General features: G+C 39.6%; 1 protein-coding gene across 1 annotated transcript; it reads right to left on the bottom strand.

Annotated features, from left to right (window-relative positions):
* Positions 1–41,039: 41,039 nt before the first annotated feature.
* LOC125280152 (interferon-induced very large GTPase 1-like) lies at positions 41,040–71,804 on the bottom strand. The gene is made up of 5 exons (XM_048210492.1): positions 71,742–71,804; positions 65,682–65,788; positions 59,784–60,395; positions 50,508–50,563; positions 41,040–47,504 (listed from the first exon to the last, which is right to left on the bottom strand). Exons 2-5 carry the CDS (start codon positions 65,779–65,781, stop codon positions 42,729–42,731), a joined length of 5,544 nt encoding a protein of 1,847 aa, XP_048066449.1. The 5' UTR covers positions 65,782–65,788; positions 71,742–71,804; the 3' UTR covers positions 41,040–42,728.
* Positions 71,805–72,089: the final 285 nt, after the last annotated feature.

The raw sequence follows: 72,089 nt of genomic DNA, 5'->3' as shown, positions 1-72,089 counted from the left end.
AGCAACAGAAGATACTTGCATGTTTCCCGAAAGACAAATTAAATACAATTTACCTTGATATTTGAATTTCAAAAGTTTTCACCCCCCAGATCTTAATGCATCGTGTTTCCTTCTGGAGCATCAGTGAATGTTTGAACCTTTTTTAATAGTTGAGTTTGAATTCCTCAGTTGTCCTCAGTGTAAAAAGATGGATCTCAAAATCATTCAGTCACTGCTGGAGAGGGTTCAAATATGCAAAAATGCTTGAAAACTGAAGAATCTGCAGGAGCTGGAGGATTTTTCTGAAGAACAGAGCTCAGTTTAACTGCTCAGGACAAACAAGAGACTCATGAACAACCATCACAAAACACACAAACAGTCGTGGATCATCAGGTAACCACACACAGTATTGAGAATCAATGGTTCACATACTTATGAATGGGGTTATTTTAATAAATTCAGCTATTGTTTTGTCTTGTGAACTAAATGCAAACATCTTTTATGTAAAATATCTTACTCAGGACAGTTCTAAATAAAAAAATAACATGCATTTTGTATGATCCCTCTTATTTTATTAAAACAATTCTCATTTTCACAGATTCTGCAAGTGGTTCACATACTTTTTCCTGCAACTGTACATACTGTATAGGCATTCACAACAGATATGACTATTTCCAGACCAAAGTAGTGTCTGGATATAAAACAAAATATTCTGGCACCTTTGATTAGGTGGGTCAGCGATCAATCTGGGTGGGCCAGTGCTGCCTTGGCCCTTCTGTGGGTATGTTTGTTTCCACTAATCACTGCACAAGTTATGGTTAACTTTTAAAAAAAATTTTTTAAAAGGAACCTTTTTCATTTTTTTCAAAAGAAACGAAAAACAAGAATTCACCTTGATTTTTCGTTTTTCGTTCAGGGGTAGAAAACAACTTGGATATTTGATCTCTACATGTGGGCGGGAATGAAACACCCCTTTCTGCTGATTGGTCAACCAAACATTAAACAGTGCCATCATCAGTTCTTCTGCAGTTCAGCGCAGCAGAATAAAATAGTCCTTCGCTGCGATGGATTTAACGCGTTTATTGCAACTACATTTAAAATCTTTCTCATCAAACAGCCAGACTAACGGGTCAGTGTACGTTTTGATAGTTTGTTTTCCAATTTGAAATGAAATACGCAGAAACGAGAAAACGGTCGTTTCCCATTTTTTCGTTTGTTAAAAAAAAAACGGAAAAACGAGATTTTGACTCGATTTTCGTTTTTTCAGGTCACGGATAGAAAACGGAAACACGACTTCAAAACTCGTTTTCCACATGTGGGCGGTCATTACACGCCCCTTTCAGCCGATTGGTCAATCAAATCTGAGCCAGTGACGTCATCTTCGGTTCGTTCAACAAAATAACAGTCCTCTGCCGCTATATAAATCGGCTTTCTTCTGTGCAACCTAACGCGTATTTCACAGAAATATTTATTTCAGAAATGTTAATCAGCACACAGACTGTTGTAATGCTGTTTGTAGTTTAATATGCATGGTGAAACTCCCACACAGAGGAGCGGATGAAAAGCACAGATTTTTTTTTTTTTTTTTAAAAACTAGTTTTTATTTTATTCTATTTTGAATAAATAGAATAAATCACAATAAATAAGTAGTGTAAGCAATTTTGAAAAACGAACAATATCTCATCTCTCTTTATTTATTTTATATAGGCTAGCCTAACATTGCCTGCTGAATATAGGCTAATATTAATAACCCTTTGGTTAAAAGATTGAGGGAATATGTAAATATCAAACATTAAAGATCAAAATTACAGCTACATAGCTATTTTAGTTATGACAAAAATAATATATAAATGTTAAGCCAAAACGAATTAATTTAAAGCTGAACTGAAACAGAAACCGGCGTTACTACCTCTCTAATTTGACACAAATCCAAATGTTTCAATATTCACGATTTGGAGGCTAAACTATATTTATTTAAACGCTTTTATTGTACACAGACTACTTAAAATGAGCAGTATAACTTTTTATATATTTGGTTAAATGTATGTTATTTTGACAGTTAACAGGTTGTGATGTCAAGTTACTAAAACTGATGTTGTGTGCATGTGCGTGTGAGGCGCCGACGCGTTCACTTGAATTTTCTTATAAAAGCGGAAACAACTTCAAATTCTCAGACATTTATGGTCAAATATATGTAACACCATTCGAATCTGTGAAGGGTTAAATAGGCCTATTATTTTTGTACACTCACAATAAAAACAAAACATTGCTTGTAAAATAAACAAAATTTTCTGCCGTCTCGGTTTCCTTTCTGTGAACTTCTCAAAAATGAACCGACACTCATATTGTCGCATTTTTTCCCCTTTCATTTTGGTAATATTTTAATTACTTAAGTGAAATAAATTTTGCGCATAGACATAGGCTATTTATTCCTTTTATATAATTGAATCCTTTTTTCTCCGTTCACAGAAGCGCGGCAGATGATGATGAACCCTCATGTTCTGTGTTTATTCTGCTATTTGTTCATGTAGCCTAAAACTAAACCCCTGGGATTTTTTTAATGATTCACAGACATTTATCAAATTTCGTTTAATTGTAATTTAATATAATCTTGTCTGTTAATGAAACGATGATCACGTCAGTTGAAAGTCAGGGGGAAAAACAGAAATTATATTGACAATTTATTATTTTTGTAATAAAATAATTACAAAGATAATAAAAGTTCTATGTTTAATATATGAGAGTTTGTGTTTTGCTGTTGTCCACTAAAGCAATTGACGCAGAATCGCCAATTGCCGTTAAATCGAAATTGAAAGTAAAATGTTCAGGGCCATTTATAGCTAATTCATTCAAAAGCGAAGGAAAGACAGAAAAAGTGAGGATAGCAAGTAAACTGTGACATATAATAATGTTCACTGTGTTCATAAAAGTGTTTAATTTAAGAGATAAAATCTGCATGGCCATTTATAAGGAAAACTAAAAAGCCCCCTGATGGTGATACCGTAATTTGGTGTTGCCACCTAGTGGAAAGACTATTTTCTAATATGACTACATAGTCTACTGCAAGGAATGCGTCTGCTAAATGATTGAATTTAAATGTATAAAATATAAACAAAACATTAAAATAAGAAAAAAATGAGTGCAGTAGCCACTGATCTATAATAGAGAATAGCCTATCATTATGTATAGCCTATTGATCGGTGGTAGTAGCCCAAAGGATGTCATGCGCTTGGTAACAGATGTAGAGGCATTTACATTTTACATTTTAAAAACACAATGACAGCTTAAAAACAGACTTAATTAAATTTACTGTAGGTTTTTTAAACTTTTTTTTTTATCTGTGCATACATATTTCTGTGAAATACGCGTTAGGTTGCACAGAAGAAAGCCGATTTATGACATTTACTGATATAGCGGCAAAGGACTATTATTTTGTTGAAGGAACTGAAGATGACGTCACTGGCTCAGATTTGATTGACCAATCGGCTGAAAGGGGCGTGTAATGACCGCCCACATGTGGAAAACGAGTTTTGAAGTCGTGTTTCCATTTTCTATCCGTGACCCGAAAAAACGAAAATCGAGTCAAAATCTTGTTTTTCCGTTTTTTTTAACAATCAAAAAAACGGGAAACGACCGTTTTCTGGTTTCTGCGTATTTCATTTCAAATTGGAAAACAAACTATCAAAACGTACACGGACCCTAACGAATGACTTGACACATACCATACCGAGGCAGAGCCTAGACCAGGCTTTCTTCTGTGTGTCCATAAATTCGGCAACCTACGCATGTTTATCACAAAAATATTATTATTATACTCATTTATCTCAGAAATAGAATTTACTTTGCACCTGCACTCACAACTACCTAATAGCCAACACTTTTGGCTAGGCTTGGGAGACAAGAACTGGTTCTTATCCGGAACCGGTAGTGTTTTTTGAAAAGAACCGGAACTGTGCAAGATTTCTAAGTTTTGGTTCCAAAAATGGTTCTGGTGTGACGGATGGCCGAAGTGCAGGGAGCATATCCTTTAATAGAGACGTCTCACCTCATGAATATTATAGCAATGAATGCACTGAAAAGCCCTCGCGCGGTGCTACTCATAAACATCAGTTATCAATGCAGGGAGGGAGAGAGAGATGAACAAAGCTGCATGAGATCGCATTGTCGATTTCATCACCCACATGATCTAAATCCTAAATGACAAAAATTCACCCATGTATATTAAACATTTGACAAAAATAAAATCATTCATTCAAATCTGCGTTTGCGCTGCCGTTGATCTGAAGAGAGTTGTCATGTAGATATAACCAGCTTCACAAAGTTTTTTCAAACGCACTATCATTATTTCCGTGTGACAAGGCCTATTCCAGTTATAACAGATGTATACAAAAGCTTATTATTCAGGTAGAAAAGCTGATGTTACCGATCAAAATATAATAAATGACCTTCTGAAAGTAACTGGACTTCAAATAATGACTGCATCGATTGCATTGTTACGCCACTAGGTGGCAACAAATTACTGTTAAAAATGTTTCTATCACTGAATCATTCTTTCAGAAACAAGTCTTTATGAATCCAACTTACAAAAATACCTTCCACCTGTTTGAATCTTACATATGTTCAAGCATCTTATCCAATTTGTGGTAACACTTTACAATAAGGTTAATTTATGAACTAACCATGAATAATACATTTGTTACTGTATTTGTTAATCTTTGTTAATGTTAGTTGATAAAAATACAGCCGTTCGTAGTTTGTTCATGTTACTTCACAGTGCCTTAACTAATGTTAACAAATACAACTCTTGATTTTAATAAAGTATTAGTAAATGTTGAAATTAACATTAACAAAGATTAATAAATGCTATAGAAATGCAGTTCATTATTAATTCATGTTAATGATGTTAACTAATGAACCTTATTGTAAAGTGTTAGTGAATATGAGATTAGCAGTCTTTTAAATTCATTTTACAAGAATAATAAACACAAAAAGGACTGTTTGAGTCGAGTTTTGTGCATTTTTCCCTTACTACTCTTTTTTATTAGTTGTTTAATTATTTTAATGGAAGGCAGAACTGGAATTGGAACCAGAATTGGAACCAGAACTGGAAAATTTTGTACGATTCCCAACCCTAGTCAAAGCAGCTTTATTTTGATGAAGCAGCTGACCACTGTGAACACCTTCACCTGTCTTTGCCGTCCATAATGTCCCTCACTGTTGCGCTCTCACTGAGGACATTGTTGATCCAGACCATGATGATGGACCCCTGAACCCCACGACCTCGAAGCAAGAGTGGCAGAAGATGTGCAGGACAATCTGGCTGCTTCTGTGCAGGGGCGTCGGACTGGGGGGGTAAAGGGTACCAAGTACCCAGGGCCCGAGGCAGGGGGGGGGGCCCTTAGAAGTCAGTTTTCTATACATACATATACATGCACTAACATTTGTATAGCATTTATGTACAAATAAAAAAAGTTACTGTGCAAAACTAAACTTGTAGTTAGGCACTGGTTTGGTATTAAAAAAAAAAGTCATTTTCATGCTGTGTAGGGCCCCACCACCCCTCTCGAATCATTGTAAATGGTACGACCCGCAGGTTAGGTGCTTCTGCTGCGGACCTGCGGTGATTCGTGAATCAGTTAATGAGACAGGAGCTGGAGTTAGCTGTGATATGAACTAGGAAGACAGGGGAAGAGTCATGTCTTTACTTAAGAAAGGAAAATCAGGGGCTCAAAAACGAAAAGAAAAGAAGATTAAAGAGAGAAAGGCAAATGAGGGCAAGCAGTTGCTCACTCGGGTTTTTGAAAAGAAAGGTGAGCTCCAAATGCATCATCGAGCATTGACATTGTTTTAACATAAATATCTACTCCAGGTTGAACAGCATACATTTATGTTCGTACTCTATTTGAATAATATACCAATACTTTATAGTATCACACCCTACATAGCGAGCAAACAAATTTCTGAGTAAATAACAGGGAGTGAGAAGCAGACGGAGGCGGAGCCTGTGCAGCTTGTCTCCTCTTCTGCTGCAGTTCTCCCCAGAGTCAGAAGTTTACATGAAAACACTGTATATTTCCCTCCATTATCAAAATCTAACACCCGCGAAAACACAGATCGTTAGCACCTATTTTACCGCATTGTTATGCAAATTAGCTTGTGCACGCTCTTACATCAAGTGCAGGATTGTTCTCAGTTTAATGCACATCTTAATGATTGAAAATGACTTATTTTAAAACGTAATTCAAAGACTGAATGTCTAGTTTGGCGGTTAGTGTACCCTGTGATTCTATAGTCTGCATTTATTTTAAACAGACAAATAATCAGCAATTAACTTGTACTTAGCCTACACTTTAAAAAAGGTATTGTGACAATAAAGGATATTTTAGCAAGTTAGTAGTACTTTTGACAATAAAACAAAAATATATTAATCATAGTGTGGCTTATTTTTTTTACATTTTAAGTGTTTTTATGATAAAAATGCAATACCCCACCCATTGGTATCACTATGGTATTTGGTACAGGGGCCCAGCAAGATGGTTTGTACCCAGGGCCCAAAATTTGGTGCTACGCCCCTGCTTCTGTGTCTCCTGCAAACATTTGTGTGCTCTCCGTGAGCAAGACTACCTGTAAAACATTTAAACTGAATTAAACATTTTACAATTCATGTCAGAATTCTGTTTCTTGACATATTACATGCTAATTTTTTTACAATTACATGCTAATTTTTGTCGTAGCTTCATTACTTTTGTGGTGTAGTGGGCTAAACCACTGAGCTGGTAAGCAGAAGGTGGTTCGATCTCCGTTCAGCATGTACTTTGTAGACGGTCCCTATCTGGTCTAATTGCTAGTAGCGTGTCACTGCTAGAGATAAAATATGTTGCTACACATTGAAAAGGACTAAAACTGAGATGTGTGTTTAGTTCTACGCTATAACTCTTTTCAAATAAGCCACTTTTATATTTATAATTATTCACAAAGAATCTATTGAAAATTTTCATGGCTGAATATCTGTCGAATATCCAACATCTAACGTCAAACCAACTTTATATCAGTAATTTATGGGAATCGATCTCAAGTGTTGCTGCTGCCATTTTATTTCTACTCTTCTGACATCTTTGGCAGATCAAACTTGTTTCTTTAATGTCATTTATTAATTTAGCGCCACAAGTGAGGAATACAATAAGCGAGTAATTGTAAAGAGGCAAACAGACCCAAGAAGTGCTCACAATACAAGTTAAGACTTTCTGTCATATTGTGATAAATTACAGTATTATCTTTTAATAGAGCACTTTTATATGCTTTTAGCATCCTGACTCAATCAGTTTCTAACAGCAAACACTGAGAATAAAGTGAGATGATCTGCTGATAATCCTGAATGTCTTGTTGATAGTCTGCTCAATCAGAGCTCTTTATTTCATGTCAATAGTTCCTGTTTTCACCTCATTTATTATGATGATGTATTCAGATCTGCTGTAAATTGACACGTAAAGTTCATTTCATTGATGTCAACAGACTGAGGGGATTTGTTGGTGCTTTCAATTGTTTTTCTTTCCATTATTTATTTTAGCCCGAATTGACATTACATTATTTATATTCTGTTGTCCATTAGTATAAAAATCATTGACTTTTGACTCATTTCACTCATTGTATGCTTTTGGCAATGCTGACTGTTCTTTCTGTTTTAAATTCCCTTAACAGATTATATATTATAAATTCTTCAACAAGTTAGTTCAAATGTACCACAGTAAATACAAGAATATGTGATAAATTCTTGTAAAGGTGGTCATGATCATTTTTTCTCCACTTTTCATCAGTCTTTTTAGTGGCTGTTTTCATTTTCTTAGGTTATTGAGAGAATAAAATACAGAAATTACTTCATTTCCCTAAAAAAATAAACCAATTTGAACTGGAATGCCGCCACCCCCCCCCCCCTCAAAATTCACTCCCAGGACACCGTCCCCCCACATTACTCCCCATTTCCACCCCTGACTATGTATTATAATTATATTTAAATATATTATTAAAAAACTGATGCAAAAACTTGACAAAATGAGATCCAGGCAGCCAATGACATTGATGAAAAATGATTTATTTATTGAATTTATATTTGAAATAACACAAGAACATTTAATAAAACCAAAAGGTAGAATAACAATCAAAAATCGAATGTCTATGATGATTAAATTCTGGAATCTGAGTATAATAACATGGAAGAAGAACATCAGAAGTGGTGCCACGAGAGACAGCAAGATGCAAGTCAGGATAAGTGTAAGGGTTGAAAGAACAAGCCAGTTATGTACCTTAAGCATTAGGAAAAACTTACATCACACCCTTCCAGGTCTGTTTGGATAGATAAGAGAGGTCAGCTTAAAGTCTCCAAAACAACAGAAAGGTTCATGACATTTTATGGTTACCTGCAATCAATCCAGTCACTAGATAATTTTATGGTCCCGTGACTGTTGATATTATTAGATAGAGTAAAAAATAGCACACAAAGTGTGGGTTAACACCACAGAATAGCAACGTTAAGACATTTCAAATATCATGTATCATTTGAATACAAAATATTTTTGCAGGAAAAGGTACATCATGCAGGATGTGGTACATCGATTCTGAGAATATCTTCGCTTTGGCAGAATATGGCAAGCGTCCAACAACAACAACCACAAGTGTCACTATAACCATAAGTCATAAATGATCATTAATGATTAATATAGGATATGAATAAAATGCATAATATGAATATTGACTGTTACGTCCTTTTAGATGTTTTATTTTCTGTTTGTTTGACTAGGGGTAAATTTAAGAAGTAACACTTTTGAAAATTTGCGTGTGCGTGTAAGAAGGCCGAGAGACAAAGAAACTGTATAAGGTGTTTTATTGTGCACAGTGCTCAAGTGGAAGTGGAATCAATATTTACAGTATTTACAATGTAAGAAACAAATAACAGTTAACAGAAAAAACAGAGGTGGGAAGGGCCAAAACAAAGAAATAAATAAAACAAAACACAGCTAACTATTTTTTTAACAAACTAAGCTGACTATCAAAAGAAAAATGTAGAAAGAAAAAGGTCTTCGGCGTAGAAACGCCCTATCTAACCTATTCTATCTAACCCAAAAAGGCAGCCAAAACATACAGCGGGTGGCACTCTCTCCTAAACTAGTGTGTCTAATACAGGAAACAAAATGTCCTACGTGTGCACAATGTATGTCGCGCGACTTACTTACCTGCCCACACCTTCCCAGCCTCACACAACGTGATGACTGAAAAGACAGATTGACAGTAAAACTCAACTATACACTGTACAAAACAAGCTCAACAAAGGACTCTTCAAACGGGTAATAGACACACGTACAATATACAACGAACAATATCAGAACAAAAAAAAACAGCGCAATCAACCACAACCAAAACAAGATAAATGCAAAGTGAATTGAGCCAAAACAGCTGGAAACACGGAGGAGATGCGGGGTTTTTAACCGGGGCGCTGGAAGATGATTGGTAGCGTGAACCGGGGACGTCATCAGAGTGACAGGCTGATGGACCAATGGGATCTGGAACACACATAAGACAAGACTACCACACATACATAAACATGACGCACACGCAGCGTGTGTAACATTGACCATTTTGAATTCACCAAAAACCGTTAAATTATACATTTTTGTTTTGTCAGATCAGCTCTTCCCACAATCACATCATCAGTGAAGCTCCTCCCACATAAATTCTCCAATAAATATTGGAATATTCCCATCAGACGAGCATCAAAGCATCAGAAAAATGAAGTCTGCAAAGACTGAGTTTATTAAAGAGGACAGTGAGAACATGAGTGATCCAGAACCCTGCAGAATGAAACACACTGAAGATACTGAAGAACAAAGAGGTTGGTGTTTATTCTTCATTCATTCATGATGCTGAACAACATTCATCATAGAAAGGTTCAAGCACTTCAGCACATTTAGAGAAACAGTTGAATGGAAATGGGTGCAAAATGTCCTTGTTTGTTTTTAACAAATGTTCAGTAAAGGGAAGTTTAGAGAAAGTTTAATTTGTGACTGTCAACATCAGTTCAAACTAAATATTAATTTAGCTGTTACATTTTACATCTATTTTATATCTGTTTCACAGTTTTTTGCAATGATGTTACCAACATTTTGGATTGTTTTTTTTTTTTTTTTTTTTTTTTTTTAACTGTAAACGCAAAACCATATCAAGTAGATGAACTTTCCAAAATGGCAGACGGGGTTGTAAGCATACTTTAAGTAAAACCTGTGGCATTATGTAAAAGCAGCTCAGAGTAAAAGTTTAGTTTTAAGAAGGAATGGGTCCCGAAATCCGTCATTAACTCTCTGGGGTCTGAGGATTTTGACCATGTTCTATTTCAAATCTGAAGATAACTCTGAAGATAAATGTTTTTCAAAACCATGTCATGTGATTTTATTTTGAGGAGATTAAATCCCTCATTTCTTTCAAACTACTCACTTCACCTTCTTTGAAAGTGTATCAAATGCCCTTCATGAAAATAAACATTTCAGTGAGCTTTACATTTCAAAATTATTTGTAACAATAACAGCTAGGGGGTAGGTTCATCTAGGACTAGCATTTCAGCTTAGTGTGCCATCAATATAATGTAGCCCTAAAAGGCTTTCCATGAGAGAAACAGTGCATAAAAATCATAAAATCAAAACAAGTAATGATAATATCACTTTACTAAAGGCCCCATAGAATTGAAAATTGAATTTACCTCTATACTACCCATAGTTAAATAATTAGAGTTCAGTACATGGAAATGACATACAGTGAGTCTCAAACTCCATTGTTTCCTCCTTCTTATATAAATCTCATTTGTTTAAAAGACCTCCGAAGAACAGGCGAATCTCAACATAACACAGACTGTGATGCAACAGTCGGGATCATTAATATGTACGCCCCCAATATTTGCATATGCCAGTCCATGTTCAAAGCATTACACAAGGGCAGCCAGTATTAACGTCTGGATCTGTGCACAGCTGAATCATCAGGCGTTATGCAGGTAAGCAAAAAAAAAACAATAGTGAAAAATGGCAGATGGAGGAATAATAACTGACATGATCCATGATATCATGATATTTTTAGTGATATTTGTAAACTGCCTTTCTAAATGTTTCGTTAGCATGTTGCTGATGTACTGTTAAATGTGGTTAAAGTTACCATCGTTTCTTACTGTATTCACGGAGACAAGAGCCGTCGCTATTTTCATTTTTAAACACTTGCAGTCTGTATAATTCATAAACACAACTTCATTCTTTATAAATCTCTCCAACAGTGTGTAATGTTAGCTTTAGCCACGGAGCACAGCCTCAAACTCATTCAGAATCAAATGTAAACATCCAAATAAATACTATATTCACATGATCTGATTTGCTGCATGATGAACACTTTGTAAAGATCCATTTTGAGGGTTATATTAGCTGTGTGAACTTTGTTTATGCTGTTTAAGGCAGTCACAAGCTCAGGGGCATGGAGCGTGCAGATTTAAAGGGGAAGCACTCTGAATAAGCGCATTTATAATGACGCCCCAAAATAGGCAATTCAAAAAAAAAAAAAAAAAAAAAAAAAAAAAATCTACGGGGTATTTTGAGCTGAAACTTGACTTAAATTATTGATCAGGGGCAAGAAAAATATTTTAATTAAAAAAATGTAATTAAAAATATATACTATAAAATTCTGAAAATAAAATTAGTTCTTTTTTCTTTCATTTCAGATATGATTAAAGAGGAGGAGGAGAGTGAAGAACTGAGTGAAGTGGAGGAGGAACATCATGTCAAACCTGGAGAAAAACCTTTGAGTCGCTCAAAGACATTTTTAAAGAAAAGAGCAGCAAATAAATGTTTCACCTGCACTCAGTGTGGAAAGAGTGTGACAACCAAACAAAGTCTTGGGCATCACATGAGGATCCACACTGGAGAGAAGCCGTTCACATGTGATCAGTGTGGGAAGAGTTTCTCAGAGAAACGAAATCTTGAGGTTCATGTAAGAGTTCATACTAGAGAGAAGCCGTTTACATGTGATCAGTGTAAAAAAAGATTCTCAAGAAAAGATAATCTAGAGATTCACATGAGGATTCACACTGGAGAGAAGCCGTATGCATGTGATCAGTGTGGGAAGAGTTTCGCATCAAATCCCCGACGCTGCCCATCAGACCACTATGAAGTACATCAGCTCTGGTGGGCAAAGCATACGCCTCAGCAGGTCAGGCTGCAGCGTGTTTACACACAATGTTGATCTTGCAAGCCTATCAGGCTGACCTGCTGGGGGAGATTGATGAGAGCAGTGAGGCGAGTTTTGAAATGATACAGGAACTGCGCAAAGCCTCCGATCTATCTCTCCGTTCCACCAAGGAGAAACAATCGGCTGATCTATGGCAGCCCTGGTGGCCATAGAGAGACACTTATGGCTGAATCTCTCCAACATCAAAGACAGGGACAAAAGTGTATTGTTAGATGCGCCACTGTCTTCCCTGGGCCTCTTCGGCGACTCGGTCACCTCTGTCGTTGAGAGGTTCCAGGAAGCTAAAAAGCAATCAGCGGCTTTTCAAAAGTTCCTCCCTCGCTGCTCTCTCCCTGCCATCAACCAGCTCCTCATCTGCGCATAGAGCACAACAGAAACAGAGTGTCGCCACCTGTGCTCCCCCACAAAGAGCTTGGGGACCAGGACGGGCAATACAATCGAAGCCTTCCAAGGGTGAGACAGATCTGCGGGCTGTCATTATCGCGAGGAAGGCTTTGAAGAAGTCCTGACACCAGTGGTGCAGGACTTCCGAGGGCAGCCCCTCTGGAGAGGGTCCTATATTAAAATCTATAATTCTAAGCCCTCTTCGGTGCCCTCAGGGGGCCTTTCTGCCAACCCTGCCACCTCTTGTGCTTCAGGGCGCAGCGTCCCCACCAACCCTTTGAGGAGGGCCGGCCAGTGTTTGATTCTGCTTTGCTACTGTTCGGACGCTCTTGCTTACAGCTCCGCGCTTTGCTCTATTGCTTTTATATTTTATCTCCTAATTTTAACTACAGCAAATCAGCACAGTGCTCAAACAACAAATCTTGGCACCAACATTCTTTTTAACTGGAAGAATTGCTACAAAAAAGGGGAATTTTTATCCAACCAGCCTCCCACTGACGGCAGCCATCAGCTTACATTCCGGAAAAGGGAAAACACAGCTGCCTACATCCAAAAGGATTAGAAATAATATGCCTCCTCTGGTTGAAGAATCTACCTGCTGCACAAACTGCCACAGACTTCTACAAAGGATTGTAGTTCTTGAAACAAAGTTACTTGCGGGACTACCAAACCAGACGGAACACACAACAGAGCTTCATCATGGACATCCTCAGCACACAGTCGGTGAGTCCCATGAATCTAATGCCCCTAAACAGACCGTACTGAGTGCCGAAATTGGTCAACATATTAATCGATGGCACAAACAGGGAGTGAGACCCAAAGGCACTCGAGAGATCAGATTGTCACGAGTATCACATATTAATGCAGTAGCATCCTCTACCCCAAACACTAGCTCCCTACCACTGCCAATACATCTGGAGAACAGATTTGAAGTGTTAATGAATGTGGGTGAGGAATCTCCAGACATGATAAATGTGGGTATGGAATCCCCAAACATGATCGGACACAGATCAAGTCACCCAGCAGCTAACACCGATGCTAACTGCCACTCAAGGTTGAACAGACAGCGGCACTCAGCTCAGAGAGCAGCCGAGCCCAGGACTCTGATAGTGGGTGACTCTATTATCAGAAACATTAGCAGCAGGGATACAACTACATGCTGCCTTCCACAAGCAACAGTTTCTGATGTAAACAGGGAACTTAAGAGCATTCTGATGAAATATAAGACTGCAAATCGACTAATCATCCATGTGGGGAAGAATGATATTCGGAAGGAGCAGTCAGAACTCCTTAAAAGGGATTTCAATGAACTTTTTGAAATGCTTAGAAGACTAAAAGTTCAGTCGTTCATCAGTGGACCACTCCCAGCAAGAGGAACAAATAGATTTACACGGTTGCTTGGGCTTAACACATGGCTGCAAAAAACCTGCAACTTAAAGGGACTGAATTTCATCGACAACTTCAATCTGTTCTGGAGTCAGAGACAACTGTTCACTCATGATGGCCTGCACCCAAACAAACTGGGCTCAAGAGTGCTAAAGGACAATATCTACTTCTCCCTCCATCATCCTTCAGCAGTGTGAGCCAATCTGAATGGCGCAAACACACCTGGACAGAGTACAACTGACCATAGGACTTCATTTCAACACCTGAATGGACATGCGGTTGACACATCCCACAAGGTCAATGATAACACCATGCAGCCACAACAACCACTGCTCACGGACACAATCCTGACTGAGCCCTGCCCACAGAGCTCACAGAGAGACAGTGACGCGTTAGAACTGCTCCAAGATTCAGCACCCAAGGACGACTTTCGGGAAAACAGCCAGGGAAACCAGGACAACATATTACAGCCTCCGGTAACACCAGAGCAACAGCCCCTCTCACCGGACACGTTATCCCTCTCTCCAGCATCCCCTCTTCTGTGCATTTGTTCAGAGAAAATGGAGGAACTGGTGTATGCTGGAACCAAACTCTCCCACTCTTTTGCTGCGAGTCCCCAGATATCAACAAAAAAGCATCAAGCCCCGAAACCACCAAAGCCTGTGGGCCCAGCTCGCCCTCCCCCTCCTCCTGCGAGAGCTCTTCGGCCCCTGCCACAACGCCAGGGCCCTCAACCTCCTCCGTCTGTTCTAGGCGAACCAAAAACAACCGATAACAGCTCTCAGTGATGTGTGTCGGGTCCCCGCTATGATAACAGTGACTTTATCAAAAGTTTACAGAACAAGCGGGAACCCAGTGTGCCTGTTGCTTTCTCTATTTCTGTTTTATTACATGATAGAAAGCCTAAGGCCTTCTCAAATCGTTTGGCAAACCCATTTAATCTGCTGCCTATTACACGTCAAACTAAGATTACTGTAGAGACAGAAAGTAAGACTGTTAAGTTAGCACTTTTAAACATCCGCTCACTTAAAAATAAATCACTTCTAGTCAATAACTTAATAACCACAAACAACCTAGATTTTATGCTTATAAATGAAACATGGCTTGAAGACAGTTGCAGTTCAACAATCCTGAATGAAACAGCCCCTCCTAACTTTACTTTTATGAGTGTCTGCAGAGCTGTTAGGAGAGGTGGAGGTGTTGCTGCTCTATTTAAAGATGTCTATCAATGCAAGCAAGTGTCATTTGGTGATTACTTGTCTTTCGAATACTTGGGTATTGTGTTAAAAGGTGCTCCTCGCATTCTACTTATAGTTATCTACAGGCCTCCAAAATACTCTCCAGCCTTTGTGGAGGACTTTACAGAACTGTTATCAGTAATTTCCTCTGAGTTTGACTGTTTTGCTATTACTGGGGACTTAAACATCCACATAGAAAATGCAGAATCCAATATGTCAAAAGAAATACTAACAGTTTTGAATACTTTTGATCTGACTCAACATGTACATGGACCCACACACAATCGTGGACACACTCTAGATTTAATTATCAGTAAGGGTCTAAACATTTCATCCATTGTCATTAAGGATGTAGCGCTATCTGATCATTTCTGTATTTTCTTTGATATATTGATCTCTCCAACTGTTGAAACTAGATCTGTCTCGGTCAAAAAGCGATGCTTAAATGAGAATACTAGTGCACTGTTTATGAAGGCTATATCTTTAACACCAAGCATATCTGCAGACTCTTTTGATTTTCTCCTTGATTCTTTTAACTCAAAAGCACAGAACGTTATTGATAACATTGCTCCTGTGAAAGTCAGGAAGAAAAGTGGCAGACAAAAAGCACCGTGGAGAAAATCAACAGCAGTGCAAAATATGAAAAGATAATGCAGAAAAGCTGAGCGCATGTGGCGAAAGACAAAACTCGAAATCCATTATCACATCTATAAAGATATTCTTCATGCTTTCAATGTGGAACTAGGCAAAGCTAGACAGACCTTCTTCTCAAATATTATAAACAGAAACTTAAACAACACCCGCAATCTTTTTGCTACTGTAGAGAGACTAACAAACCCCCCAAGTCAGATCCCCAGTGAAATGCTCTCAGACAGCAAATGCTGTGAGTTTGCTTCCTTCTTCTCTGAGAAAATTAATAATATCAGAAAGGCGATCAGCACATCCTTGAGCTGCACCGGGGTAAAACAGATCAGACTACAACCTCAGAAAGTAGCTATTATGTCTGTTTTCGAAGCAATTGATGGTAAAATTTTGGAAGAAACAGTACAGCACCTTAAAACATCAACCTGCGCCCTTGACACACTTCCCACATCTTTTTTCAAAAGCGTGTTTAACTGTTTAGAAGCAGATCTCCTAGAAGTGGTAAATGCCTCACTTCTCTCTGGGACTTTTCCAAAATCCCTGAAAACTGCAGTTGTTAAGCCCCTCCTGAAAAAGAGCAATCTGGATAACACCATATTGAGCAACTACAGACCAATCTCAAATCTTCCTGTCATAAGCAAGATTATTGAAAAAGTTGTTTTGAATCAGCTGAACAAGTTCTTAAGCTTGAATGGATATTTTGACAACTTTCAATCTGGTTTCCGACCGCATCACAGCACAGAGACAGCACTCATAAAGATAATAAATGATATTCGCCTAAACACAGATTCAGGTAAATTATCAGTGCTGGTTCTTCTTGATATCAGTGCTGCGTTTGACACTGTCGATCACAACATTCTTCTTGACAGGCTGGAAAACTGGGTTGGGCTTTCTGGGATGGTCCTTAAATGGTTCAGGTCATACTTAGAAGGGAGAGGTTATTATGTGAGTATCGGTGACCATAAGTCTGAGTGGACATCCATGACATGCGGAGTCCCTCAAGGTTCAATACTCGCACCCCTCCTGTTCAACCTATATATGCTGCCACTGAGCCAAATAATGAGAAAGAACCAAATTGCATATCACAGCTATGCAGATGACACCCAGATTTACCTAGCCCTATCACCTAACGACTACAGCCCCATTGACTCCCTGTGCCAATGCATTGATGAAATTAAAAATTGGATGTGCCTAAACTTCCTTCAGTTAAACAAAGACAAAACTGAAGTCATTGCATTTGGAAACAAAGATGAAGTTCTCAAAGTGAACACGTACCTTCACTCTAGGGGTCAAACAACTAAAAATCAAGTCAGGAATCTTGGTGTGATTTTGGAGTCAGACCTGAGTTTCAGTAGCCATGTAAAGACAGTAACTAAATCAGCATATTATCATCTCAAAAATATTGCAAGAATTAGATGCTTTGTCTCCAGTCAAGACTTAGAGAAACTTGTTCATGCTTTCATCACCAGCAGGGTGGATTATTGTAATGGGCTCCTCACTGGTCTTCCCAAAAAGACCATAAGACAGCTGCAGCTCGTTCAGAATGCTGCTGCCAGGATTCTGAGCAGAACCAGAAAACATGAACACATCACACCAGTCCTCAGGTCCTTGCACTGGCTTCCAGTTGCATTTAGAATTGATTTTAAAGTACTGTTACTTGTTTATAAATCAATCAATGGCCTAGGACCTCAATACATTGCAGATATGCTCATAGAATATAAACCTAACAGATCACTCAGATCATCAGGATCAAGTCATTTAGAAATACCAAGGGTTCACTCAAAGCAAGGAGAGTCTGCTTTTAACTGTTATGCCAGCCGCAGCTGGAACTGTAATCTCCCTGAAAAAGGGGGAACATAGATATTAAAAAGAGCAGACACGATACACACAAACACTTGTTGCGTTTCCCTCGATCTCTGTATTAAGAGTGCGTAAAAGAACCATTACAATTTTCACAATATAACAATGAAATGCAAACCAACTCCTATATAACGTATTGCATTCTTTTTATACACAAAATTACCCATTTTGTGTCTGTTAACAAAACAAATAAAAGATGAGTAGTCAATTGGCACATATATCCATTCTGGTACACACAATACACAACATAGCTTGTATCTGTATGTGTGATGAACTTAGATAGAATAAAGAAAATACAGAATCAATCATTTATATTGCCTATAAATCAGAATGAATGTAATACTATGCATTATACTCTGTACTCACATACTCTGTATGCAAAGTGCATCTCGATCTCATAACGATCAGTTACCACAATATGATAACATTTTACACAAATTTAATGAAATAATAACATGCTGACACTAAATTTACCATAGCTAATTCAGCACGTGACCTATTAACACTCACTCATACACAGATCAAACTCAACTAAAATAAAACAGTGTAAAGATATAAGAACATTACAGTAAACTTATCTTAACACCATAATAACATTGTATTTTCATCATACTAGTTGTTAGACTCTCTTAAACTTCATATTTTAACAGTAAAGTGCATGAAACGGTATCATAGCATTGGAAGCTAATCACATTTGCCATGTGCGACTCAATCTCATCCTCTGTTTCCTCAATACACGTAGGTAACAATTATACGAACATCTTATACTCTCAAACTCATATGAACATAAAGGTTAAGAAATTGAGGGGCTTACCTGAAAAAGGGAGAACATAGATATTAAAAAGAGCAGACACGATACACACAAACACTTGTTGCGTTTCCCTTGATCTCTGTATTAAGAGTGGGGGAAGGGAACCCACGGGCCTGTTATTAACACTCTATGCTCGCCCCACCCTCTGCTGGAGTCTTTTGGTACTGCATCATAACAGACTACAGGAATCAATAACATTTTAACTATGAAATAACAATGGTACTACTAATATTCTCTCTTAATAGTTACACCCATTACATTACTCCCCCCCCAAAATTAGATGTTGTCCTCAACATCAATCCCGCAGTAAAGTGTACTATTGTCTTGCGCATACTCAGTATAATGGTTACAGACTGGAACTCTTTTGATACATTCAACTTTTTCTCCTCTGTGCAATTTCACATATAAAGCATATGGGTTACAGACTGGAACTCTTTTGATACATTCAGTTTTGTTTTCTCAGTGCAATTCAACATATGATGCATATGGGTTACAGACTGGAACTCTTTTGATACATTCAGTTTTTGTTTTCTCAGTGCAATTCAACATATAAAGCATATGGGTTAAAGATTGGAACTCTTTTGATACATTCAGTTTTTGTTTTCCTCGTCCCAACATCAATATATATAAGTTTCCGTTTGTCTGGCTGAAACAGTAATTAGTTAATGTAGTCTCGAACTAGACAGTACGTTGGAGGTCAGCAACACCCATTACCCTTTTGAGTCCCAGACTGTGAGGTGCGTATCAAATGTTCATGTACCCCCACTACATTTGAGTCTCTGAGGAAAAGTCCTGTTACTTAACTCAGTCTGACTTCAAGTCCTGAAATGTAGTTCATGTACTGGTGAATATACTCAGTTTGTCCCAAGTCATTGAGGGTCCATTCAACTATGAAGAGAATATTGAACTCACATTCCAAAAGAGTACACAGGCGGGTGATAGTAAGGTTGTAATGGATATGTCCACGCTTGACCCACATGGTATGTACTGGCAGAGCAGTAAGGCCATAACATGAGGGGGATCCAATTTTATCATATCTAAAGATCTTTAGTGGTCTACGTTCCCTCTGTGGTCACTTAGGCATAGGCTCTGTTTCACTTCCATTACTGCTTCCAGAGAACTGCGGTCCTTCCCCAGCCATTTCAGTTTCAACTGAATCCTCCCCAACCCCAGATGAGTCACTGGCTGGTGTATCCTGACTAAGACGATCATCATTCCTTTCGAGCTCTGTTGTTTCTACTGCATACCTTTCAAATTGAGGTGTATCTTCATGTTCAGTCACTGTCTGTGGTAGCTGGATGTCCATGAAATAATAGTCATCTTCATCATCGTCCTCTACCTCTCCAACTCTCGCTTGACTCTGGCTGGTCTGGTATTCTTTTTCTTTGGTTCTACAGATGGGAGCCCCTCGGTTTCGAAAGGTAAGTGATCACATGGTAATAAGAGGTTTCTGTGTATAACCCTCGATCTCCCTTTTCCATGTTCAGGTCTTAATTCATAAATAGGAACATCCTTTCCCACTTGTTTGACAACAACATGAATTGAGTCCTCCCAATGATTTCTTAATTTTCCAGGTCCTCCACGTGGAGTCAAATTCCGGACCAACACACGGTCGCCAGGACTCAGAACTGTGCTCCTTACTTTACCATCATAGGTTCTCTTGTTCCTCTGGGTTGTTTTGTGAGCATTTTCCTTTGCAATAGTGTATGCTTCTTGCATTCCACGTCTCCATTGTTCTATATAACTCTGGTGACTACCCCCATCCACATCACCCAGAAGGTTGAACAACATGTCAACAGGTAATCTCGGGGAGCAGCCATACAAGAGGTAGAATGGGGAAAACCCTGTCACTTCGGTGCGTGTGCAGTTGTAAGCAAATATAAGTTTGTTCAGAGAGTTCTTCCAATTGGTCTTATCTTTGTCCGTGAGGGTCTTAAGCATTTGTAGCAGGGTACGATTAAAACGCTCTACCTGGCCATTCCCCTGTGGGTGGTACGGGGTTGTTCTCGAGCCAGCCACACTGCAGTACTTGCTGAGTTGTGAAAAGAGTTGATTTTCGAACTCACCTCCTTGATCGTGGTGAATGCGCATGGGAAAGCCAAATTTGAGGGCATAATCATTAAATATTTTGTCTGCTACTACTTTGCCTGACTTCGATGTGGTCGGATACGCCTGCGCAAAGCGTGTAAAGTGATCCACAATCACCAAAATATATTCATAACCACCTTTACATTTGTCAAGGTGGAGGAAGTCAACAGACACAAGTTCGAATGGATGGGTGGAGGTTATGCTTACAAGAGGTGTTCTAGTTTCACGGCTGGGTTTCTTTTGTTTTAAACAAATACAACTCATCACATGCTGTTCTGTTTCACGCTGCATATATGGCCAAAAGAAGCGATCCCTAATCAAAGATGTCGTCCTGTCGGTGCCCTGATGTCCCATTTGGTCGTGCAGCTCTCTCAACACTGTGATCTTATGTTTGTCAGGTAATATCAGCTGTTTTCTATGTGCCGTTTTTCTCCATAGGACTCCATGTTCATCCACTTCCAACTTGTGCAGTTCCCTGACTAAACAACGACTCTGTGGACTGAAGTCCTTCAGCTTACAGTGTGACAATTTTTCTCCAGACAACTTACACTGCAACACCGGTCCAATGTGTGGGTCGTCTACCTGATCTTGCCGGATCTGTGATGGTGCTAGTGAGGCAACGACAGGGCTCTGAGTCTCAAATGAAGCCTCAGCAGATATGGCCATTGACCATGCGGCAGTCATCTCTGGCTGTAGTCCTACCACTTGTACAGAAGCTCCTACAGCATCATATGAGATTTCCTCTGTGAAATCATCCAGCAGCGTCTCTGCATCTAGTGGCATCCTGGATAAAAAATCAGCATCTGTGTTTTCCCTGCCTGGGCGGTACTTGATAGTAAAGTTAAAATCAGCTAATTCTGCAACCCACCTGCTTCCTGTGGCATTTAACTTAGCAGTAGACAGAACATATGTTAACGGATTATTGTCACTGTAAACTGTGAAGAAGGGTGCATAATAAAGGTAGTCACGGAACCTCTCCGTTATCGCCCATTTCAGAGCAAGAAATTCCAATTTACCTGAGTGGAGGTAATAGTTTTTCTCAGATTTTGACAATGCTCGTGATCCATATGCAATAACACGGAGCTTCTCGTCTTGTTGTTGATATAATACAGCTCCAAGTCCCTTGTTAGAGGCATCTGTGTGTAACACGAATGGCTTAGAAAAGTCTGGCAATAACTGGGGGTTGAACCAGGCAGTCTACCAGTTTCTCAAGAATCTGTTGATGGGTATCCGTCCATTCAATGTGTGTATGTGATGGCACTACACTTGTATTTTTTCTTCTATTGAATGTCCTCCCACCTGGGTGTAACTTTTGGGCACCTTTCTCCTCTGTTGCCACAGATGACCCTTTAGTTAAATCATACAGAGGCCCGGCAATGCGGGAAAAATCTTTCACGAAGTGGCGGTAATAACTTAATAACCCCATCACTTGTCTCAACTCACCAACTGTACATGGTCTCTTTTCTTTCAGAACCCTGATGGCAGCAGTATCGGCGGGGTCCATTTTGTTTCCTTCAGCAGATACTATCCTTCCAAGGTAACGAATCTCAGGTCTAAATAGCTCACATTTGCTGGGTTTTAACTTGATTCCGTACTGCCTCAGTCTCTGTAGCACTTTTCGGACAGCTTCAACATGACTCTCAAACGTTTTACTAAATACAAGAGTGTCGTCTAAATATGGAACACAGATCTTGTCACGGAGGCCCTCCAGGCACTCCTCCATACAGCGCTGAAAAGCAGCTGGTCCATTCATAAGCCCAAAGGGTATCCGAGCCCACTCATACAATCCCCAGGGTGTCACGAATGCTGTCAAATGCTTACTGTCCTTTGCCACGATCCCCTGATGATAGGCTTTTCCTTGGTCTAATAATGAGAACATTGTGTTACCTCCAAGGCCATCCATCACATCCTGGACTCTAGGGATTGGCTGCCTGTCAGGGTGGGTCTTGCGATTTAACTCCCTATAATCAATACACAAGCGAAGAGAGCCGCATTTTTTTCTGACACACACTACCGGGGAAGCATATGCAGAATGGGATTTTTCAATCCACCCTTGTGCTATTAAGTCAAGCAAGTAATCTTTCATTTCCTCATATAGAGGCTTGGGGACTGAAATGTAGGTCCGTGCCACTGGTTCTTGGTCTTTCAAGGAAATATTGAGCTGCAACTTTTCAATACAGCCTATATCACTTTCACTTCGTGAAAAACAGCCTGACTCTTCTCGCAGCATCTCACAAACTATCATTCTCTTGTCTTTTTCTAAGTGGCTGAGATCAATCGGGGGGTCCCGGAGGTTTGCATATGCTTCCTGGTCTTTATTATGTTCACCCTTGATACTGCTTATTTGAACAGGCGAGTGCGAGGGTGAGGGTGTACTAAGTGGACACACAGACGCAACTGGCTGCACAGTGCCGATAGCGATTTTACCTGTCAGCCTAATATCATGGGCAGTTGAATTTTGCACAGTGAGGGTGATGTGTGGGGTTGCTCCTTTTTTTATCTGAACTAAGGTATCACAAAACTCAAGTCCATCTGGCCACTGGTCATTGTCATCAGGCTCAAAAACTAACATTGTGTCCTCTTTCAGTGGCTTAGTATGCACACATTTTACTTGCATAATACTATGACTCGGTACATTCACTGTTGACATAGATATTCACTGGTCCGCTGAACGCTCACTGCCTTGATGAATGCTCTGGCCATTTTTTTCTGCAAGTTAGGGAAAGCCTTGGTCACTGTTTTAATTAGATTTTTATCTTCAGCATTTCCTTCCTTTGTTTGACTGTTGGTCACAACATGCTCAATCACATTGAAGCCAATTATAGGGCGAATCTGTTGGTTGCCCTTCATGACGAGCATAGGAACATGAAATTCTGTAGTACTGCCAACCAATCTAATGGTCACTTCTACCCAACCCACATACGGTATTTCTGTGCCATTAGCTGCTACAATTTGCAAGGGGTTATTTGGGTCGACTATCTCTGCTATGTCTCTCATCCGAATTTCTGGCAAGTTGTCAGTTTTCCATGTCTCATCAATAGCAGACACCTGTGAGCCGGTGTCCCAAAGCACCTGAGTTCTCTGTCCCTGTATATAGCAGTTGACAAGACACTTTTTCCCCACCAATTCAGGCACTGTAGAATGCTTCTTTGTCATAACATTTCTCCTTTTGTCAATGAAAGTTTTGCTTGAGTGTGTTTGTTGAGGTTGTGTGTCTAAACTCAGTTTTTTCCTTTGTTCTGGCCGATTTCTCTTCTTTCCACAGCCGACACTTCTATGGGACATTCTAGCCAGCTCAGCTACTCCCTGTCCCTCGGGGGCAGCCGCTCTCCGTTTAAAGGAGCCCCTCTCACCATGTCAGGTTGTCCCTTGTACCTTCTGCAACCGGCACGAAAATGTTCGTCACTTCCACACCGGTGACAATGCTGGCAGTATTCTTCCCCCTGCTGCTGGCACCCAAAACACCTAGGCCTAGGACGGGGCATGGGATATCTTTGTGGTGCAAATCTCTGTTGAAACTGGGCTGGTGCCACAACTCGCCTGGTAGCGGCACCCCTGCGGTAGTCTGGTACTAACCTGCCATGTTGATGAAGAGCAGCAGTGCTCTCTACTGTATGTTCCATGGGGCAAACTGAGAATGAGAGTTCATTGGATGTTGGGCTGTCTCACGATCCATTTCCATATTGGTAGGAGCTTTCCATCCTGTAGGATGATCTGTCTTTTGGATGGTCTCTCGAATCTGCGCCATCTCGGATTTAAGGTCTTTTAACAGCACCATTTCTGCTTTAAGTCCCTTTAAATCTGACAACACGTCTGGGGGCAGAGTAACAGTGTGCTGCTGAGCTGTTTGTTTCCTCTCTCCGCTGGTATCATTGGACTGTACAGCGTGCATACCTGCTGGCCACTGTGGTGTATACCGCCTCTTATCTTGTCTCTCTTTCTCATGCCCGCATGCTATATTCAGTCTCTCTAGAAGCAACTCATCCGAGGTGGTAGGTTGCAACAGGTAAGGCTGCAGGTCACTTTTGATGTTATCATTCTGCAGACCTGTAAGTATAGTGTGCATAAACATGCTCTGTACTAGTACAGGATCATACTTCATATTTGACTCTGCCTCTTGAGATGCAAACAATATTTTTTGCCTGAGGTCCATTGCTCTAATCAAAAAGTTTTGTGGGGTTTCCTTATTGTTCTGCACCTCGGTGGTAAGCTGTTTATAAAGCTCTGTTGCACTCCGTTCCTGATAGTGTGAGCGAAGAATCCTCCTAAGTGTAGGCAGAGATAGATTACTTTTACCTTCAAGGTAGCTCCGCAGTTGCAAACCTGGTACAATGGCTCTGATAACAGCATCCACTATTTCTGTCCCTGAATAACCTCTACTAAGGCCATTCTCAATTTGGCGCGCTAAACTGGAAAATGTGAGTCGATCCTTTTGGCCTGGTTCACCAATCTGGCCTGAGATTTTATAGTCTTTCCGCCATGTGAGGCTATTTACCTGGGTTGTTGGTGGGTTTCTTTGTAACATCTCACCGTCACCTTTGCTTTTCATATCCCTTGTTGTTAATTCTCGCATTTCACTTTCTTTTTGTTTGACTGCCAGTCTTAAACTTTCTAATTCTCTCATTACTTTGGCTTGTTCATCTTCTACTTTAACCTCTTTCTGTTTGGTGTTGGCACGAAAGATAGAAAAGCCTTTGATAATGTCTAATAAACTCAACAGTTCCGCCATGCCCTCATCTTCGAGTTCAGTTATTTCGTCACGGTCAACATACTGACTGATGTATGAAACAAGAGAACTTCGGCTTTTGTCAGCAATCTTTTCCCTGTCCACTCCTGATATTTTCAAAAAGTCACTTACTTGCATTAACTGTTCAATGGTGAGTTGAAATAACAATCCTTTAATCTCAAATTGCAAATTCTCAATCTCTGACTCCATTTTGGCAGATAAGTAATGGGCTGGACTATGGGTTTGTGTTTTGCCTTGCCTCCCTGATGTTGCCTCCCTTGTGAACGAAGCACCTCAGGATGCACCTCGGGCCGGACAGGGCTCCCACCACTTCCGTAGCCAACTCACTGCGCTGTCTACCACCTGGGTCAATTTTGTAGAATGGTTGATGTGTGGTCACTTCCTCTGTTACAGGACACTAACCTTACTTCAACAATCCCAGCGGTGCCTCCAAATGTAATCTCCCTGAAAAAGGGGGAACATAGATATTAAAAAGAGCAGACACGATACACACAAACACTTGTTGCACGATACACACAAACACTTGTTGTGTTTCCCTCGATCTCTGTATTAAGAGTGCGTAAAAGAACCATTACAATTTTCACAATATAACAATGAAATGCAAACCAACTCCTATATAACGTATTGCATTCTTTTTATACACAAAATTACCCATTTTGTGTCTGTTAACAAAACAAATAAAAGATGAGTAGTCAATTGGCACATATATCCATTCTGGTACACACAATACACAACATAGCTTGTATCTGTATGTGTGATGAACTTAGATAGAATAAAGAAAATACAGAATCAATCATTTATATTGCCTATAAATCAGAATGAATGTAATACTATGCATTATACTCTGTACTCACATACTCTGTATGCAAAGTGCATCTCGATCTCATAACGATCAGTTACCACAATATGATAACATTTTACACAAATTTAATGAATAACATGCTGACACTAAATTTACCATAGCTAATTCAGCACGTGACCTATTAACACTCACTCGTATACAGATCAAACTCAACTAAAATAAAACAGTGTAAAGATATAAGAACATTACAGCAAACTTATCTTAACACCATAATAACATTGTATTTTCATCATACTAGTTGTTAGACTCTCTTAAACTTCATATTTTAACAGTAAAGTGCATGAAACGGTATCATAGCATTGGAAGCTAATCACATTTGCCATGTGCGACTCAATCTCATCCTCTTTTTCCTCAATACAGGTAGGTAACAATTATACGAACATCTTATACTCTCAAACTCATATGAACATAAAGGTTAGGAAATTGAGGGGCTTACCTGAAAAAGGGGGAACATAGATATTAAAAAGAGCAGACACGATACACACAAACACTTGTTGCGTTTCCCTCGATCTCTGTATTAAGAGTGGGGGAAGGGAACCCACGGGCCTGTTATTAACACTCTATGCTCGCCCCACCCTCTGCTGGAGTCTTTTGGTACTGCATCATAACAGACTACAGGAACCAATAACATTTTAACTATGAAATAACAATGGTACTACTAATATTCTCTCTTAATAGTTACACCCATTACAGAACCAGCTTCCAGAACAGATCAGGTGTGCTCCAACAGTAGCCACATTCAAATCCAGACTCAAAACACATCTTTTTATCTATGCATTTGCTGATTGAGCACTGTGCTATGTCCGAACTGTTTGCATTTTATTTTATACGTATTATCTTTTTATTCTTTTAAATTCCTTTTCCTGTTTTTATTTCATTTTTAATGTATTTTATATCTTTTACGTATCATCTTGTTTTCTGACTTTTAATGCATTTTAAATATTGCTGTCTGGTTGAAAGAGCTGGGAGAATTAGGAAGAACGCATTTGTGATTAGGTTAAAATTTGGTACAAACCATGGGGAAATTTGAGCTGTGGTGCATGGTTAAGATATCTCTGGATTACAGTCAGGACACTTTCCAAAGGGGGAAATTTCCAAAGGGGAAATTTTAACTGTGTTGCATAGATAAGACATCTCCGGAAGGGGGGATTAGGGCTGTGTGGTGCAGTTTGAGGTGTCTTGGCAAAAGGGGAGATTGAAACTTTGTGTATCAGTTTGAAGTGCCTTAACAGGTAGCAGTCCTGTCGTGTGAGGAAGATCCATTCAGATCTGCTCTGATGGATAGATCCGTTTAGATACACTCTGATGGACAACAACAACAACAACAACAACAACAAAAAACTCCCTGAGACTTCCTAGCTCATCCATCCAGATAGCAAAATTCTCTGTTTTTACTGTTATTTCTATTCCTTATGTTCTATTTTTATTATTCTTCTTTATGTAAAGCACTTTGAATTACCATTGTGTATGAAATGTGCTATACAAATAAAATTGCATTGCCTTGCCTTGCCTTGCCTTTATTCGGCTGTTCCCTGCCGGTGCGCCACTTCAGGGCACAGAGTCAAATGCCCAAAAAACACCAGAGGCCAGTCTCTGGTTCCCTTAGTAGAATTTCTAGAAGAATGGAAACATCTTCCCAATATTTCTCAATGGGTGATGCTCATGATATAAAAGGGTTAGAAAATACAGTTTGGGTTTCGCCCGGCCCAATTCAATGGGGTCCTCCCTACAGTGGTGGGGCCCGAGCAGTCTCTGGTTATGGAACAAGAAGATGACACTTATGCAAAAAAGAGCTATAGAAAGGGTTCCTCCTCCCAGCAAACAGTCAGGATTTTACAGCCAATACTTCATTGTTCCAAAGAAGGATGGAGGGTTGCATCCCATTCAAGATTTACGCATTTTAAATCGTTCAGTGCAAAAGCTCAAGTTCAAGATGCTTACATTCAGACAGATCACCACACATATCAGGTCCGAGGACTGGCTTGTGACAATAGATCTGAAAGATCTAAAATGTCTTGGCATGAACAGAATCGGTTTCCACAACAAATCTGATAACAGATAGGACAAGAATGTGTGTGAAATTATCCACTACTAATCACATTTAATGTAAATGCACTGGATGGGGCTCATTAGAGCTTGCGTTTATTGTTGATAAGACTCGCACACCAGCTCAGAACATGGAGAGAAATCAGTGCACATATCGCTGAAGTCTATGCAAGCATATTGATCAATGTGTTTGTGGCTGTAAATACAGTTTAACATATTTCATAGATGCTGCTCTTAGATAGCCTACTGATTAATCATAAATCATCAACTGTAATTATTTGGGATTAAATCAAACAAAAGGTGCTCAGGTAATCTCCTCTGCATAAAGCAGTGTGTGTAAATATACCTGCCACTGGAATAGACAGCTTCTGTCCCACCTCTGCAGTGGAAAGATGGCTTTTGTTGATTTTATTTACCTGGTAACAGCCATAGTGCTGCAATAAATTATCAATTGAAATTAAGAAGTTGACATATAGCAATATGATGATGCACATTTTAATAAGGTTTGAATCAAATAAACCTCTATGAATGAGCATGATGCTTATGTGTACGGATCTAGGGGTGTTCGAGTCCAGGATTTTTTGGAGTGGACTCCGACTCCCACTGTAGAAGTCGATGGAATCGACTCCTCGACTACATTTATTTTACATCAAGGCTCATAAATAAGGCAAGATGGCAGTCCTTGCACACTTAATTAATTTATTTTTCCCCGACACTAAACGCACATGATCATTGTCTTAAAAGTGCTTGAACAGGACAGTTAAAGATACTAAAATTAAAACAATGCATACAAAAATTTATAAAATAATGTACACTTATTAATGTGTTTATTGTTGAAGTGAGATTTTATTTTATTTAACAATTATGAACATGGTTAACCATGGAAAATCAAATCTATATTTAGTGCATCAATATGGGCCTAAGCTACCATCCTTACTAAAACTGACACAGAGGTATATAGGCTATAATTACAAACTATGACTGTTATCTGTCTCTAAAGTAAGCTATATTTAGGATAAATGTATGTGACAAAGTTTCTGCAACAGCTCTGTGACAAAAAAAAGGATACATAAAGTATTTACAAGGGTAAATAAAGTAGTGGTTGTTTCAAGTACTGTACAGTGTTCCCTTCACTCTTTACTTTAAAAAAAATATGTCTATAAAGGGTAATACTTTATATATTTGAGATCTGAGATGTGGGAACCGAGAGGGCAAACAGTTTGCAGTTCAGCTCAGTATTGCTGTCTAATGAGCCAATATTCTCTTAAATAGCCTGCATAGCACCATATCATGGTTTAAAGGGTTAGTTCACCCAAAAATTCTGTCATCTATTACTTACCCTCATGCCGTTCCACACCCATAAGACCTTATAAAGACTAACATCTATAAATAACGACTTATTTAGTGATGGCCGATTTCAAAACACGAAGCTTCATGAAGCTTCGGAGCATAAATGAATGAATCGGTGTATCGAATCCTGATTCGGATCGTGTGTCAAACCGCCTAACTGCTGAAATCACGTGACTTCGGCACTCCAAACCGCTGATTCGACACACTGATTCATTGTGCTCCGAATCTTCATGAAGCAGTGTTTTGAAATCGGTCATCACTAAATAAGTCGTTATTTAGTTTTTTTGGCACACCAAAAATATTCTTGTCACTTTATAATATTAATATTGAACCACTGTACTCTCATGAACTGATTTAAATATGTTTTTAGTACATTAATGGATCTTGAGAGAGGAAATGTCATTGCTGGCTATAAAGGCCTCACGGAGCCATCGGATTTCAACAAAAATATCTTAATTTGTGTTCTGAAGATGAACGAAGGTCTTACGGGTGTGGAACGGCATGAGGGTAAGTAATAAATGACATAACTTTCATTTTTGGGTGAACTAACCCTTTAAGTCATTTAAAATACCCCAACAGAAGGCTATATATATATAGGTTTACCATTTTTATTCCGGACATGGCTGAAAAACATTGCCCCGTCAGGATTTATAAAATGTCTTGGCACACATGAACAGAAGCAGCATCCTTCAACAAATTTATTTATTTGTTTTTAAATTTTTACATTAAAGCCACTGATCTGTGCTCTCAGCACGTTTATTGTCTGATAAAAAGAAAAGGGAAAAAAAGAGCATTTTATTTAAAATAAAATAACCAAGACCCTCGATTACGCCACGTTTTATTCATATGAAGCGCTCAAAATTGTAATTTATCAACACTACTAATGGACAAATAAAATAGTTAACTTATGTCTAGTTACATTTGTTTATTTACATTACTTGCATTAATGTATGGTAAACAGTGTTGAATTCTGTTGAAAAGCACATAAATCACTCAGATGTCTGAGCAACAATTCTCCCATGTGTCTGAATAGACAACAACAACAAAAAAGACATGTAATTTGTTCTGAGTGACATAATGTTAGTTGCTGCGGTTAGTTGCTTTGCATCATGTGCAAAGATAGTAATCACTGTTATATCGCTAGCTTCAACAGAAATATGAAGTTTGATGATAGGGCTTTCATATCTAATGGGACACTTCAGCACCATGGACAGCGGCCACAGCTCGATAAGCATGGCCTTCAGTGCTGAAAGATGCAAGTGTCTATGTTAACTGCACACTACACAGGACAGGGTTCTCTGACCAGCAGTTCAGTGTCAGTAACAGACCAATATAATCTGGCGTTGAATACAGAGATAAATGAAGCAGACTTGCTGAAAATCATCGGTGATATTTGTATCAGTGGCTGAAGTCTGCCATCATAGCCAGGTAACGGTCTAGTTCCTCCTGCGCTCTGGGAAAACTTGACAGATGATATCTCTGTAAATCCCAAAAGCAATTCACCAAAAGAGTGGTTAGATTGCAGTTGGGGTCTGACATTTTAATGAAGACCCCAGTCAATCATTTGATAGTTGGATGAAGCAAGGTAGCCAAATGAATGTCCTTGGATTATATGTGTTCTAATGTGTAGAGACACAGTAACAGCAGCAGGTGGAATAAAACGCCTACTGAAAACCAGGACTGGAACTGCACTGCAAAGGTTATGATGAAATGTTGAAAGTGGAGCTGATGTGTCAGTCCATTTACTAAACAGTGTTAACTTAACTGACTGCTTCATTTCCACATTAATAGTGTCATTAAAAATCCTCTGTGTCACAGTTACATCAGAATCAGCTCATCCTCATCATCTGATCAGCAGGTTGAAGCTGGAAAACCCAAAGCTAGCTGATGTGCGCTAACAAGTTTCTATATCTAGTTCAAATGGGCAATCAGTGTAAAAATGATACTGATGAACTCTTGTGACTAGTGGTGTAACGGTACATGTATTCATCCTGAACCGTCATGTTACAGACATCATGGTTCGGTTCATGTAAACGACAAATACAGTCATTCACAGCCGATCCACACTCCCAATCCAGAAGGGGGTGCACACAGTAATGCTTTTCAGCCTAACTTATTTAACCAGCATTAACCACCAGTAATCGCAATAAGCTCTGTGTTTTGTTACTTTCGATAAGAAACAAAGTGCTATCTTTCACATTCTGTTCATTTTATCACAAAATTAAAAAAGTAAAACATTGTTTAATAAAAAAAAGAGAAAAAAAATAGTTTGTTTTTTTCACCCTGCTGTACCGAACCGTGACTTCAAAACCAAGGTAGGCCTATGTACCGAACCATCATTTTTGTGTACCATTACACCCCTACTTGTGACACTGAACAGAGAATGATACAAATATGAACTGTAATTTCCCAGTGGTTTTGTTAACATTTTTGTCTTTTCAGGCTTTATAAATCTAGTTCTAACTTTAGTACAGTACACTAGAATTGGATTGTATCTCTGTTTTGATACATGTGTTCTTGTACACTGCGTTCCAAATTATTATGCAAGTGACATATCAGTAAGATTTCAGTACATTAAACATTCAGATTTTAGTTTTTCTAAGAAAATGTTTGTTTGTTTGTTTATCCATGTCTTTTTATATACCTGGTATCAAACGAAAAAATACTGCAATGTCCATCTTTCTTGAAACTGTCCATGTTCCTCATCCACTTTCCTTTTCAGTTTGGAAAAAAAAACATATTAACATATTTCATTCGCATATGCAGCCAAACAACAAAAACTACGAAAGCCCCAAACAAGCTCTCATAAAATCTGACTGCGCACCTTTTTTTTTTTTTTTTTTTAGAATCGTGCCATTCTTTTGAATATGGAATATGGTATGAGACAACCAGAAAATAATAATAATAAAAAAAATTATTATAATAATAATTTAGTGGGCCATATTATGTTTTATTTTTGAGATCTGTCAGGGTTCTGCCCTGACAGCCCTGTCTGTTTTGTGTTTGTTTAATGTGTCCTTGTTTATGTTGTGTCTGAGCACATGGCTTTGTCTGTGTTTGTGTTTGCCATGTGCTCCTCTGTTCCCTCCTCCTTGTTTGTCACCACGCCCCCTGGTCTAGTCATTGTTTAGTGTTTTCACCTGTTCCCTATCCTCCCTGCTCCCTTTCTTGTTGAGTCCTCGTTTGTCTAAGTGTTGTCACCTGTTCCTCATGTTCTTTGCCTCCTTTATATTGTGCACTCTTTCCCTCATGTCTTTGCCAGTTCGTTAAGCTTCATGCCTGTGTTCTAGTCTTTTGTTCACCTAAGCTCATAGCGTTTTGTGTTGGAGATTCTCGTATCCCTTTTTGCCATTGTTGTCTTCCCTGTTCCAGACCATCTAACCACCTGTCTCGTCTAGTCCTCGTAGTGTCTCTGGTCTCCCCCTGTCCTGTCCTACAGACTGAGGATCCCTGTGGCTGCTCCTTCTCCCCGACAAGCAGCAAGACCGGTTCAGTGCCTGATCGTTTCTGATGGTTCTAACTGCTTAAGCTGTTTGATCCTGTCTGGCTCCCACTACATCTTTGGGCCTCATACTGCACACCTGCCAATGCTCACCGGCCTGCTTACTACCTGGGCTGTTCTCAGTGGCCGTTCCCTCAGCGTGCTCGTCTTTGTGTCGCACCCCCTTCCTATTGTATGGACTGTGTTCACCTCCACACCCTCTATATTCCCAGTTTGTCAATAAACCTGTAAAACTCATCCTGCGTTTGAGTCCTCCCTCACAGATCCTTGACAGAACGAACTGGCCAATATAAGACTCAGCAGGATGAGCATCAGAGCCCTACCACCTGCTAACGCCCAGGAGAGAGTGGCTCGTCATCAAGGTTTGACTCGTCTTCGCCAACAAGGTTGGGAGATAGGATGCTTCACCCAGTTTTTCTGGACTATGTCTAGGGGGCTAGATTATAATGACGTGGTTCTCAAAGACATCTTTAACGCCTGCTTAGATGATCCCCTACCTGCGTGGGAGATGGATTCTCTCAGAGTCCTAGATTTCTGGGATTTCTCCAGCTATCTTCGTCGTCGCAGCCCACGGAGAGTGTCTAGTCGTCTAGTATCTGCCCGCAGCAATTCTCCCTCCCTTCCTCGTCTGTCACGTCAAGTCTTTGATCCTCCCCTGACTTTTACCAAGAAGCTAAGGTTCCGAAAGAGGGTGACTGAGTCCACCACATCTACCTCAGAGACTTGTCCAATCACCTCTGAGCCAGTCAAGTCTACCACTGTCATTCCCCAAGCAATCAGGTCTGTTCCAGTCATTTCTGGGCTAACTAGTTCTGATTCTACCATTCCTGAATCTGTCACATCTGCTTCTGTTATTCAGGAGCCAGTCAAGTCAAGCACCGTTATCTCTCAATACATCAGGTCAGTTCCAGTATCTCCCCAATCTGAGTCAACCCCTGTTCAAGAAACGGTAACGTCTACTTCTGCTGCCCAAGGGCCAGTCAAGTCTACCACTGTCATCCCCCAAGCGATCAAGTCTGTTCCAGTCATTTCTGAGTTAACTAGATCCGATTCTACCATTCCTGAATCAGTCACATCCGCTTCCGTTATTCAGGAGCCAGTCAAGACAAGCACCGTCATCTCTCAATACATCAGGTCAGTTCCAGTTTCTCCCCAATCTGAGTCAACCCCTATTCAAGAAACTGTAATGTCTACTTCTGCTGCCCAAGAGCCAGAGAAGTCTACCACTGTCACCTCTCAGTCAAAATTTGTTTCTGTCATTTCTGAGCCTGATGTACCCGCTTTTGTCATTGCTGAGTCCATGGGGTTAACTACTATGCTGTCTGTGTTGGCCGAGTCAGTTACAGATACTACAGAGGCGGTCAAGCACATAACATTGACCCCTCAAGAGCAGAGGAGCGGAGAGGCCATAGTTATTCAGTCTAATACCCTTCCTTCTAAAGCCCCAAACACAGCAGTTTCTGAAGCATCTAGTCCAGTGGAATCAATTTCAAGACCGTTTGGCATTCTTGTCGCACCGGAAGTGGGTGTTCTAGCCAGCCATGTCCTGTCCAGGAACATCCCTTGTGTGACTCCAGAGCCAGTCAAATCAACTGCTGTCTTTTCTCAGGTTACTAAATCAGCCACTCCTGAGTCTGCTGAACTAACTACTGATTTCCCTGTATCTGCCAAGAGTTTTTCTGTTATTCTTGAGCCTGTTCTTACTGAGTTTGCTGAGTCAGCTTCATTCACTGCTTAGTCTACAGAGGTCACTGCTGTTTCGCCTGAGGTGGCCAAGTTAGCTGCAGATACTACAGAGGCGATCACTACAGAGGTGGTCAGGCACACACCATCGACCCGTCGCAAACGGAAGAGAAAGACCCATGCAAGGCAGTCTACTATCCCCCAATCTCAAGCCTCAAGTCCAGTGGTCCGAGAATACCCAAGTCTTAGTGCCCAGAACTGTGAGGTCCTGGAGGACCCTATTATGATGGTCTCAGATCCGGTGGTCCCTGAGGTATCCGGTCCAGTGACTTTTTCTAAGCCACCTGTCAGTCAATTTATGCCCTCCGAGACCGTTTCTACCAGTGCTGTCATGTTTACAGAAGTCCCTTGTCAGTCAATGTCTGCTATTACCGCCAAGGAGGCCATTCCCAAGTTGCCTGTAGTCATTGCTGCAGAGGCCTTTTCTGAATGTCTTACAAGGCTCATGTCCATAGTAAAGATTCCTGTTGTGTCCACGGTAAAGATTCCTGTTGTGTCCACAGTAGAGATTCCTGTTGTATCCACAAAGGATGAAATTCCAGGAGGAATTCCTGAGTCTGCTCCTGAGAGAGCAGTCCCAACGCCCGCTCTGTTGAGAGCAATTCCTCAGCCTGCTTCAGATGAGGTTTTTCCTGAGCTCGCTGCTAAGAAAGCTGTTCCCGAGTCCGCTCCCAAGGGAGATTCAGTCCCAGAGCCCACTCCAGAAGGAGCAGCCCCAGAGTCCGCTCAGATGAGAGCAGTTCCTGAGCCCGCTGCAGAGAGGGTTGTCCCTGAGCCCAGTGCTGAGAAAGCTGTTCACGAGTCCGCTCCCAAGGGAGAATCAGTCCCAGAGCCCACTCCAGAAGGAGCAGCCCCAGAATCCGCTCAGATGAGAGTAGTTCCTGAACCCGCTGCAGAGAGGGTTGTCCCTGAGCCCAGTGCTGAGAAAGCTGTTCACGAGTCCGCTCCCAAGGGAGAATCAGTCCCAGAGCCCACTCCAGAAAGAGCAGCCCCAGAGCCCGCTCAGATGAGAGCAGTTCCTGAGCCTGCTGCTGGGAAAGCGTTCACCAAGCCCGCTCCAGAGAGAGCATTCACCGAGCCCGCTCCAGCTCCAGAGAGAGCATTCACTGAGCCCGCTTCAGCTCCAGAGAGAGCAATCACAGTGCCCATTACAGCTCCAGAGAGAGCGTTCACCAAGCCCGCTCCAGCTCCAGAGAGAGTGTTTACAGAGCCCGCTCCAGCTCCAGAGAGAGTGTTCACCGAGCCCGCTCCAGCTCCAGAGAGAGCATTCACTGAGCCCGCTTCAGTTCCAGAGAGAGCAATCACAGTGCCCATTACAGCTCCAGAGAGAGCGTTCACCGAGCCCGCTCCAGCTCCAGAGAGAGCGTTCACCGAGCTCGCTCCAGCTCCAGAAGGAGTGTTCACCGAGTCTGCTCCAGAGAGAGCATTCACCGAGCCTACTCCAGCTCCAGAGAGAGCGTTCACCCAGACCACTCAAGAGAGAGTGTTCACCGAACCCACTCCAGCTCCAGAGAAAGCAGTCACAGAAGTTACTCTAGCTCCTGAGCATGCTCCAATTTTGGCTCCAGCCCCTGAGGACAATTTTAAGTTTATGTCTACGGTTTCTAAGGGCACCCCAAGGTCTGTCTCCAAACCCATTTCCAAGACATTCTCCTTCCCTGTCACTTCAGCCATTGCCCCTGATCCTGCCACTGTCTCCAAGCCCAGTTGGAGGTCCAGACCAGTGAGGCCAGTCCCTGTTTCCAAGAGTGCTCCCAGTCAAGTTTTCACCCCTCCCACCCCTCCCTCTGTATTTGCTGGTTGTTTTGGCTCTCCTAAGCCAGCACCACCCTGGTCAGCCAAGAACTTTGTGCCCAGTTCCGTTCCCACCCGCCCCTTTCCACCCTCTGTGTTCCCTGGCCAGTTTGGATCCTCCAGTTTTGTTCCCCGCCCACCCTCCCAGTTGGTACCTCCTTGGACCCCTTCGCCCTGTGTGGACGCCTGGAGGCGTCCATTGGAGGGGGGGTACTGTCAGGGTTCTGCCCTGACAGCCCTGTCTGTTTTGTGTTTGTTTAATGTGTCCTTGTTTATGTTGTGTCTGAGCACATGGCTTTGTCTGTGTTTGTGTTTGCCATGTGCTCCTCTGTTCCCTCCTCCTTGTTTGTCACCACGCCCCCTGGTCTAGTCATTGTTTAGTGTTTTCACCTGTTCCCTATCCTCCCTGCTCCCTTTCTTGTTGAGTCCTCATTTGTCTAAGTGTTGTCACCTGTTCCTCATGTTCTTTGCCTCCTTTATATTGTGCACTCTTTCCCTCATGTCTTTGCCAGTTCGTTAAGCTTTGTGCCTGTGTTCTAGTCTTTTGTTCACCTAAGCTCATAGCGTTTTGTGTTGGAGATTCTCGTATCCCTTTTTGCCATTGTTGTCTTCCCTGTTCCAGACCATCTAACCACCTGTCTCGTCTAGTCCTCGTAGTGTCTCTGGTCTCCCCCTGTCCTGTCCTACAGACTGAGGATCCCTGTGGCTGCTCCTTCTCCCCGACAAGCAGCAAGACCGGTTCAGTGCCTGATCGTTTCTGATGGTTCTAACTGCTTAAGCTGTTTGATCCTGTCTGGCTCCCACTACATCTGTGGGCCTCATACTGCACACCTGCCAATGCTCACCGGCCTGCTTACTACCTGGGCTGTTCTCAGTGGCCGTTCCCTCAGCGTGCTCGTCTTTGTGTCGCACCCCCTTCCTATTGTATGGACTGTGTTCACCTCCACACCCTCTATATTCCCAGTTTGTCAATAAACCTGTAAAACTCATCCTGCGTTTGAGTCCTCCCTCACAGATCCTTGACAAGATCAGTTGGATCGGGTGGAGGGGGAGGGCGAGGCCCAGCAGTTTAAGACCACTGGTCTAAATAGATATATTTCTGGATGGTTGGTGAATGGCCACCACATTCCAACAAGACTGCGATGTCGGCAAGGAGCTGGTGGGTGATGATTTGGGCTGGAACTTTGGGAAGTGAGATGGAGGGTATTAAAATGACTTTTGCAAGATATGTGGAGTTCATAATTGGCCATTTTCAGCTATGGTATAAAAAGGAGGATAGTGTCTTCTGAAATACAATGCACTATGCACTATCCCATGCTGCAAAAAACACCACAGCAATAAAAGTGTTTGAAAATGTATTTCTACACCCACTGTAAATGTTTCTCTTTGTGAAGTTTGGTTAGTGGTGGCTGAAATGCATCTTTACGCACAACTGCCAGCCTGCATGGAGAGCTTCTTGAGACTCTAGAGACACCAGCAGCTTCAAATACCTGTTTGCTGCTCAACACTCACTTTTTTATAGCTGCCAGTTTAATGCAATTAATTAATTTTTTTCACAGGAACTTTCATTAATAAGCCTTTATCTGACCGAGTTCTGCTGTGTTCTAATTCACTCACAAATCTTATGATAATTTGATAATTTCTATTCAGTTTCACACAATATTAGTTGTTTCCATGCCTTTTGCACAACATTGCACCATTTCATGCTTTTCATCTTCAGAAAGATCTTTCTTCCTCCCCATATTGCATGAGAACTGTGACTTGATTAATAATGTGGAACAACCTCTAAGTAGGGTTTCCATAGACCTGGCAAATTCTTTTGTCTGAGATTGATAGCAGTTATCTAAAAAGACATGGATAAATACCATACAAACAAACATTTTCTTAAAAAAACTAAAATCTGAATGTTTATTCTACTGAAATCTAACTGATATGTCACTTGCATAATAATTTGGAATGCAGTGTATATAACACAATTTCTCTTGTCAGATTCGTGTTGTGTTTTTGTGTCCTGTTGTGTTTTTGTGTCCTGTTGAAAGTGGAAGTTCAAAGGACATCACTGAGAGTTCGAGTACAGATCTAGCACCCCCCGTTGGATCTAATTAGCATATCTCTCTCCCTCTCTGATTGGAACTCTTTTGAACGTAGTCTAGTACAAATACTTTGTTACTTAAGTAGAAATTTCGGGTATCTGTACTGCACATCCTGATATTGCTGAGTTAGATGCGTTCCTGGGTCAACATATTTTGTTGATCCTGGAACAACATTTTAGTGTGAAAATTTAGTCTTAACCCTATTCCTACCCCTAAACCTAAACCTACCCATAAGTTATCCCAAAAATCAGAGGGAAATGATAGATGAGTAACACTGATGTAGAAGCACCAATTCATGATTTTAAGCCTAAATTTGACATAATCTGTAAACTTGTCCCTCAAATCTGTCTGATCTGAATGTTGTTCCAGGATCAACAAAAATGTTGACCCAGGAACATGTTGAACTCAGCAATATCAGGTTATGCATCTATACTTTACTGGAATAATTATTTTTCAGCCGACTTTTTACTTCTACTCCTTACATTTTCACGCAATTATCTATACTTTCTACTTCTTACATTTTAAAAATAGCCTCGTTACTCCTGTTTCATTTCGGCTTGTTTTCATTCCGGCTTGAAGGAAAAAAAAAAGAAGGTCCCACTTTATATTAAGTGGCCTTAACTACTATGTACATCAAAAAAATAAGTACAGTGTACTTATTGGGTTCATATTGAATTACAAAACACTTTTGCTGCTATTGAGGTGGATACGGGTAAGGTTAGGGAAAGCTTTGGTGGTATGGGTAGGTTTAAGGGTAGGGGGTAAGAGTTAAGGGATGGGTCAACAGTGTAATTAAATGTAATTAGAGAAATTAATTACAGATGTAATTACATACAGGTGTTTTTAAAATATAAGTACAATGTAAAAACATGTATCTACACAATAAGTGCATTGTATCAAATGATTAATTTAAATGTAAGTACATAGTAGTTAAGGCCACTTAATATAAAGTGGGTCCAAAAAGAAAAAAAAAATATCCAAATAAATCGCGACATCCGGATAGAGTGAATTTGATTGTGGTTGGATGAGAAGTATAAACTTCGATCTGATTGATTCTGACACACTGGTTTGTCCACGATCCATCGCACCTGCACGTCACAAATCACGTCACACTCCAGCAAATGTGTTGGGGGTCATTACTCAAAAAAGATTATTTCTTAAAAGTTATTATTTCTCTACTACTGGCTCATTCATCAAACGTGTGCTTTCTCTTCGTCCTCCACAAATTAAGCTACAGTAGGTAGTTCGGTAAAGAGACGTTTGTATAAATTAGTGTATACGCTGTTTTTTTTAATTTATTTTTTTTTTACTTTTTTTAGCGCAACACTTTTTATTTATGCTACCCATAGTCCTATACAACTATGTAGCTAAACAAGCCAAAACAAATTAATTTAAAATGAAACTCTCATGGTGGTTATACCTCTCTTTTGGTGAAGTGGAGCAGCTGTTCTTGCTGAATGGCATGGATTTCACCATGGACTATTGTACCTTTTATGTGTTTTATTTTTTTTAACTGTTCAGTCTGGTAAAAACAGAATCCGACCAACGCCAACAGGGGTATCACACCTATCCAACAAACTCCAGCAGACCAGTAAATAAATATTTGATATATTTATGGACAGAAAACAAATTGTTGTTATATAGCTCAACACGTTTAGTCTTATTGTTTAAATCTAATTTTCTTGATTTTTTGCGAGTACCATGCTTTACCACGCCTCAGAGAAAAACACTATTGTGTGAAGTAGCTAACATAGCATAATCAGATGCAGCTTTATTTTTAGTAACAGTAATACAGCATTTTCTCCATCATACAATACTTTAATTAATTAATTTCATGCCATTTATCAACACAAGCCATCCAGCATTTAATATGATATTGTAAAATCGATCTATCTTACTGCAGTGTGTAACAGTGTCTCACAGCAGCTGCCGAGCGAACGCACAGAGTAACGTTATAACATCATTTTCAACACTCTCAAATGGATCTAATATGATAAACAGAGCTGTGTTTCCTCATACTCATGACCGGAAAAGCGGAAGCGGCGCCGGCGACTGTGTCATAATAAAAGTCCCGCTGCTCGTGAGGTGAGTGTTGATCAATCGCTCCAGCTCCTCGTTCAGCTCCACAGAAACGTTAATAATCACATCCATGAACATGATTTCTTCCCGAGTCCTATCCCAATTCTTTTCCACCGTCCACTGAGGTGGAGACCACATGTCCCAAGATTCCGCACTCAAACTTGGCATCATCAAGCTACGCCTTTGTTTTGAATAGGCCTCTAGCGACCTCTAGCAGACAAAATGATTACATATTGTACCTTTAATGTCAAGCCCTGATTGTTACTAAGCCTGGGTACACCAAAACTACCCACATTTTTCTTGTTCATTGCCCTCACAGATTCCTGCAGCTAAGCTTGGATGTACATTTACATTCCAATAAAGGTCATTGATGACATGCCTCTGAAGTTTGACTTGTTGCACCATTACAATACTTATAGGCAACTAGTCATCATATCTTTCATCATATTTTAACGCATGTTAATGCTCAGTAGTACACATATATGGTGCTTTAATGTATTTGCATTGTACTAAAATGCGTTCATTTTCAGTGGGCATATATGCAGCTGAAACAGGTAGCCTAGTGCATCCCAAATTTTTCAACATTAACATTTTAATATAACATTATAGTCATTATGGCCTTTAGAAAAATGTTGTTTTAAGGAGGTGGGATAGTGCACAATAGGCCCCTGTGGCACAGCCTAAGCTTTTGTCCTTAATGGCATTTTTTCCTTGCATTACTTTTACTTTTATACCTTCAGTAGTTTTGAAACCAGTACTTTTACACTTTTACTTGATTAAAAAGCTTGAGTTAAAACTTCAACTTCTACAGAAGTATTTTTGAACCCTAGTACTTCTACTTGAGTAATGAATGTGAATACTTTTAACACCAGTGTGTATTTCCAGGAAATAGAAACTAGTGAAATACTGTCTTGTCTAGATTAAGTAAAACCTGAATCTTTTCACTGTGAATGAATAAATTCTTCAAAACAGTGTGAATGTAAGGAGACAGACTTTAAATATCATGCATTATTGTTTTTACAATACATATAATTTCAAAACAGCTTTACAGACATCTGTGTGTCTCAATGTCAGTTTGTTTACAGAAATTAAAGTAATAATTCACTTTAAAATATCATGGAGCATCAATCACAGTTTTGTGTAATAAACATTTTTTTATGAGATATGTTTTAGTAATGTCTTAAGTAATTTTTAGTAATGACTGAAATACAGTACTGTCAGAATATGAAAATCTGATATAGATATCTTCAAGTTTTCATCATTTCCTAAAGTCAAAATAAAGTTTCACATAATATGAGTGTATAAAGGATATAAGGGCAAGGTCTTTAAACAGATAAATCCATGATGTGTCCTCAGTGATGTTGACATTATTTGTGTGGAGTGAAGTATGTTTCCACTGGAGTGATTTTCATATAAATCAGATTGACAGATCTGAGATAGTTGATTCACACAGCTGTTTATTTCTCACACTTTCCTCCAACCATCTGATTATAGCACTTAGCTTTAACAAACACATCTATATAGGCAGTTCAATCATATATCATCAACAATCTTTCATTAATATCCTTATCATAGATCTTTTTTGATTCATAATAGAGAATAAGCTGCTTTAATTAGTAATAAAATATAAATCATTTTGAGCTTTATCAATGTCTAGAAATATGTTGTTTTAATAATTTGACATGTTGTTAGGAACTGAATTTTGTCTAACTTTCTTCTGGTGTATTTGATGAAGCTCTAATTTTCTGAGGTGTAGATGAGCTCAGATTCACTGATGAATGTCAGTGAAACTCATTCCTGACTGTGATCTGAATCTGAGTGGAGACGCAAGAGTCTCATTATCTATCTGCTCCGTTACATGTATTTATCCAAACTCTTAATAGCCTCCTCTTTTGAGTATTCTCTCCATTCCTTTGGGATCTCACCACTCCCCTCAAATGTTTTCTTGTAGTATTTTTCCAGATCTTCTTGGAATCTGCACACAAACCACTTTGAGTAGGGCAGTTCAGAGAGATCAGGAGTGATGCTCCAGTCTGCATATTTTCCTCCTGCTTTTCTGTATTCTTTATATAGGAAGAAATTATTCACAGCCTTATCATAAAATTTTCGATTGCTGCTTGCTACAGATGTTGTGCAGATCCAAACACTCAAGTTTGTTGTTTCATAGAATTTCAAACCGCATACTCCACCCACTCTGTGGAAAGAAACACTGTGATCTCCATCATGGTTTTCTATGGTGTTGGTGCAAATGACTCCACAGAACGGACACTGAACCCAACAGCACTGACAGAAGTGATCAATCAGAAGCTCATCTGGTCTGAACTTACAGTCCAGCTTTGATGGAAATGACTTTGTGTTGAATCTCCTGCTAATGTGAGTCATTATAGCAGGAAGTCTGTGTCTTATCACATCTTCTAGAAGTTTCACATCAACATCATCATGTTTGACTCCACTGAGGTCTTTTTCAGAGAAGATCAGCTCATCTGAGATCTTCTGTGTGAAACTCTTCAACCACAAACCAACATCTGTGTTCTCTTGAACATGTTCAGTGGATTCATGTGCTGCTTTCATGATCTTCTGCTGCAGGAGTTCAATGTTCTCCTTCATCTTGGGTAAAACACTGACTCTGAACTTATCAGTGATGTACCGACTGACTTCATCTCTGATGAATCTCTTGAAGTGATCTTTGGGATAATGAATGTAGTTCATGTATTTGATAAAATCCTCCTTTTCTGCAAGTGTTTTCAGGATGTGTTTCTCCAGATTTGATCTGTTTCCATTCAGTGATTCACAGTTTGATCTCATTTCATCTGCTAAATCTCTGGCAGTCTTCTTGTAGACACTCTGCTCAATGGGCTCTTTTAGTTTCTGACAGATGATCACACCAAAAATGGCAGCTGATGTTGCTCCATGACAGTATTTCTGGAAAATAATATAGTACTCTTTTCTCTTCTTCTCAACATATATTACAGGATCATTAGCTTCTCTGAACAGCCTGTATTGGTCAGTGATCATTGTGTTTGCTCTCTTAAAGATAGAAAGAACAAAATCAATGAAGAACTCATTCTTGAACACATAATTCACTGATTCTTCCTGATGTTCTGTTTCTCTAGCCTTGATGTAATCTGTGAATTGTTGAATGTAGCTGATATTGTAGCCCATCTTTGAAATGTTAAATGACTGAATCATTCTGTCCGTCTGCAGAGCAACATCTGTGACAAATGATCTTATTTGGGCTTCATCATCATTAGAGAGAGCATAACCAAACTTTTCTTTAGCTGATCTGTAAGCATTTTTAAAATGTCCTGTAAATCCACTGGATTTCTTTAACTGTACATAACCTGAATAACTTGGCACAGTGAAAATATCCCTGCTCTCCCTCCAGTGATCTACAGGGAGACGACCCTCATAGATGTCACTGAGAAAGAGTTTTACATCTCTCATTATGTCAATGTCTCTGATCGCAGGAGTGTCTCTGATGATCTTCTTCACACTCTGTTCCCAGAACAAATCAAACTCTTTCTTCAGTGTTTCTTCATCATTTGCTTTGCCTTTGAGTTTTAAGGCAAGTTCTTTGCTCTTTTCCAAGAGAGTGTTTTCATGATGTGTCTTCTGAGAATCAATCTTTTTCTTCAGGACTCGCTGCTGGAGAACCTCATTTAATTTCCTCTTTGTTTCTCTCACAATGTTTTCCTGAAGCTCTTTGATTTTGATTTCAAATGATGTTTTCCACTGAATCAGTATATCTTTATCTGTGTCTTTCTCAAAGAATTCAGACATTGATTTTTTCACTTCTTCTCTTGTCTTCTTCAGTTCTCTTTGTAGATCAGTTTCCTCAACCTCATGAATTGCTTCATTTTCTATTTTGTTGTGTAGTTTGTTTTCAATTTCCATCATGGCATTGCGAAGACTCCAGGACCACTTGCTGTATTCGGTCTCCAGTTTCCTGTAGGCTGAAATCTCCAGAGAATTTCTGAAGCTGAAGACAAATCGTTCATTCAGTAAAGCCTCCCAGAGATCTTTAATACGGTCTTTTAATTCTTTCAGCACCATTCTATCTGATTTTGAAGCATGAGACATAATAGTTTCCTTTAGTTCTTGAATATTCTCACAGTAGTTTGGGTTTGGTGGTGCCATTGGTGGGCTTCCCTCCCAGAGCTGAGCAAAATACTTCACATCATTATCAACATCAAATCTAATGACGTCACTGAAATGTTCTTCATTACAGACTTCATCTTTAGCAGCGAGTTTAGTCATCTCATCCAGTTTCACCTGCAGTCGTCTCCTTCCCTCCATGTTTTTCTCTCCAGCTGTGACATCTGAAACGTTCTGATGCACAAACACACAGCTGGGATTCAGTCTGACCTTCTTCATCCTCAGGAAGGCCTGAACAACAATCTGAAGAATGTCTTGCATCTCAGAGGGGTTTTCTCCAAAGATGTTGATCAATGTCAGATTTCCAAGACCAACAACAAATGTGGCCAATTCATTGTCATGATTTCTAGTTGATCTCCCAGCCAGTTCTAGAGCACGAAGACCCTCAGTATCAACAACCAGAATATAGTCAAAGTTCATCTGTGTTTTCATCTCGTCTGACACTTTGACCAGCTGCATGAAAGCTCCTCTGGTGCACCTGCCAGCACTGACGGCAAACTGGAGTCCAAACATGGCATTCAGCATAGTGGATTTCCCAGAGCTCTGAAGCCCTAAAACTGACAGCACAAAGACTCTCTGGTCTCCCAGTTTCTGGATGAGTTCATCTAAAACAGCAGAGATCCAGATCACAGGTACATGAGCAGCATCTCCATCCATCAGTTCCAGTGGAAATCCAGAGATCATCATCTCTGCTGCAATACTTGGGAGAGAAGAGAAGTCAAACTGCAGGTCTTTCTTGTTCTTCTTCACAGATGAACATGATTCAAAGATCTGACCGATCTCCCTCATGATGTGCTCCAAACCAAAGGCTGCAGCTTGAAGATCCTCAGATATGCTCTCAAGTCCTTTTAGTTGTGCTTTGAGTTGTTCAGATTTATGATTCTCTTTACATTTTAAAACTGCTGACCACTTTTTATTGTACTTGTGATGTAGAGCAGAAAGATCAGCTGATGTATATTCATCCAGGAGGATTCTGAGCCATTTAAGAAAATGGATCTTTTTTGCAGCATTTGAGTTCATTTCCTTAATAAAGAGCTTCATGAACTCACTGATGTCAGATTCATGCTGTTTTTGACGGATTTTCTTCATTTCTGTTTGTTTATTACTGATTTCCATTTCTAGTTCATTTCCTTGAGGTCGATGTAGTTCTTTGTTCTTCTGACTCCACTGATGCCACAGTTTCCCCTGATGAGACAGAAATGATTCTTTGATTTTTATCAGATCTTTCTTCTCTAGTAAACGCATCATCTGCTGTGCTGCTTCTCGTCCTCTCCTGCAGTCTTCATCATCTTCCTCATCTATTCTGATGTCTGAGTGTTTGGACACATCTTCAAGTCTGAATGTAGAAGATGATTCTAGGAGACAGTCACTTATAACCTTTCTGAGCTCTTCAGACACATCTGACTGATTCCTTTCTTTCAAACCAATCTTATATTTTCCTTTCCTCATCTCAGTTACAGTACATTCATCCTCAGTAAAAAGGCAAATGAGTGGCTTTCTGTTTCTGAACAGGTTCTGGATCTTTGTTGCATGTCTGTCATTCCTGTCCAGTCGTGTTAGAAGAACAACATTGACTGAGGTCATTTCAGTGAGGATCTGCAGCTGTTTCTCATGGTCTCCTGCATCACCATGTAGATTACAGAACGCAACACAGTCAGTGAATTTATCCATGTTTTTCCCAGAGGGGCAGAACCAGGCGATCTCCACCACTCCATCCATCAGGACTCTGGTTCTGCTGCTGCCTGGGCAGTTCCTGTGGAAGAACGTGTTGTGTCTCTCATTGATCAAACTGTTCATCAGCTGAGACTTGGATGAAGACACAGATCCAAACCTAAAGAAAGACACCATTGGAGTTTCTGCCTTGTAGATCAGCTGGATTCGACTGGTGATCTCATTGCTGGTGTTTCTGATCTTCCAGCTCTTGTTGATTTGTCTGAATGTCCAGAGAGGAAACTCAATCTGTTGTGTGAATGGATCAGGAACAAGCAGAGGCAGAGCGTACTGACACTGGGACCATTTAGTGGCCATCAGCTGCTTCAGGAAACCATCAGCACAATGAAACAAAGCCATCTGAACATCCATTGGGTGGATTTGCTCAGATTGACTGATTCCTTTGTTTGATAATGGAATCTCTTGAAAAACATCAAAAATATCACTCTCATCTTCAAAAGATTCTTTGTCTCTTTGTTGTGTGTGATTCTGTTCATTGGTCTCTTTAGTTTTAATGCATCTTGCTCTGTAGTTCATCATAAGTAGTTTTTGTATGAAAGTCTGAATCAGTTCCTCTTCAGCACAAGACTCATGAGACTGTAATGAATGTTTGGTTATCTGAAGAACATCTGCAACTCTCAGTTTATTGAGGTGTCTGTCTTCAAGATTAAGTCTGTGAAATATATGCTTCAGTTTTTTAGTCTTTTCCTGTTGTAGGTGTTGATCTGATCCAACTCCTGTTGTTCCAAACTTTTTGATTTTTCCCTATTAAAAAAATGTTTTGTAATAATTCATTTGAATCATTATATATTAAAATGTTATTTTTTGTAGAAAAAGAATTGTCAGTTTGAACTTTAGACAGTGTCAATCAATGTACTGGACAAAACATCTCTGTTACGTATGTAACCCTCGTTCCCTGAAGGAGGGAACAGAGACGTACGTCAGTAGTGACTGACGAATTGGGATATCGCCAGAGAGCCCTATCAGCTTAGAGTGAAACTAAACAAGCCAATGGAATTGGCGTGCGATATTTGCATAATGTGCACCGCCCCTGCCAGGAGGGTATAAATAGGGAAGCAGATGTAATCGCGCTCTGTTTTTCACTGAGGAGTCAACCTTGAGTCTGCACTACAGCAAAGGCAAGAAAACTGGGGCAACGGGACGTATGTCTCCATTCCCTCCTTCAGGGAACGAGGGTTACATACATAACCGAGACGTCACCTTCAACGTACGTCAGTAGTGACCGACGAATTGGGATCCCAAATAAAACACCACAGTTACTGACCCCTTCCAGCACCCAGCATAAGCTCCAGCCACCCGGCGCACCTGGGGGGCAGAGAAGGGAGTGAGCGGAGAAGGGGGAGAGTCTACTGCTGTTCCACAAGACAGTAAGACTTAGACAACACTGGGGAAGCGAACCCATAGGAGACGCTGTGGAGGCCACAACCTACCCTGCAAGGGAGGAATTACGTGGGAATAAACATCTGGATTGGCCATGGGCAGTACGCATATGGAGTCCCTGGGATGGCTTCAGCCTAGAATAGGGGGAGACTCATCTGACAGGTGACAGCAGAGCTGACTCTGCTAAGGGAAAGACACGGGCTTACCGTAGGGAGTTTAACCGTGGACAATACACATATGGGACCACTAATGTGGAGGGGTCACAACATATGGCACCCAGCCAAACATCAATGTCGGTGATGGATGTTTGGTCTAGCATCAGACACTCCGAAATGTCTGAGATGAAAAGGGTGTCAGAGGACCTCGACAGGGTTCGCCAAGCGGGGAACTTGACTGGAATAAAAAGGGATGCACGTGTCCAGCCCAGGGGGCGGGAGTGGCATAGCAAGCCAACACTAGAATGGATTCTTTGTGTTACCGGCTACTGGAAGCGAGTACACAGGAAGATACCAGTTCCACATGAAGGCTATAGAATCTAGTGAACGTGTTGGGTCTCGCCCAGCCCACAGCTCTACAGATATCTGTCAGCGAGGCACCATGCGCCAGCGCCTAGAAAGAGACAACTTGGAAGAGGCACACAAGTGGAATGAGCTCTTAACCCGAGCGGGCAAGGCACACCTTGGGACTGATAAGCCAAGGGGATGGCATCCACTATCCAGTGGGCCATCCTCTGCTTGGAGACAGCCTTTCCTTTCTGCTAGCCTCCGTAACAGACAAAGAACTGATCTGAGGTCCTAAAGCTTCACGTCCTATCCATGTACAGGCACAGAGTGCGGATGGGACAGAGCAAAGCCAGGGCTGGGTCTGCCTCCTCCGAAGGCAGCACTTGCAGGTTCACTACCTGATCTCTGAAGGGAGTGGTAGGAACCTTGGGCAGATATCTGGGGCGGGGTCTCTGGATAACGTGAGAATAACGAGATAACGTGCAGGTACTCTACCCTCTTAACCGAGGCCAATGCAACCAGGAGGACAGTCTTAAGGGACAGTACTTTTAACTCAGCTGATTGCAAAGGCTCAAAGGGATGACCCTGGAGAGATGTAAGTACCAGGGAGAGATCCCAAGAGGGTATAGCGGGAGGGCGAGGTGGATTCAGTCTCCTCGCCCCCCTCAGGAACCTGATGATCAGGTCGTGCTTTCCCAAAGACCATCAACTGCATCGTAATGTGCGATTGGAGGGAGACAGCCTTTGCTCCAAGCCCTCTTGCAGGAAGGAAAGCACAGACCTGACTGAACATGATCAGGGGTCCTCTCGGTGAGAGGAACACAATTTGATGTTCAACTTCATCAAATTGAAGTTGGTTCAACTTCAACACATAGAGGTTCCTCCACTGCAAAAAAAATGCTGATCTTAGAATTGTTGTCTTGTTTCCAGTCTAAATATCTAAAAAATTCTTAGATCAAGAAGCATTTTCTTGACAAGTATAAATTATTTTCTTGTTTTTAGGAAAAATAAGTCAAAATTAGGTGAGTTTTTCTTTAAAACAAGCAAAATAATCTGCCAGTGGGGTAAGTAAAATAATCTTATCTTAAACCAAAAATAAGATATATAATCTTGTTTTCAGTTTGGACTAAGATTATTTTACTTACCCCACTGGCAGATTATTTTGCTTGTTTTAAAGAAAAACTCACCTAATTTTGATTTATTTTTCCTAAAAACAAGAAAATAATTTATACTTGTCAAGAAAATGCTTCTTGATCTAAGAATTTTTAGATATTTAGACTGGAAACAAGACAAAAATTCTAAGTAAGAACAGCATTTTTTGCAGTGTCGTAGAAGGAGCTCTAGCGGAAGTGATAGTGTCTACAACCGACTGGGGGAGATCACTTAGAACCTCCACCTCCCATCCAGGGACCAGACATGGAGTTTCAAGAGGGTGCCTCGTCTCAGAGTCAGAAGGTCCTTCCTCAGAGGAATGGGCCAAGGAGGTGCTGTTGCGAGGAGCGTCACTTCTTAAAACCAGGTCCGAGTGGGCCAATACGGAGCCACTAGCAAGACCTGCTCCTCGTCCTCCCAGACTTTGCACAGGAGCTGTGCTTTTTTGGAAAAAAAGCCCCAAATTGTGCCTTATAAGCAGACTTGGCAACTCTGGAATTTAAGTTTTATTGAAAGTGCGGGGGACATGACATGTCCCTTTGTCAACTGACTGAATTTCAACTTTGACTTCTGGTTTTCATTGAACATATCAGTCTCTCTAAGGGGTCTATCTTTAATTCTCCTACCATGAATGAAATAGAAAAGTTGTATTAAATACAGTTTTATTTTGTTTTATTAATGCAGCTAATTCTTAAAATGTCTAGGCACTCACCTTGTGTTTTTCTCCAGTCTCTGATGTTGTATTCTCCATTCTTGTGGGTTCATCATCTTAAAAGAAGCAGAAAGTAAAGAGAATGTAAGTATCTATTATAGAAGCTTCATAATTTATTTTATTTTATTTTTATTATTGAGAAACATCTAAATTCACTTTGAGGTAGCAGCCCAGTGCATAAACCAGATCAGAAGCAGGGGAGTAAAATTTCAGTACAACAACTGACTTTTCCAGACTATGCATTCATGTGCCAAATATTACAGCGACTTTTGTCCATGGCAAGTTTTGTGCATGATCTAGAGGTCGACCAATCAGGGATTTTACCGATACCGATAACTAGGTTGGGCTGTACATGCCGATAACTGATTAATCAACTGTTAGTTTTTAAAATGGATACTGTAAACAACGGAAAAAATAACATTCCAAGTAAAACAATGCTGAACTGAAATGTGCAAAATGAGATCTATCTATCTCTCTCTCTCTCTCTCTCTATATATATATATATATATATATATATCATGGGTATATAAGGGAGGCAGTGCCTCCTCAAAAAAATAGGATGAGAAAATAATCCATATTACATATAAAACAACAAAAATATTACAAATCATGACATTAAAAAGAATGCAAGTCACGCGTATTTCTAAAGGAACACTGCCCAATAGCGACACCCGCAGGTAAAGTTACAGCAGGAGTCATGCTTTACAGTCTATGGAGTCGTGCCTCCCTTTTGCTTTCATAGGAAACCATATAAAATCATCAGACCCCCGGCGTGCGGTGGGTTTTGAGGGGGGTAATTGAAAATGAATGGAGGAAAGTCACGTGAGAGGAGGCAATGTCTCCATCGAGCTATGATTGGATGTAATTGGTTATGATTGGATATGATTGGTTTGTGCGATTAAATCCCGCCTCTTGTTGACGTGCGCGTTCCGCGTGTCAGTTTCACTGAACATTTGACTGGCATCAATGGGAAGACTAATTAAAAAGTAAGGAAACAGATCACACAGTTAGATATCACCGCTTTATGTCATGTCAAAATCAAACTTGAAATGGACTGAAAGCATTGTCACGAATACAGCCTCTCCGGCGCATCCTCCGGACCACCGGAGGGAGCCATCCCCTGAATATTGACTGTTCGTATCTGGACTCCATTTCCCATAGGCCCGCATTCCTGGGACTGATTACCCATGCACCTGCACCTTATTACACTCACACTATTTAAGACACACACACACACTCTCAGTCGCGAAGTCTTGATTTGCTGTGGTGATCATTTCTGAGCGTTTATTGTGGACTGAACTTCTGTTATTACCTGGACTGTATATCTCTGCTGAACCTTGTCGCCTGCCTCGACTCTTGCCTGTTTATCGACCTTGTGATTGTTAGCCGCCTGTCTTGAACTCTGCCTGTGACCTGTTTATGCCTACTTGCTGCCAGCCTCGACCCTTGCCTGTCCCCGACTACGGTACTGTCTTGCCCCTGTTTGATACTAACGCTCTTAATAAAACTGCAAATGGATCCTCTGTCTTCCGACCCATCATTACAAGCATGATGACTGCAGGGTTTTTAGTGCAATCAGCTTGATGAAATTAAAAATACAATTCGTGTCTGTGACAGACGGTGTTTACGGAGCATGACTGATGATCCAAAATAGCCTAAGTTGATTACTAAAAAGAAAAACATCAATACACAAATAAAATATATTGTTTCAATTATTATTGCCGTTAGTTATTATTTTGGAATGAATGTAGAAATGCTTAAAACACTAACTTGATGAGATTGACTTGGTTTTGAGAACATTTATTATAATATTACAATACATTGTTATATATATATAAGTTCTACAGAACAAATTATACTGGTATGTTTATCACATTATATTGATAACTCAGCAGAAAAAAAAAAACTTACATTCTAATTTATTAGCAAAGATATTTGTATTGCAATGTCACTGAACAGTGAACACACAGTTGCCTGTTTATCATTTGTGTTTTGCTTGCTGCCTGCTCTGACACTTTGATTTGTTTACTGCTGTACTACTCTTGTCTAATAAACTGTAGATGGATCAATACCCTTCTTATTCATCACAGATGACTTCGATGACAGAAGACTTCGATCCAGCACCGATCATGCAACTCTCATCTGAGCTTTATGCACAAGCCAATCAACTCACCGTTCACCAACACCAAATAACCCGTTTAACATCATTTACGGAGGAATTGGTGACAACTTTGCAGGGCTTGAATCTATACAGCACCCACGGCTGTTTCCACCAGCACACCCGTCCACATTACAGACAAACCACCACCTACAGTTAACTCTTGACTGGCATTCCCAGAGAAGTTTAATGGCGAACCCAACAAATGCAAAGGCTTTCTGCTACAGTGTTCGCTGTTCGTCAATCAACAACCTGTATTATACCCCACAGACTCAAGTAAGATCGCATTCATATGCTCTTTGCTTACCGGAAAGGCCTTAGATTGGATCACCGCCGTCTGGAGAACGGATGGTTCAAGTTTCCCCTCTTTTGAGATTTGACACATGACAATGTTTCAGAGAAGTATTCAAACACTCAGCCAGAGGATGGAGCGCTGGGGAGCAGCTTCTCGCTCTGAGTCAGGGAAAAGGAACGGCTGCTAAATATACACTGGCCTTCTGTACACTCACTGCACAAACTGAATGGATAGAGGACACTTTGAAGCTGCTTTTCTGGCAGGGGTTGTGTCTGGATTTGCAGGCCAAGCTGGCCTGTCGCAATGAAGGAAAAACTCTGAATGAATTGGAATTAACCATTCAAATTGATAATCTGGTGCGCTCACGCTGACCCACTCGCACTATGCAAGTCACCTCATTCTCTCCCATTCCCAGTACGGAACCCATGCAACTTGGTTACACTCACCAATGAGAACGCTGAATTCATCTACATTTGTGCATGTACTGCGGTGAATCTGGTCATCTCAAGTCATCATGCCCAGTTCGACCCACCTCAACTAATACAAGAACGGTGAGTGGCAGTGTCCAGCACAAACATTCCACGTCCTGTGTTAAAATACCAGTCAAATTGTTTATCGCAACAGCAGTGTGTCGGTAGAAGGTTTATTAGACTCTGGGGCAGCGGGCAATTTCATATCCAACGAGTTTGCTCGCAAACACAACCTCGCTTTAACGCCATGTACTTCTCGTTTGGCAGTGGAGGTGCTAGATGGCCACGTCACCAGTCACCTACAGATGCAAACCGGCATACTTAATAATGAGACTCTCGTGTTTTATGTCATTAATTCTCCAACCCATCCTATGATTCTTGGTCTTCCATGGCTATGCAGACACGATCCATACATCTCTTGGAGGGAAGGTGAAACTACACAGTGGAGCTCAGCCTGTCACAATCACTGTCTCAGTCACAGTTCACCAATCCCTGTCAGCACCATCACTCTAACCAAATAAAAACCTGAAATTCCTGGACTTCCCCATGAATATGCTGATCTTTCTGAGGCTTTCAGCAAGATAAAGGCTTCACAACTACCTCCTCACCATTCCTGTGACTGTTCCATCGAGCTACTTCCCGACAGCACACCACAAAGGGGAAGAATATTCCCTTTGTCTCAACCTGAGTCAGAATCCATGAAGAAATATACTCAGCAAAAAAAGAAACGTCCTCTGACTTTCAACTGTTTTTACTTTCAGTAAACTTAATGTGTAAATATTTGTATGAACACTAAAAGAGTCAACACCATAAGACATAAACTAAAAATGTTTGACAATGTGTCCCTGAATGAAGGGAGGCTCAAAATCAAAAGTACCAGTCAGTATCTGGTGTGGCCACCAGCTGCTTGAAGTACTGCAGTGCATCTCCTCCTCATGGACTGGACCAGATTTGTCAGTTCTTGCTGTGAGATGTTACCCCACTCTTCCACCAAGGCACCTGCAAGTTCCTGGACATTTCTGGGGGGAATGGCCCTAGCCCTCACCCTGCGATCCAACAGGTCCCAGACGTGCTCAACACGTGGTCTTCCACTGCGAGGATGATCAGCTGTCCTTCCTGTCTCCCTGTAGCGCTGTCTCAGGCGTCTCACAGTGCAGACATGGCAATTTATTGCCCTAGCCACATCAGCAGTCCTCATGCCTCCCTGCAGCATGCCTAATGCACGTTCACGCAGATGAGCAGGGACCCTGGGCATCTTTCTTTGGGTGTTTTTCACAGTCGGTAGACAAGTCTCTTTAGTGTCCTGCGTTTTTAGAACTGTGACCTTAAATGCCTACTTTTTGTAAGCTGTTAAGGTCTTAACGACCATTCCACAGGTGCATGTTAATTAATTGATTATGGTTAATTGAACATGCATGGAAAACATTGTTTAAACCCTTTACAATGAAGACCTGTAAAGTTATTTGGATTTTTACAACATTATTGTTGAAATGCACAGTCCTGAAAAAGGGACGTTTCTTTTTTTGCTGAGTATATATCAAAGAGGAGCTAGCCAAAGGCTTCATCTGACCCTCTACCTCACCAGCTTCAGCCAGCTTCTTCGTGAAGAAGAAAGATGGCAGTCTCAGGCCATGTATTGACTATCGGGGTCTCAACAACATCACTATCAAATTCAGATTCAGTTGTGGACCGATTTTCCAAGTCTTGCCATGTCATTCCATTACCCAAGCTTCCTTCAGCCTTTGAAATTGCTGAGACCCTGTGCAACTATGTGTTCCGGTTCTATGGCCTACCTGAGGACATTGTGTCTGATTGGGCCCACAATTCACCTCTTGAGTCTGGACCCCACACTCACAGAGGAGTATCACAGGACACACCTGGAAAAGCCGAGCCCTTGGCCAAGAGGTAGACCCCGGCGTCGCTTGCCTTCTTGTGTCAGGAGCCGCTTGCAGAGTGGGGACTCTGTTACAAACGAGTCTCCCGCACCAGATGTTTTGCACTGCCAGAGGGAGCCTTCCCCCGAGTATTAACATCATTTGGACTCAATTTCCCATCCACCCTCATACCTGGGACGGATTACATTGCACCTGCCATCAATCACACATCCACTCTCTCTCACATAAAATATACTCTCACTTGCACTTCTGTGCAAAGTTTTGATTAGCCCCGGCTGTCATTTCTGAGCGTTTACTACCTTTCTACCTGCCTGTGTAATGACTTGGACTGTTTATCTGGATTCTGATTTCTGCTGCCTGCCCTGACCCCTTGCCTGTTTATCATTTGTGCTTTGCTTGCTGCCTACCTCGATCCATTGCCTGTTTATTGTTTGTGTTTTGATTGCTGCCTGTCCTGACACTCTGCCAAATTGCTGGATTTGTTTACTGCTGTACTACTGCTGTCTAATAAAAATGGATCAACACTCTACTGACTCGTCACACTCTGGTCTGTGCACGCCACTGGTTAGCTGTATCTATATTTCTGCACAGCCCTAATTTTTACAGTATGTATTAATATTTGAGCAATACAATTGTACCTTGGCCATTCATGTTAGTTCATAGTGCATTAACTAAGGTTAACAGATAAAATAAAAATTAAAACTCAATTTAAAAATGTATTAGTAATCATTGAAATTAACAAACTAACTATGAACAATACTTCTACAGTATTTATTAACCTTAGTTAATGTTACAAATGGAATCTTATTGTAAAGTGTTACCATTTCATATAAATCCAAACAGTCATGCTTAAAGATGGCCATCTTTAAATATCTACGCAAAGGCTAGAGCATTAAAATTACATAATTGTATATTACATGCATAGTCTATCTTTTTTTTTGCTTCTATTTATTTGCTTCTAACACCTGATGATTATCTAATCAAAATAACAAAATATGTATTGCAGTGATGACAAAAAAATAACTGAAATCGAATGTCTCTGATTTATGTTAACATGTCAATGTTGAGAAAGCAATCACGTGACTAGCTTTAAATATGCAACTTCGCTGGCAATTGTTCCACCAATCAACTATAGGTGCCAATTAATCGGCAAAACCGATGAATCGGTCGGCCTCTAGTGTGATCTGCTGACACGCAAATAAAAGAACACAGACGTAATAAAATCATTTACATAATAATGACCAATGCAATATAACAAGAGCAGCGCAAATTAGCGTGGGGTCACATATAATCAGAGCTGATGCTCATCAGGTGCAGGTCGACACAGGCGCAACTTGCCAACATGTAATCTGACAAACACGCACACACACACACACACATATCAATATGGCTTAGCAAAAGATATGTTTGGATAACGTCTTCCTCTGTCATTCCAAAGAAATTAATACGAGTGGAAAATATTTTCTCTTTTCAACCACGTGCTCTCTGTTCTCTGCAGCGTCTCCTCCTAGGAGCAACAATTGCAGCCATGTCGCATAATGGGTTAAGATGTGCTTTTTTGGGTATTAAATAATGGCACAAATAATATTATCGGCTGAAGTGTTTAATCATTATCAACATATATATTTTAATAAAAATAACTCTATAAATGAGTTCTAAATGAATAGTAGAGCTCTAACATTGGATAGCTTCAACAAAAAGAATTTTTTCTAAATTAAATGCAACTCTTGAGTTCTTTTATCAAACAATGAGTGGTACAGTCTTTAAATAAACACACGTACATGTAGCTAACATCCAATATGCATGTGTGCATTATCACATTCAGTGATAGTCTCATGTAGCCAGACTTTCAGTCTGACGGCAGAAGGTCTAACAGCTTTCATTGGCCAAGGAACGCCCAAGAAGATGTTTTAAAGTACCGCAAGAGCGATTCAAGAGCAGCCGGCAGTGTCAGCCATTGCAGTTTTTCAAGAGCAGCTGCACAAGCTCTGATGACAACACAGCTGTTCCACGATTGGCCAGATTCACCTCAGGACAATGATCATGTGTGTTTTGTGCTTATTCTCACACCTTCAGTTCCACTAATGCTCACAAATTTTTAATTTTATAACAGTTAAAGCTCCTATCATGTAGTCGCAATGTTATATTGTGTCATGTTTATCGAAATAAATCTGATAAAAAAACATAGACCCCACTACATTAGTATTATAAAAACAGGTGCTGCAAGCATAAAGTACTGAAAGAAAACGTCTCTGAAACATCTGTGTATTAGTCAAATATTGCATTTATTTCACTTAAGCTGTGATATAGTATGCAAATGCAGCATGAGTGTCACAACGGAAAGCAGAAAGTGTCCAACTTCTCATCTCCGTTTACAGCTCACCCCGAATGCACGCGGCTACTCTCGCAGATCGGTTGCATCCAGCTGCAGACGATGTCCAACAGACCTGATGTCTCTACAATAACAGACTGGCGTGCATCTAATAAATGATTAGATTTTATTCCAACAAGAGGGATGCCATCCCCCCTCAAATTGTGCCTGTATATACACTATATTGCCAAAAGAATTGGGACGTCCCTCCAAATCATTGAATTCAGGTGTTCCAATCACTTCCATGGCCACAGGTGTATAAATCAAGCACTAGGCATGCAGACTGCTTCTACAAACATTTGTGAAAGAATGGGTCGCTCTCAGGAGCTCAGGGAATTCAAGCGTAGTACCATGATAGGTTGCCACCTGTGCAACAAGTCCATTTGTGAAATTTCCTCACTACTAAATATTCCACGGTCAACTGTTAGTGGTATCATAACAAAGTGGAAGCAAATGGGAACAACAGCAACTCAGCCACGAAGTGTTAGGCCACGTAAAATCACAGAGCGGGGTCAGCACATGCTGAGGCACACAGTGCACAGAAGTCGCCAACTTTCTGCAGAGTCAATAGCTACAGACCTCCAAACTTCATGTGGCCTTCAGATTATCTCAAGAACAGTGTGCAGAGAGCTTCATGGAATGGGTTTTTACATTATGAGAAATGTATTACATTATGAACCAAAATCACTCCTCACAACACCAAGTGCAATGCAAAGTGTCAGTTGCAGTGGTGGAGATGTGTTCTCTGGAGTGACCAATCATGCTTCTCTGTCTGGCAATCTGATGGACGAGTCTGGGTTTGGTGGTTGCCAGGAGAACGGTACTTGCCTGACTGCATTGTGCCAAGTGTAAAGTTTGGTGGAGGGGGATTATGGTGTGGAGTTGTTTTTCAGGGGTTGGGCTTGACCCTTAGTTCCAGTGAAAGGAACACTTAATGCTTCAGAATACCAAGACATTTTGGAAAATTTCATGCTCCCAACTTTGTGGGAACAGTTTGGGGATGGCCCCTTCCTGTTCCAACATGACTGAGCACAACCGCACAAAGCAAGGTCCAGAAAAGACATGGATGAGCGAGTTTGGTGTGGAGGAACTTGACTGGCCTGTCCTGACCTCAATCCGACAGAACACATTTGGGATTTGGGATGAATTAGATTAAAGTTTATGTGCGAGTAAAAGCAGGCGTCCCAAAACTTTTGGCAATTTTTGATTTAACACGTTAATTAGATTAATTAGTTATTGTAAAAAATTACATGTTTAAATATTTAATGCAATTAATGCAGTTGCCCCGCCCCAGAACTATGTAGTTCATTTGACATATTGTTGATTGATCATGAATATGATGCAGGGCAACAACACTACGTGATGAAGCCTATAGACTGCATTCAGAAAGTCCCTAAAATTAAAGATATGGGGGCAAAGATGCCCATGTTTCAGTATATATATATATATATATATATATATATATATATATATGACAGAAAATGGCCGGTGGTTTCTCTAGATAAGACTCTTATTCCTCGTCTGGGATCGTGTACAGCTCTTTGAAGCTGCATTGAAGCTGCAATTTGGACCATCAACCCGTTGAACCCCAGTGAAGTCCACTATAAGGAGAAAATTATTATTTCTTTTAGACTGAAGAAAGAAAGACATAAACATCTTGGATGACACAGGGTGAGTAAATTATGAGGAAATTTTCATTCAGAAGTGAACTAATCCTTTAAAATCAGTAACACAGTGAAGAATCAGCATGAGTATTATCCCTAAACTCACTTATTGATGTGTAAAAATGTAACAGTTTGAGTCATTTTTCACACATCCTTTCTAGGAGTGTATCTTGGGCAGAACCTGGGCCATGCCTACGGCACATACATTCCTGAGGTTGGTCACAAGATGAGTGAGTGCCGTACTTCCTCTGAAGGATAAAGTGGGTACTTATGGGTGTTTTGTAGGTGAGGTTATAATGAGCAATGCATTTAGGAACATTCTTGTGTATGGACTTTTTTTTTTTATCACCCAGGGCAAATAAATATTAGAGAGAAAAACAACACGTGAAAACTTAGAAAAACAACATCTGTGTTCTTTCTCACCATGTTCACGGTGTTCCAGCTCTTTTCTCCTTATTGATGCAATGTTGAACATCTCTCTAGTGTAGCGCTGCTGTTTGTTCTCATTAATCAGGTGGTCAATCTTGTTCATCAGGTCTCTCATCTCTGATAGGTTGTTCATCATCATGTTGCAGGTGTGATATCTTCCTCCACATTTCTCCAGCAGCTGCTCCAGAACAGGGTTTTTCTTCAGATCATCTATTATAGTGTCACACTCTTCTTCTCTCTCATAGGTGAAGAGAATCATCACAAACTGAAGAACTTTGTCACCAAACACTCTCTGAAGCCATTCAAGACCCATCTTATCAGCATCTGTTAACTGACCCAGTCTCACAACAAAGATGAAGGTGTGGATTTCAATTTCATTGACTAGTTGACCAATGTGATGATCCACATTTTTAGTATCATGTAAGTCAACCATGTTGATCACAGAGATGTGACGTTCTGATATCTTCTTCTGTAAAGGATCAATCCTGGATGTTTCTGCATTTTCAACATTTGGTTGTTTTTCTCCTAGTAGAATGTTCTCATCTCCAAACAGGACAGCTGAATAGCTTCCAGTTAGTACAATGTTCAGATTGGGAAGCATGATCTCTATAATAAACACCAAAGAACTAGTTTTAAACACATGAATACATAAATGACATACAACCACATCAGGAAGATCAGGTCCCTTCAAAACAGAGCATGCCGCACAACTTTGTTGGTAATTTCTAGGCTGGACTATTGCAATGCTCTTCTAGCTGGACTTCCAACACATGCAATCATGTGATTTCAGTAAATGAGGCTTTGTTACGTCATAAGTGTTTCAAAATTTCAATGGTTCACGTGACTTTTGCAGTTTGATACACATTTCAAACCACTGATTCAAAACAAAAGATTCGTAAAGCTTCAAAGCTTCATGAAGCAGTGTTTTGAAATCACCCATCACTAGATATTGTTGAATCATTATGAAGTCATTATTTAGTTTTTCTGGCACACAAAAAGTATTCTCGTCGCTTCATAACATTCAGATTGAACCACTGTAGTCACATGAACTGTTTTAAATACGTCTTTAGTAGCTTTCTGGAGACATATCCAGCTGCAGGCCCGCAGTCACAGAACGGAAATGAGGGGCGGGGCGTAAACAGTATTTGGGCTACCCATACATGTAATTTTCTTTAGTTAAATGTAAGTAGTTTTATGTGAATTTTGATCTGATCGATGTTTACAATATTTAACAACAATACTTTTAAATAAAATCACTTTTCTGTTCATATAATATGCATAAAATATCATGATGTACAAAGAGCAAAAATTTAAAACAGCCTGTTGGTCATGCTTAATGTCAATGAATGGATACAAACACAGTAGTTTATACTGCGAGGATATAGGCTACAACTATACGCCATTTTTATTTTTAAAAAATATATTAATTAATGTGTGTTGTAAAGTGTTTCCCATTTGACTATATGTGATAGTATTATTTCCTCCAAGTTCTAAATAATACTTAACGACACAGAGTTTGAGAAGATTTAATGTTAATGGATACAAACACTTTAGTTAATTGTTTACTTCAATGATAATACAACTATACAAGTTTTTTACATTAATTCAAACATATATTAATAAATGTGTAACATGTAAAGTGTTTCCCATTTGACTGTAGCCTATATTTGATTGTATTATTTCCTTCATGTTCAAATTGTTAGAAATAATACTTAGATTTTGTAACATATTTAATGTCAAATAAAAATAACCATTTAAAAAAAAAAAGCCTTGAACAAGTGAAATGTGTGTTTCTCTGTATGAAAACAAATGGGATATTTTAAAAACATTTCTAAAATAATAGGTAATAATAGGTTTAAAACATTTAAACTGCTCATAATAAAATAAAAACAAGCAAACAACAAATAATCATCTTAAAACACTTAAAAATTATAAGCCCATATCATTGCATTTCTGCAGAAAAACCTGCCTTTTCATCCCTGAAAATGAAATGATTAAGTTTTATTAATTAATATTTATTTAATATTAACATGATAAATATCTTTGACAAATGAAAAAAAAAATCTTTAATGATAAAATGTGAAAGACGTGAACAGATTTAATAGCCTATAGCAGATAAACACTTAATATACATATATAAATATAAATTCGTTCACCAAATCATAATATAAACATCACACACTCACCGTATACAGATGTCTCATTGGCTTAAATGCATGTTTCACTTGTTCAAGGATTTGCAATGATTTAATACATGTACAGTTGTGGTCAGAATTATTGGCACCCTTGGTAAATATGATCAAAGATGACTGTAAAAATAAATCTGCATCGTTTATCCTTTTGATCTTTAATTCATAAAATTAGCAAAAATGTAACCTTTCATTGGGGAATCACATTATGAAATAAATGTTTTTCTCCAAAACACGTTGGCCACAATTATTGTTTCATCTGACCATATAAGCCGGTCCCGATTGAAGTTCCAGTCATGTCTGACAACTGAATATGCTGGAGATTGTTTCTGGATGAGAGCAGAGGATTTTTCTTGAAAACCTCCCGAACAACTTGTGGGGATGTAGGTGCTTTTGATAATTTTTTTAGGCTTTCTGAGACTCAAGACTCAACTAATCTCTGCAATTCTCCAGCTGTGATCCTTGGAGAGTCTTTGTCCACTCAAACTTTCCTCCTCACTGCGCATTAGGACGATTTAGACACACATCCTCTTCCAGGCAGATTTGTAACATCTTTAGTTGATTGAAACTTCTTAATTATTGCCCTGATAGTGGAAATGGGGATTTTCAATGCTTCAGCTATTTTCTTACAGACACTTTTTATTTTGTGAAGCTCAACAATCTTTTGCTGCACATCAGAACTATATTCTTTGGTTTTTCTCATTGTGATCAATGATTACGGGAATTTGGCCTTTGTGTTTCCTCATGTTTATACTCCTGTGGAACAGGAAGTCATGGCTGGACAATTTCATGTTCATGATCATCCAGTATGCTAAAAAATGTAAATATAAATGGGAATATACTTCAGAGATATTTTATTTAATTGTGGCCAACGTGTTTTGGAGAAAAACATTTATTTCATAATGTGAGTTTCCCCCCACTTTCAATTATTTTCCTTCAATGAAAGGTTAGATTTTTGCTCATTTTATGAATTAAAGATCAAAAGGATAAACAATACAGATTTATTTTTACACTCATCTTTGATCATATTTACCAAGGGTGCCAATAATTCTGACCACCACTGTATACCTATATTTTGACATTAAATGCCAAAACCTCCATGTCTTTATTCTATTTGTCACAAGTTCACAACATGAACATACGGAAATATCACATACAGTCAAGGGAGACATTTTACTATATGGTTACACATTTATTAATATATTTTCAAAATTATATGGTTAAAAGTATTTTTTTCACAGTTTATACAAATTAGTTAATGGACTTGCTAAAAATCCTCACTGTACATCATGATATCTTATGTATATGATATGAACAGAAAAAATGACTTTATTTAAAAGCACTGTTGTTAAATGTAGACATCGATCCGATCAAAATTCACGTAAAAACAGCTTATATTTAACTAAAGAAAATGATGTGTATAGGTAGGCAACTATGACTGTTTAGGCGCCGCACCTCACTTCCGTTCTGTGGCTGCGGTTCTGAAACTGCGGTTCTGAAACTGCTGGTGCTGCGGTTCTACAGCTGGATACTATTGGCTTTCTGGGCATCTGAAAGTGTTAATCTAAGTGTTATCTTGCTATCAATGCAGGCCTCACTGAGCCAAAACAATACTTTTACAAAGGAGCATGAAATTTCTTCGCAAACCTTCCATAAATTGGCCTATTTGATCTATCCCTTCATCATTACACTGATTCAGTTGATTAAAGGGATAGTTTGCCCAAAAATTAAATTAATTCCATGATTTACTCACCCTCAAGCCAGCCTAGGTATATCTTATTTCAGACTAACACAATCTGAGATATATTTAAAAATATCCTTAGTCCTACAAGGTTTATAATGGTTGTGAATGGCTGCCCAAATTTTTCCATCCATAAAAAAAAAAAAAATCCATATGACTCCAAATATTAATTATTAAATATTAAGTGTCTGTATAATATGTATTATCAATTTTCATGGCTTATTTTGTTTATTCTATGGATGGGTCAGCTAAACAGTGACTATTAACTACTATTATTCCTTAAATTATACAAAGACGTCAACAAATGTGTAAAACTCATCAAAGAACATGTAATAGGCACTTTTAGAAACTTAAAGGTGCCCTAGAATGCTTTTTCACAAGATGTAATATAAGTCTAAGGTGTCCCCTGAATGTGTCTGAAGTTTCAGCTCAAAATACCCCATAGATTTTTTTTTTTAATTCATTTTTTAACTGCCTGTTTTGGGGCATCATTAAATATGTGCCGATTCAGGCTGCTTCCCCTTTAAAATGCTTGCGCTCCCCACCCCTGAACTCTTGACTGCCTTAAACAGCATAAACAAAGTTCACACAGCTAATATAACCCTCAAAATGGATCTTTACAAAGTGTTCGTCATGCAGCATGTCTAATCGCATAAGTATAGTATTTATTTGGATGTTTACATTTGATTCTGAATGAGTTTGATGGTGCTCCGTGGCTAAAGCTAACATTACACACTGTTGGAGAGATTTATAAAGAATGAAGTTGTGTTTATGAATTATACAGACTGCAAGTGTTTAAAAATGAAAATAACGAAATGACTCTCATCTCTGTGAATACAGTAAGAAACGATGGTAACTTTAACCACATTTAACAGTACATTAGCAACATGCTAACGAAACATTTAGAAAGACAGTTTACAAATATCACTAAAAATATCATGTTATCATGGATCATGTCAGTTATTATTGATCCATCTGCCATTTTTCGCTATTGTTCTTGTTTGCTTACCTAGTCTGATGATTCAGCTGTGCGCAGATCCAGACGTCCTGCCCTTGTCTAATGCCTTGATCATGGGCTGGCATATGCAAATATTGGGGGCGTGCATATTAATGATCCCGACTGTTACGTAACAGTCTGTGTTATGTTGAGATTTGCCTGTTCTTCAGAGGTCTTTTAAACAAATGAGATTTATATAAGGAGGAGGAAACAATGGAGTTTGAGACTCACTGTATGTCTTTTCCATGTACTGAACTCTTCTAAACTAAACTCTTCTACTCTACTTAACTATGCCGGTAAATTCATTTTTCAATTCTATGGCACCTTTAATACTCATGTAATAGACAGACACTTGTTCACTGGATCTCAGTGAATTTGCATGATTCATGGGTTCACAGAGATCGCCCCCAGCGGTGAACCATTGAAATTTTGAAACATTTCGAAATAAAGTCTCGTTTACTATAATCACATGACTTTGGCAGTTTGAAACACCCTCCAAAGCACTGATTCAAAACAAAAGATTCTTAAAGGTTTCGAAGCTTCATGAAGCAGTGTTTTGAAAGCGCCCGTCACTAGTGTTATAGATTCTTTTCTTTTTTTTATGGATTGATGCATTTTTGTCTTCAAAATTTCACAACCATTATAAACCTTAGAAGACTAAGGATAATTTTAAAATATATATCTGATTGTGTTCGTCTGAAAGAAAACACCTAGGATGGCTTGAGGGTGATTAAATCATGGGATATTTGGGTGAACTATCCCTTTAAGTAAACAATGTTTGATAGCACCAGCTTTTCTCTGCCTGAGTCATTCAATAAATCTGACATATGCAACCAGTTAACAGATCGAATATTCACATATCCCTGTGATCTCCCAGATGAAGGTTAATTTTAAAGTGTCTGCCAAATAAATAAATGTAAATGTCTTATTCAACAATACAAAAAAATCAGATATTGTTCTCTTACTGAGGCTGTTGACAGATGAATCAGAGACACACTGTTCATGTGCTCCACAGTCTGCCTCTTCAAAAGTGTCCATGGCATCATCTTGATTTGGATCTGTCATTTTATCACTGGAAGGAAGGGTAAATATTAAATGGGTCACATTATGTACAACATGTTGATAGCATTCAGACATCAGAGGCCTGGAAGACTGTTTCCGACACAGTTGAGTAAACAATTCGGCCTGATACCAAGCTCATGTACTTGTACTCGTACTCGTAAAAATACCCCTGATACCAAAGACCGATACCTCACGTAACATAACTGACAGAATTGTCCATGCACAGAGACACCGACGACAACAGCAGAAACAATATCAGCCTCAGAGGTGTGGAAATACTTCAAAATAAATGACGACAACACACACATTGTGAACTGTATGCTTTCAATCACAATTCGTTATCGAATCACGCTGAATGACAGACCAGCTGCGCTCTCTCTCACACTTAATAAAACAACAAAAGATGTTAAATAAATGTATACATGGTAAATAAACCTACTGTATCTGAAAAACAAGTTTAAATTTAATTTGTATCTCTATAGTATTTGTTGTATTGTTTGTATTTTGTTTGTTATTCCTTTTATATAACAACAATTATATATAGGCTATAAATGTATAGGCATCAGTATCGGCGAGTACTAGAAAAAAAGTATCGGTTCTTAAAAAATATCAACCATAGTTCATTGCTATGATAACTTATGCTACACGGCTAACCTGCTCCGCAGCAGGATTTATTCTGGGTTAGAGATCACAAACCCAAACTCGACCAATCAGCTGTGAGTAAAGTGATTTGTGTCTGATGCAATAAAGCCACTCCCCCTATATCTCCAAATTAAATCTGTTTATAGTGAAAACATTTTAGAGACAAAATTGCTCAACTTTTGCTGTTAGTTATTTATTATATTTATATTAAATAAATTTAAATTATGAATAATGCATATAATTAGGCCTATTATATTAATTGACAATATTAAATACTAAACTTTTAAATTAAAATAAGTATAATATATGCATATTATATAAAGCTTTTAAACAGATTAAGTTTACATGTATTCTTTTGAGCTTTTTGTGAAACTATATCAATTATTTTGTCTATCTGTTTGATTCACATGCATTGATATAGTCAGATATTTTCTTTGAGCTGTCTTCTCAATCTACTACAGCAGTGTTTATTCCTGCTTTGTAAATGTGTTTAATTTCGTATTTTCATAACAATCTCTTAATCTTCATAAGTGAAGTGAATTGCATGGCTTTCTCGAGAGAAGTGAATCAAACTGATGTTCTCCTTGTTCCGTGTGATTGGCTGTTTGCTGCACGTGTCACACTTTCAGGTGCACGCGCTTTGCAAACTGGATTAAACCTGAGTTGACAGAGAAGGTTTATACAGAGAGTTGTGCAACAATTGATCCTGATCTAAACCAGAGGTCTGTACCATGAAGCTGGATTAGCTGGCTAGCCAGGTAAGATTCAGATTAGTTTGCGCCAATCCTGGGTTTTGATGAATACGATCCTCAACTGGACACGACCACAACGCAGCCCTGAAGTATCAGCAGAGATCGAGTCGACTAGATCATCCACTGTGAAGGCCTCATCGACAGTCAGTGCCACAGTTCCTCAACAGACCGTCCATACCGGCGTGATGAATACGATCCTCAACTGGATGGAACTGAAATATTTACTTTGATTGCTGCGATCCTATCAGACTTATGATAGCAACCTGATTCGTAACAAAGCACTGTTCACCAGAGGACTGGCCCCCCGACTAAGCCTGGTTTCTCCCAAGGTTTTTTTCTCCATTTTAACAACTATTTGCCACTTGTTTGCCACCTGATGTCACCTGATGGAGTTTGGGTTCCTTGCCGCTGTCGCCTTTGGCTTGCTTAGTTGGGGACACTTGACATTTGACTTGACATTTGATACTCAATAGTATTCTTGACATTTATACAACAGTGCTTTGATCTGCCTGCATTGACACTATTCTTTAAAGGTGCCCAAGAATGCTTTTTCACATGTAATATAAGTCTAAGGTGTCTCCTGAATGTGTCTGTGAAGTTTCAGCTCAAAATACCCCATAGAGTTTTTTAAATTAATTTTTTTAACTGCCTATTTTGGGGCATCATTAATGATTTACACTCGGCGCCGCCCCTTTAAATCGCGTCTTCCCTGCCACACGAGCTCTCGACTATATTACAGGGCATTTACAAAGTTCACACAGCTAATATAACCCTCAAATGGATCTTTACAAGATGTTCGTCATGCATGCTGTATGCATGCTTCGAATTATGTGAGTAAAGTATTTATTTGGAGGTTAACGTTTGATTCTGCATGAGTTTGAGGCTGTGCTCTGTGGCTAACGGCTAATGCTACACTGTTGGAGAGATTTATAAAGAATGTCAGTTATTATTGCTCCATCTGCCATTTTTCACTATTGTTCTTGCTTGCTTACCTAGTCTGTTGATTCAGCTGTGCACATCCAGACGTTCTGCCCTTGTCTAATGCCTTTCATAATGTTGGGAACATGGGATGGCATATGCAAATATTGGGGGCGTACATATTAATGATCCCGACAGTTACGTAACAGTCGGTGTTATGTTGAGATTCGCCTGTTCTTTGGAGGTCTTTTAAACAAATGAGATTTATATAAGAAGGAGAAAACAATGGCGTTTGAGACTCACTGTATGTCTTTTCCATGTACTGAACTCTTGTTATTCAACTATGCCAATGTAAATTCAATTTTTGAATCTAGGGCACCTTTAAGAGCTGCTGTGCAGCCAAAATTATGTACCAGTTATCAATGTAAAGCTGCTTTGACACAATCTGCATTGTAAAAAGTGCTATATAAATAAAGGTGACTTGACTTGACTTGACTTAGGTACCATGAATGTGACTTGGCTTTTAGCAGTGTTCATCACCATAATAACTTACACTCCACGGCTAACCTGCTCTGGGGCAGGTTATGTTCTGGGTTAGAGATCGCAAACCGAAAATGACTTAAAATTATGTGCACGCGCTCCACAAACGAAAAATCAAGCCGAAATATTTTGTTTCGTGTTTTTTTTTTTTTTTTTTTTTTACGAACGAATCTCATTATCCGTTTGTTAAAATAAGCTAAAAAAAAACGAATAAATGATCCTTCTTTTCATCTCTTATTATTTCATTTCAAATAGGAAATTAAATGATCAAATGATACACGGACCATTAATCCCACCCTCTTTGAAGCGGTAGGCCTACTTCAGTGGAAAAGCAAACCGAAAGTAAGCGAGCTGAGCCGAGTCATTCCACGCTGTGGAAAAGTATACTTCATTATTGCACAACGTTGCCCTGAGTCATCGAAAAGAAAAACCGGATTTCTGAGCATGCAAAAAAAAAAAAAGTCTTCTCTACACTTTCACACACACACACACACACACACACACACACATATATATGTTGTACAGTTTGTCATTTTAAATATTATTACTGAAGTAAATAATCTTGCCTTCTTCTCACACCTTGTGCCCTTATGTGCCTGTTTACACCTGGTCACTTCATGAGTTTTCTCTGATCGGATAGCTATCCAATCGTGACAACACCAGGTCTAAATTCCCCCGGAAACTCATTAAAGACGGATATAAATCTGATCGCTCAAACCACTTCAGGAGGTGGTCTGGGACGAATTCCAGTCAAAACTGAACATGTCTAAATGCGGTTGTTAAAACCACATGTAAATTTAACTCCTCACAAAAAAATATTAAAAAATAAACGTGTGAGCGCGTGTTATAGGCTAAATAACATGTTATTGTCAAATATGACAGCGCTACTGCTGCACGCATCGTCGCATATGAACAGCTGAGTATTTATTCAGCAAGATAACGCGCAAACCAAACTGAATGTAAGTCTTAGGCGCTGAAAACACAATCATCTTCATTAAAGGTAATGAGACTGAATGATCTTACCAGTGCTGTTGCCGCGCGCTCTCCTATTGCAGTCTTTGATTTTGAAATTAGCTGATGATCAATAAAATGCAGCTCATTGTTGCATTCGGTGACGTGAACTCCATGAAATCTGCATAGCGCGGGAACTGAAGATCGGATATAGGCCTATACATGGGTTTCAAAGACGTCACTTCCGCTATGCCCGCCGCCATATTTGGGACCGGTCACAGCTGCGCGCCCTGTTTAAGTCTATGGTGACAGCAGCTACAACTACCAGAGGAAGGCCAACAAAACGCTCTCAGAAGGTTCACAACAAGTTTATAATATATCTTGGATATGTGGTGCTGTTAGCCGTTTCAACAGTCGTCAGAACTTCAAATTTATTTGATTTATTTGAAAATATTATGAATTCTAGTTGCTGTGTTTCGGCGTGTTACAGGATGAACAAATTCACGACACCAGCTGACTACATTACTTAGTTCAAGTACATGCGTGCATGATTTTGTGCAAATATAAGTTGTAATTTTATGTATAGCTTGTATAAATATATATGAATTACCATAGGATGTGTCCTGTTGAGTTAATTAACCTTCTAGCAAAGCGCTTCAGTTTACGGGTGTTCATTCAGCGCGCGCAGCTCAAATAATACTGTTATCAAAATGAATCTGTTATTGATGTTATTGTATACAAAAAAAAATCTGTTATTGTTCATGATCCTTATTATTAATCAAACTATGTGTTGATGAAAATAATACTAGAATATAAGAGCTAGTTATTAAAAATAATGCATTCGTTTTCTAAAAGAAATATTAAAGTTTTAATAATACTGTGTAGTAACGTTAAACATTTTAATGACTTAATCATTGCTGTTTGAGCTGCGCACGCTGAAGCTGAAGAGAATAAAAAAACCCATAAACTGAAAGTTAATTAACTTTCAACTTTTTAATTAATCAACGGAACACATCCTATATAAAATAATCCAGATATTAATACAAAATAAAAATAATATTACAACTAGTATTTGCACAAAATCACGCACAGATGAACTTGAAGTAACCTCATTGAAACTCCGAAACACAGCAAATAAGCCCAAATAATTCACAACGTTATTTTACAAGTATATACGATTATAATATCATGTATAAGAAGAAGACAGTCCCAATCATATTAATGTTTTGTCTTACTTTTTGAGCGCTCGCACTGAAGCTATAGATGATCATCAGCTCTGTGGGTTATTTACCTCAACGAAACACATCCTTTATGAGAATAATCAGATATTTATACTTAATAAAATTAATAAGTTTTATCTGTACAAAATGACGCGAATGCACAAGTGAAGTTTGAACAAGTTATGTAATCAATGTTTAACTCAGTCGACGCGCTCTTACCACAACAACACGCTGAAACAACAACACAGAGAATTCACAACATTTTATTACAATAGTGTCCTCGTTATAATGTTACGTAAATGACAGTCCCAGCAGTTATTAATGTTGTGCATTGCTGTTTGGCTGCCAGTGGTGTGGTCCCTTCTGAATGAAGCCAATAATTCTGCCGATCTAACTACTTTGGGATCAAATAAATTTGTAGTTCTGACGACTGTTGAAACGGCTAACAGCACCACATATCCAAGATATATTATAAACTTGTTGTGAACCTTCTGAGAGCGTTTTGTTGGCCTTCCTCTGGTAGTTGTAGCTGCTGTCACCATAGACTTAAACAGGGCGCGCAGCTGTGACCGGTCCCAAATATGGCGGCGATAGAATACAGTGACGTCACATGAAACCCATGTATATCCGTTTTGCGGAAACACATTTTTAAATGTGGCCAAGTGTAAATGCAGTCGTTTTTATAAATCAGTTATTTATCCGAGAAAACGCTTGAAGTGACCAGGTGTAAACAGACCCTATGTTAAGTGGTACTCCCAGCCCACTTGGAATTTTCCCAAAATCGTATGATGGCCACTCCGGGCCTGATGCCAACTGACTTTCAGAAGCCTGTCAATGTGTGCATGACTTATCCAAATATATTATGTAAAAAAATTAAGAAGACAATTCTAAACAAACTGATAATAGCTAAAATAATCAAATTAAGTGATTAAAGTCAAACCTGAGTGTTGATGTCTCTCTGTGTGTGTCATCTGTCCAAAAAAATGCCTGAATGTACTCTGCAAACCCTTTTATAGCCACAAACAACTGTGTTCCTAGAAGTCACATGATGCATCTGAAACTGAAAGTTTTTTCTCTCATGCCAGAGTTCATTTTTGAACCTTTATGCTATTTATTTTATACAATGTCTTGTCACACAGAAATGTGTGGATTATTTCACCAGTCTGCACATCTCTGTCTGACCAGATCTGTAAAATATATCCCATAAAGCATAAAACATCAATACTATGGCTACCACACAATTGTAAGAGAAAAAAAAATGAATCTTTTGGAATTACCTGGATTTCTG

Source organism: Megalobrama amblycephala, linkage group LG1 (genome assembly GCF_018812025.1).
Source record: "Megalobrama amblycephala isolate DHTTF-2021 linkage group LG1, ASM1881202v1, whole genome shotgun sequence".
Classification (NCBI taxonomy): Eukaryota; Metazoa; Chordata; class Actinopteri; order Cypriniformes; family Xenocyprididae; genus Megalobrama; species Megalobrama amblycephala.
The sequence above is the reverse complement of the archived record's forward strand: the minus strand, read 5'-3'. Positions and strand labels throughout refer to the sequence as shown.

What these genes read in the sequence shown, in the direction of transcription:
- LOC125280152 (XM_048210492.1), bottom strand. Translation starts at nt 65,781, where the DNA reads ATGACAGATCCAAATCAAGATGATGCCATGGACACTTTTGAAGAGGCA. An exon ending in TTCATCTGTCAACAGCCTCA is followed by an intron (nt 60,396 to 65,681) that starts GTAAGAGAACAA and finishes TGTTTATTATAG; the next exon opens with AGATCATGCTTCCCAATCTG. An exon ending in AGACTGGAGAAAAACACAAG is followed by an intron (nt 47,505 to 50,507) that starts GTGAGTGCCTAG and finishes TTTTTTTAATAG; the next exon opens with GGAAAAATCAAAAAGTTTGG.